Below are 72,089 nucleotides of genomic sequence, written 5' to 3'. Positions count from 1 at the left end.
TTTGACTGATGAGTTGACTTTTTGATACCGGAGTTGGAATCCAGTTCCAAAACTTTTCATAGCTCCGTTATATCATTTATGACTTGTGTGTAAAATTTGAGGTCAATCGGAGTTGATTTGATAGGTTCTGACATCGAACCTAGAAGTTGAAAACTCTTAGTTTCATTAAGCTTGAATTGGGGTATGATTCATGGTTTTAGCGTTGTTTGATGTGATTTAGAGGTTCGACTAAGTTCGTATGATGTTTTAGAACTTGTTGTTATATTTGGTTGTGGTCCCGAGGGCCTCGGGTGAGTTTTGGATGGTTAACGGATCAAAAGTTGGACTTAAAAAGTTGCTGCAATTTTCCCTTCTACTGTATATTCTGGGCTATGATCGAGCCCCAGATCGAACCCAGATATCGAGCCCACGATCGAGGCCTGAGTCAAAGCCAGGGACGAGGCTCAGTATCGAAGCCACGATCGAAGGTCCAGCTCGAGGGCCATGATCGAAGGCACGGCTCGAGGGCCAGGATCAAGACCCAAGATCGAACTTGATCGAGGCCATGACCATGTCCAAGGCTCGAGGCCTGATCGAGGCCATGACCAAGTCCCAAGCTCGAGGCCATGATCGAGGCCATAACCAAAGCCCAGGCTCGAGGCGTGATCGAGGCCATGACCAAGTCCCAAGCTCTAGGCCATGACCGAAGCCCAGGCTCAAGGGCCACGATCGAGGCCCAATTCCGAAGGCTGCCTGGGCAGTTTATAAAAGAGGACATTCGTCCCATTTGCCATTTTTGACGAACTTGAGCTTGAGCAGAGGCTACTTTTGGCAGATTTTCAAGGGAAAAACATTGGGGTAAGTGAGTCTAACTCGGATTTGGTCTACATATACAAGTATATCATTGTTTTCACCATAAATTAGTGTTTTGGAGATTTAAATTTGGGAAATTTTTAGAAATCTCATAGAAACGAATTTTTGAGATTTCGGTATAGATTCGGAGTTAGATTTGAGTGAAACTGGTATGGTTGGACTCATAATTGAATGGGTCATCGGATTTCATAATTTTCACCGGATTCCGAGATGTGGGCCCCATGGATGAAGTTTTAATTAATTTCGGAATTTTTATTAAAAATTTAGTATTTTCTTATAGAATTGATTCCTATAATTTTTAGTGATTGTATCGAATTATTTTGGCTAGATTCGAGTCAGACAGAGGTGGATAATCGTGGAAAAGGCCTTATAGTGGATTAAATTGGAGCAAGACGAAGTAAATCTCTTGTCTAATCTTGTGAGGGGGAAATTACCTCATAGGTGATTAAAATTAAATAATTGTTGCTAATTGTGGGGGCTACGTATGCACGAGGTGACGAGAGTCCATGCGTAGCTACCATAAATGCTAAAGTCCGGGTAGTTTATGACTCAAAGCATGCATTACTTGTCTAAATAGTATTCTTTGATTAATTAATATTAATTGATATATATGAATATATTGTGAATTGTTAGATAAAGATATTAAAGGATGGAAATCTCATAAGCTTGATTTTCTGTTTATATCAATTAATTGTTAAAAGAAATTGTTCTCCTCCCGAATTTATCTTATAATAAATATACTCTCCTTCCGGAGGCACATAAGAAAATGTCCTCCTTTATTGTGGAGCGAGCCGAACGCCTCGGCAGGATAGATGCATGTATGGATCACGCCGCATGTCCCTCGGCAGTGTACACGACACTCTGGATCGGGCCGTACGTCCTCGGCATAAATCGTGCTTAATAATAATAATTACACGATACTTTAATAATTTATTTCAGCTCATGAAGCTAATTAATAAATTGGAAAATCTTTGGAATTTAATGAATTATTATTCTTGCTTGTTAAGGAATTAATTGTTACTCCTGTAAATGAGATTTAATTGATAAATTAGAAATTATTTGAATTGAAGGAATTTAATTAATATATTGAGAATTGTTACATTTGAAGGAATTTGATTATTTCCGCTGATTAAATAAATTATTGTAAATTCTGTAAATCATGTTGATTTAAATATCCTAGTTTTATTTCAGTTATTATTATTGACCCATAGTGAGTGTCAAAGTCGGCCATCTCGTCTCTACCACTTCGATATTAGGCTTGATACTTACTGGGTACACGTTGTATATGTACTCATACTACACTTGCTGCACTGTTTGTGTAGGATCTGAGACAGGTACTAGTGGAGGAACTATCATCACATACCCACGTCATCCCGAGTAGTGGTGAGCTACCTTTCTGCGCCGTTCTGCAGCTACCAGTGTCTCTTCTTATATTTACATTCTGTCTATTTCATTTCAGACAGTATTTGGAGTTTTGTATAATCTACTAGATGCTCATGCACTTGTGACACCAGGTCTTGGCACACACACATTGGTAGAGTTTGGGTTTATATTTTCTTGGTTTTAAATTTTATCACTGTATGCTTAATATATTAGTTGACTTGCCTAACTGTAGTGTTGGGCGCCATCACGACCTACAGTTGAAATTGGGTCGTGACAACCTCAAATTGAGGTCGGATTCCAAAACCAATTATATATCCGGGCTCGGGGGTGAATGGGTAAATGGATATCGGTCCGAACCTCGGATTTTGACCAAGTGGGTCCGGGGTCGATTTTTTGACTTTTTTGGGGAAAGTTTAAGAAATCTAAATTTATGAAATGTAATTGATTCCTTTAGCAATATTTGATATTATTGAGTCATTTTTTAATAGACACGAGTGGTTTGGAGGTGGATTCTAGAGGAAAAGTTGTGATTGAGTATTGAGTGGCATTCGGAGCGAGGTAAGTGTCGTGGTTAACCTTGGCTTGAGGGATTAGGCATTATTTGCTTATTTGCTATGTGTTTGTATGCTGAGTACAACGTATAGGTAAGGTGACGAGTACATATGCGTGGTTGTCGAGTCATAACATGCGAGTGAGTCTTATTATTGTAATCGTGGTATTCCTTGATCATATTGTTCATGATTAGACTAGCTATTCGTTATGTTGAACAACTCTTATTATGTTTCACGAAAATTGGTATTGATTGGGTATTGACTCAAAATTGAGGTTTGTAACGTGGAATTGAATGCTGAAGTAAGACTTGTTCTTGATATTTCTATCTCCCTGTTGTTACTGTTCATTGTCTTGGTGAGGTAGAGTGTTCAAGCACGAAGGGTGATGCTGTGCAACATTTTGTGAGTGAGTGATAATGCACGAAGGGTGATGTCGTGACATGTTATGAGAGAGTTAATGCACGAAGAGTGATGTCGTGCCGTTTCTATAGTTTCTTATGGTGAGGTTGAGAGTAAAAGCACGAAGGGTGATGCCGTGCACTTTCCTATTGTTTCTTATGGTGAGGCTGAGAGTAAAAGCACGAAGGGTGATGCCGTGCACTTTTCTTTACTGTGTTTACTTGTTTCTTTCTATTAAAGATATATCGATTGATCATGTTCTCATTCCTGTTGTGATTCCTTGCCATGTAATCCCCCCAGCATGTCCCCTTCCTAATATTTCTTTCCTTGCTTCTTTAGTTGATGTTATTGTTGTATATATTGATATATATTGCACATGTTTATTTGTAGGTATCTTGTCCTAGCCTCGTTACTACTTTGCCGAGGTTAGAATCGATACTTACTTGTACATGGGGTCGGTTGTACTGATACCGCACTCTGCACTTTCTGTGCAGATTTTGGTACCAGACCGAGTTGACCCTGAGTCTAGCTGCTCGCTTGATCCATTTGGAGACCCAAGGTAGTCCTGTCGGCGTCCGCAGGCCCTGGCGTCCCCTTCTATGCATTTCCTTTACTGTTTCAATTGTATCGAAAATAGTTGTATTTCCTTCAGACATTTACTTATAGTGAAATCTTAGAAGTTCGTGAATTGTGACTCAAGATCCGGATGATAGTAATTAATGCAGTTTTTATTTTATTCCGCACTCGCTATATTTCATCTTAGCTTATTTGTTGTTATTTACTGAATGGAATAAGAATTTGGCTTAATAATCTCTATCAGGGCTTGCCTAGCAAGTGAAATGTTAGGCGCCATCACTGTCCCGATGGTGGAAATTTCGGGTCGTGACACCCACTGAGGTCGTTTCTGTTGTTGAATTATATGTTTAAATTGAACTTTCATACTCAGTCATATTCATTCATTGCATATCATATCTCTGTCTCGGTTGTTATTTATTGATACATTATATCATCATTTTTGGGCTAGCTTCATGACATTGTGAGTCCAAGAGGCTGGAGAGATTGATGACTGAGTGAGGCCGAGGGCCTGATTGTGAGTGATATTTATGGGATCGGGCTGCACGCCGCATCATATTTTATTGATTTATGCCTAGATTTGGCTTATTATAGCACTTGGGCTGAAGGAGCCCCTCCGGAGTCTACACCCCCACAGTGAGCGCAATGGATATTATATTTGGGATGGAGTTCCCTGGGCATGGAGTTGCCCTATATATTCACATATATATATATATATATATATATATATATATATATATATTCACATTTGGGATGGTGTTCCCAGGGCATGAAATTTCCTTATTTATTTATATTTGGGATGGAATTCCTTGGGCTGGATTGGCCCTGTACAGTAGTGAGTGACTGAATGTCAGTTATTATGTATATATATTTGGGATGGATCTTCCCTGGGCTGGATTGGCCATATACAATACTGAGTGATTGAGTACTCTGAGAGTGTGAGTACATGAGTTTTTCATTATGTTGTATCATACGTGACATGTACATTGGCATGTAGACATGGAGATGTCACATTTCACATATCATTCAGATTTGATCTATCTTCCTTGTATTTAGTTTAACTGTTGAGCCTGAAAGCATGCCTAAATTTTTATATTGTTATTTCTATAATTGGATTGTGCCTGTTGAGCTCGTCACTACTTTCATCCCAAAGGTTAGTCTTGTTACTTATTGAGTACATTAGGTCGATTGTAATCATACTATACTCTGCACTTCGTGTGTAGATTCAGGTACTTCCGGATATAACGGTTGCTAGATTTTGGAGATTATCTGTTGGAGACTATTGAGGTAGCTGCTTGACGTCCGCAGACCTCGACTCTCTTTCCCTTTCAGTTATTTGTGATGTTCTATATTTTCAGACAGTATTGTTATCCGTCAAACTGTGTTGTCATTTAGGTGCTCATGTACACAGTGACAACGGATTTTGGGAGTGTATTGTATAAAGACAGAGTTTTGTATCAGAAATTGTGGGATAGCGCCATCACGACTTGTGAGATTTTGGATTGTGACAAATATAAAAAAAGACTTATTAATTGGAGTGTAGCATAAAGCACAATCACAATTAAACCTAAAATTAACACTGTACATTCGATATTATTTTGGCCAAAACTCTTAGAATTAATCAATCATTCGAGAGTAATACATCATGAGTAAACTATATAAAAATATTTGTGCAAACCATAAGGTAATATAGTTAGAGAGACGTACCTTTAAAAGTCCAACATGAGGTTTTAATATATAGGAGAATATAATTCAGGGGTTTTTGGGTACACCAGATAGTTTAAGTAGGTAACTAATAAAAAAAATAATAGTTTAGGCGGGTTTTAGGCTGAGTTAAATAGCCACGTGCAGTGCTACATAGTACGTTTTTTTTAACAATTAGGAGCGTGTATTAGACGCACCTCTAAGAATGCAATGAGGCGGTTTTAATATAAAGGGAAATATAGTTCTGGGGTTCTTAGGGACACCGAATAGTTTAAGTAGGAAACTGACAAAAAGTTGATAGTTTAGTAGGGGTTTAAGGTACTAACTCTTTTTAAAAAGTACTAGTTATACGATACGTGCGTTCCCGTCTCAATAAGTATATATTTTTAAAAAATCACATAAATACTTTGTTAACTAATTATATTTGAGTTATAAAATAAGTTTAAGAAAATATTGTGAGTTTCTGAAAATGATAATTATTGATTCTGTTTAACAACTGAATAAATGAAGAAACTGTGATAATAGAAGTCCCCAATCATCTTAGTCACTATTTTCAACTTAAGATTTATCCATTACTATAATTTTACAAGTTCTCGTGTTTCTTTATATTATCATGAAGAGCACATAAACTTTAGACAATTTAAGAGTTTTTTTTAAAAAAAAAATTTGAGAAATATATATTCTTAAGTTCATTCTAAAAAACACACAGGATATTCATCTAACTGACAAAAGATCTTTTTTTTCTCGCAAACAAAATGTGAATTATTATATTTCTTTAATTAATAAGAAATACTGTAAAATTATAAAACAACTAAAAATATAAATAATTTTTGAGATTTTGGCCAAATAGGCCCATGTTCAATCAAGGTTCACAATTAAGAATACCAAAATAAAGATGCACTTGTTGAATACGTGATTGTAAAATTTAATTATTAATATAAATACACGAATGCAAAATTTTACTACTAATATAAACGCGAATGCAAAATTCAACTACCACAAAAAAATGCTTAAAGAAGAACCTAAATATTCTTAATTTTATAGTTGTTGCTCGAACCGCTCAAATAACGTAAAGTTTGATGATGAAAACATAGAATTGTAACTTTTTTTTATAAAAAGTTTTGGGTATATAATTTGAAATAGGAAGGGACTTATATAATGTAAAATAATGTATAGTTTAATGATTTATTAGAAAATAAAGACTCCAAAACCAAAAAGAAAATTAGTTTTTACCTAATATCTTTTGAAGAAGTAATCTGTCAAAAGTTTATTAACTAAATAACTTCCTACGATACTTTCCTTGAAAGTGAATAAAATTTTCCTAAGTTAGTTGAAAGACCAAACTTTTTTAGTTTTAGTTGAATACCGAAAACTTTCCTAGTTTTAGTTGAAAGTATTTAAAATTTTAGATTTAAAAGAAATTGAAAAATAAAAGTTTTAAGTATTAGATTAATAATTAAATGAATGTTCCTAATAGTAGAAAATTAATTAAATAATTATTCCTAAATATAGTAAAATAATCAAATGACTATTTTACCCGTGTGAACTCTATTTTAAAGAGGTAAAAAAGATGAACGATATTTCGCTACATGCCTTCGTGCTTTTAATATAGTAATAGATAGATAATAGATATAGATATTTTAATCCACCAATGGTGTAAAAACTTTTGCAAGAGTGTAATTTGACCGACTCAAACAAGCTACCCACTCTTTAAATTGATAATTCGTTGTGTAAACATTTATATGTAATTGGTTAATTTGACCGTGTAAATGTCTTTTGTTACGACCCAAAATCCAATTAGTCGTGATGACACCTAACTCAACCCGCTAGGTAAGCCAATTAACAACTATCCAATTTAATAAGACTTATTAAGAGAAGAAAATGATAATACAATAATTTAATACAAGAATTTTTCCAAGGACTGGTAGTACAAACCATGAGCTTCTACGACTGGAATTTACAAAGCTGGTATGAAATAATACATCATTTGTTCGAATGTACATAAACAGATTTTTAATAATCTAAGGCTACCATGAACAAGAGGCAGCTACCACCGGAATGCAGGTACATCTTCAAATCTAGCTCCCATCGAACACAACAACATCAACAGCCAATATCTGCACGCAAGGTACAGAAGTGTAGTATGAGTACAACCGACCCCATGTACTCAGTAAGTAACAAACCTAATCTTAGATTGAAAGTAGTGATGAGCTACAACAAAGGACGGGTCCAACACCAATAGCTAACAACAGTTCATAACAACATAAAGCAAGTAAAAAAAGGAGTAACTCAAAGATAAAATGCTTATCTTTTCATAGTTTTTCCGAAAATAGTTCCGTTTTTCAAGTATATCAGCGAAAGCCTAACTCCTTTACTGAAATCGTCGAAAATACGAGTAAGTTTAAAAACTGTGAGTTTTTCCCAAAATCCTTTCAACAATAAATATGATGTTTCATTTTCCTTTTAGATAGCAAGTATAAAATACCTCTCTATGCCCATATGTCAAGATGTGTGAGAAGTCATGAATGACGTGATACTATACAGCATGAGGAAAAATGCATCTCTATGCATGTATGTTAAGTGTGCATGCCAAATGCGATGCAGATCAGTGATAAAGACCATATGCATACTCTCAGAGTATCAATTTACTCAGTCCTCTCATTCACTCAGTCATCCCAGTCACCCAATCCTCACAGTCACTTAGTCTTCCCAATCACTTGGGACTCGACACTCTCACTCAGTAGGTACCCGCGCTCACTATGGGTGTGTACAGACGCCGGAGGGGCTCCCTCAGCCCAAGCGCTATAATCGGCACAGACAACTCACGTGCTATAGTATCAATATCAAAATTCGCCCAGACAACTCATGTGCTGCACGGATAACTCACATGCTATAGTATCAATATCATAATCCGCACGGATAACTCATGTGATGCACGGACAACTCACGTGCTATAGTATCAATATCCTCACAATCAGGCCATCGGCCTCACTCAGTCATCAATCTCTTCAGTCTCTCAGGCTCTCAATGACAGGAAAAATAAGGCCAAAAATAATGATGTGATGTATCAATAAATGGTAACAGCGATTGAGATATGATATGCATATGAATGCGTATGACTGAGTATGTAATGCAATAAAAGCAGATAGCTCAACAATAGAAATGACCTCGGTGGGTCTCAACAGAATAAGCATGTAGCCGAGACATGGTTTCTAACATGGATCATAGCTCAAGAGCTCAGGTACTTAGAAATTTCATGGTTACAGGTAAGACCGGGTAACTACACAGTACCACAGAAATAACAGAATTACAATTTATACGGTGCATACCCACACGCCCGTCACCTCAACACCAATCACATAACATGTAATTCGGGGTTTCATACCCTCAGCACCAAGTTTAGAAGTGTTACTTATCTCGAACGAGCCAATCCCAATACCGAGCAAGCCAAGCGATGCTACAAAAATGCCATCCCGCGCGTTCCGGCCTCCGAATGGCTTGAAACTAACCAAAAACAACTCAAATACATCAAAAAATGCTAAAGGAACCAATCCCAATCGAAAAAGATCAAATCTTGAATCAATAGCCCAAAATCGGCCAAAAAGTCCAACCAGGGCCCGCGTATCGGAACCCGACAAAAGTTACAAAATCCGACAACCCATTCGATTACGAGTCCAACCATACTAGTTTCACTCAAATCCGACTCCAAATCGTTGTTCAGAACTCGAAAATTCACATTATGAAACTTTAGGCTAAAACCCCCAATTTCTCTTTTGAAATCATCAACCAAATGCCAAAAATGAAGATAGATTCATGAAAAATAACCAAAAATGAGTAGATAACACTTATCCCAATCCATATGGTAAAAATCTCTAAAACAATCATCTAAATCCGAGCTCCATAGCTCTAAATATGCAAAAATGTCTGAAACCTTCGAAATAGAGTACTATATACACTGTTCCAGGGGTACCCTTCACGATCGCATTCACAAACATTGCAATCGTGATAACAAAATTTTGCAGGACAATATTTACCCTATGCGATCGCGGCCATGTCCCCGCGATCGTGAAGAACAAACTTCCATTTAACCCTTCCCAACTCTTCTCAAACAACCTGCAGTATATTGGCCATAACGTTTTGTATAAAATGCTAAATGACAAATGATTTGATTTGCTGAAAACTAGACACAAAGGGCTACAACTTTTATTTTTGGATCATCTCCAAAATCCTTATAGATTGCAAAATATAGGCTTCTAAAGTCGGGTCAGTGTAGCAGAGATTTTCTTCTATGCGATCACGAGAAGGCATCCCTCATCGTGATTCACAACTCCATTTTTCCTATTTTTCTCTTCGCTAACGCGACCAATTCCACGCGATCGCAATGTACACCCCTGTAGCCAAACACCAGCAACTAAAAATGGCCTACAAATGGTCTGAAATCACCCAGAAACTTACCCGAGCCGTGAAGTCTAGAAACATCAAGCGAACTTGCTCGCACGATCAAATCACCAAAACAACACCCGAAACCATGAATCGGAGACCAATATGCATGAAATTTGAAGGGAGAACTCAAGAACTTCTAGAATTGCAACCAAGCATCTTAATGCTATCAAACCAACTCCGAACGACCCTGGATTTTGCAGGCAAGTTCCAAATCATAACGCAGACCTACTCGATGTTTCAAATCTCACTTAACAACATCAAAATCACAAATCGTCCCTCAAATTGACTTAATGAAGTTAATGAACTTTTAACTTCCGAAACGCACTACACAACATATCAATCAACCCGGAATGGACTCAAATTTTGCACTCAAGTCCCAAGTGACATAATGAAGCTATTCAAATTCCCGGAACAACAATTGAAATCCTATATCTCCAAAGTAAACTCTCGGTCAAACTTATGAACTTTTCCAAACCTTAAAATTCCAAATTTCGCCAATTTGTGCCTAAACCTTCTAGAAACATCCAAATGCAAATCCAAGCATACACCCGAGTCCAAAATCACCATCCAGACCTATCGGAACAATAAAAACTCCATTCCGGGGTCAAATTCACAGGAAGTCAAACTTGGTCAACTCTTCCAACTTAAAGCTTCAACAATGAAATTCATTCTTCCAAATCGATTCCGAATAACCTGAAAACCAAAACCGACGATTCACATAAATCATAATACATCATATGGAGCTACTTATTCCCACAAACTACCGAGCGAGGTGCAAATGCTCAAAACTACTGGTCGGGTCGTTACGTCCTTCCCCACTTAAACATACGTTCCTCGAACGTGCTAAGAGTTGTTCCCAAAGCCATCAAACCGCCGTATAACCTTACCATGCACATACCCGGGGGTGATCCCACGTCACCCTATTCCATATAGGTCTGATAACACAACATAACTGAGATTTCCTAATTCAACCTAGCCCATAAGCCTTAGAATCCAATTTCCAACATCTGGAATTTTCTATAAGATCGGGATCTCGCATCTACACGATGTATAAGTCTGAACAACCTGTATCAAGCCATCGCCATAACCTAAGATGTTATCACATGATATACCGCATAACTCAAATACTCATAGCAAAATCTCCAATCACAGCAGCTACCCAAAACAACCCAATTCCGGCAATAAACCTCATGTCAAACAAAACCTCATTCTAAAACCTTCGTACACTACCGATGATGAAATAAACATGTGGAAACTCAGAACCATTCATCAGATCAACAAGTCATAGAGCTCCCTCTCCTTCAACAAGAACTATAGCCAATTTCTAAGTCGACTTCTTATATTATCCTTCCAAATATACTGCAATCAAATATGATAGCACCCATCCTAGATCTGACGACTTCATCTTATCAAATACCAACTACTCTAAGGATATGCAAAACCAATACTACCCATAGCCACAAACCGTGCAATCCATGCACCCATACGCAATAATTCAAATGTACTCAAACATGGAAAAATGACTCAAATGAGAGAACCATCATGCAAGTTCAACAACTACCCCCAAACAGAAATGCTACAAACCCATCATACCTAGTAGAACCAAGACACAGGAATCTAACACAAAGGATCGTATCTCAACATAACCCCGCTGCAATGTGTGACCCCATCCAAACACTGGTCCGTATGAAATACCTCAGCCACTCTACTCAAAATCAATAACCACGTGCAATTCGACATCAAGTACCCTAAGTACATGACCATAACCACGGAGGAACCAATAACACAATACCACAGACCGAAAAGAACATCACCTAGTGCGCAATCAGTCGTGCATCAGCCAAATACCCATCTCGCTCAAATTTCGCTATAAGGCCCCAACAGAACCGCACTATGTGTGAATATAACCAACAAATTACAACCCCTTGTAACATAGAAGAGTAACTCACAAAACATATCAGAACATGAATAATCTCAACACCAACTGAATGGCACATCCCTCAACCGTAGCAGTACGGAGTCAACCAATCCGACCCGGTGTAGAATACACATCCTCATTGGCCTACCAACGGGCCCCGAATCAACTCTGGTCATCCACAAATAGATAAATAACCATATAAAGGTCCACAATGACTGAATCATAACACTTACTATCATTTGGCTAGCTTTGGCCACAACTTCATAGACCACAACAACGAAATAATCAACTTCTGAGAACTCCTAGTCTCCAATTCCATAGAACACATGAATCACCATATCTGATCCCAATTCTGTCGCTTTAACATCTAACGCATCTCTCACACACGATCATCCCATGAGGAAATACATCGATAGTTCTCCTTTGCCACATAGCAAAAATCCAAATATCAGTAGTCGATCAACCAGGCGGGTACTGCAACACCAATAAAGCATCCGCAAGTCAAAACACAACGCACCTTCTGAGATATGCACCCTTCTCGTGAAATAACAAGTAGTGATATCATTCACCTAGTCATCTAAATCATCCCTATTGCCTAAGAATTCATAACCTTCCCTTTAAAACTGAACCTTGACCTTGCACACGCAAATCCTAATCCCACATAACACACCGCATCAATCATTCCATCATGTAAAGAGTACAAGAATCTCATAATCAACTCTGAGTCACAAGCAGAACACATACCCGATCAGTCAGAAACCTTCCATTTGATCTCATCTAGGAGAAAATCTCAATATGCAACATGTTCCTTACGCCGGTAGGAAATATCCACCTCGAACCGTGATAGAAATCATCGAGAACTCTTTGGAATCCATTTGTACATAACTAAGCTATCAGAACTGAATCTCTCTAACTCAACCAAGCCACGTAGGTCGCCAAACCCAAGGTTATTGCCACAAAACACCTATAGGGACTTATCACATTGTAAGTACCCAAATAACCGATCATATCCATTATTGTGTTAGTCCAACCTACTACCAAGTTGTCCTATTTCTCCGAGTTCCTTCAAAATTGCCTTCAAATTGATACTTCTCCTTGCTAGAACACCACGATCCTTAACCAAAACTCTTCCCACGAACTCTAGCATATAACCACACCGCCCTAAGGCCCATAAGCCGATGAATTCCCTCTTAAGTACCCCCAAAAGTACCAGAAACAAGATACCCACTCTGAAGAGACCTTCTACGAATCTAAAGTCGTTTCCTTCACCTTCTTGTTACTGAAATGTAGAATTCATAAGGATATAGAAATACCACGAGTCTTTACACCATATAATGCAAATATCAGATATTAGCCATATACCAATCCGAAATTCTTAATTGCTACATATAAATCTTGAATCCATTAGAACCATTCTCGAGAGTCATCCACTCTGCTCAAATCTCAATTGCACCTCCCCAAACGGGCCAAACGACTTGTGCACCATTAGCACAATGACACCCAAATAAGTAATCTCACCTTAACGCAACCAAGCAAATTCCTACTCCATACACACTACATCCTTCCTGAATAACCACTCAATCATTCCATAATCATCATATACCCGTAGAGTGTAATACAACCCATATCTAGAAATTCCCTTACTCGAGTCATCCTCATCCTCAACCTCTGCAAGTCATAACTGATTCACCAGTATACCTAAAACCGAAACCAATGCAACACATAACCGTGCAATTAAATTGTCGATAACAGACTCCCCCACTTGGCTCAAAGCCATATAACAAAACAATCGACAACACACAATACATATACTCTATTATTGCAATAATCCCGCACTGAAATTCAACTAAATACTTCATAAGCTCATGAATCGAGACTATACATTACATCAAGACAGAAATCAAGCACCCAATGGTCCCTTTACATCTCAAGCAAACTCTTCTCAACACATTCGAACCATCCGAACACATCCCGCAGTCACATCATACTCATCCTATAGCCATCCAATCACTCATCGATCCACAAATTCCACTCATAGGGACACTACCGGACGTATAAGTCCAAAAGTACGTGCTCACCCAACCAAAATCCCTATGCTAAAGCTATAGTCAAAACCCGGCCTTAAGTCCTCCAGACTGGCCCATCATCAGCACACCGAAATCACATCTCTCACCTCATCCATGGAATCACAACCCGTCGATGCACAGCTGATACCAAGCGCTCACATACGCATACGAATGCGTGGAAGGAATTCAAAGTGTTACGATTCAAGCTGAATCAATGCCGCACGATAAGGAAAGAAAGATGGAAAGTATATCCTAAATGTCCTGTAGCCTCTCGAAGATAGGTATGGACGTCATCATACCGATCCACAAAACTTTACTAGACACTTGCTCATGACTTATAGAACCTATGAACCTAGAGCTCTGATACCATCTTGTCACGACCCAAAATCTAACTAGTCATGATGGAACCTAACCCAACCCGCTAGGTAAGTCAATTAACAACTATCCAGTTTAATAAGACTTATTAAGAGAAGAAAATTTAATACAAGAATTTTTCCAAGGACTGGTAGTATAAATCATGAGTTTCTAAGATTGGAATTTACAAAGCTGGTATAAAATAATACATCATTTGTTCGAAATGTATATAAATAGATTTTTAATAATCTAAGGCTACCATGAATAAGAGGCAACTACCACAGGAATGCATGTACATCTTCAAATCCAACTCCCATAGAACACATCAACATCAGCAGCCAACATTTACACGCAAGGTGGAGAAGTATAGTATGAGTACAACTGACCCCATGCACTCAGTAAGTAATAAAACTAATCTTAGGTTGAAAGTAGTGACGACCTAGAATAAAGAACGGGTCCAACACCAATAGCCAACAACAGTTCATAACAACGTAAAACAAGTAACAAAAGGAGTAACTCAGAGATAAAATGGTCACCTTTTCATAGTTTTACCGAAAATAGTTCCGCTTTTCAAGTATATCAGCGAAAGCGCAACTCCTTTACCAAAATCGTCGAAAATACGAGTAAGTTTAAAAACTGTGAATTTTCCCAAAATCCTTTCAACAATAAATATGATGTTTCATTTTCCTTTCAGATAGCAAGTGTAAAATACCTCTCTATGCCCATATGTCAAGATGTGTGAGAAGTCATGAATGGAGTGATATTATACAGCATGAGGAAAAATGCATCTCTATACCTGTATGTCAAGTGTGCATGCCAAATGCGATGCAAATCAATGATAAAGACCATATGCATACTCTCAGAGTATCAATTCACTCAGTCCTCCCAATCACTCAGTCCTCTCATTCATTCAGTCCACCCAGTCACTCAGTATTCCCAGTCACTCAGTCCTCACAGTTACTCAGTCCTCCCAATCACTCCGCACTCACACTTAGTAGGTACCTGCGCTCACTGGGGGTGTGTACAGACTCTGGAGGGGATCCTTCAGCCCAAGCACTATAATTGGCACGGACAACTCACGTGATATAGTATCAATATTAGAATACGCACGGACAACTCACGTGCTATAGTATCAATATCAGAATCCGCACGAACAACTCACGTGCTACACGTACAACTCACGTGCTATAGTATCAATATCAGAATCCATACAAACAACTCACATGCTACACGGACAACTCACGTGCTATAGTATCAATATCCTCACAGTCAGGCCATCTGCCTCACTCAGTCATCAATCTCTTTAGTCTCTCGGGCTCTCAATGACATAAAAAATCATCCCAAAAATAATGATGCGATGTATCAATAAATGGTAACAGAGATTGAGATATGATATACATATGAATGCGTATGATTGATTATGTAATGCAATGAAAGCAGATAGCTCAACAGTAGAAATGACCTCGGTGGGTCTCAACAGAATAAGCATGTAGCCTATACATGGTTTCTAACATAGATCACACCTCAAGAGCTCAGGTACTTAGAAATTTCATGGTTATAAGTAAGACCAGGTAACTACACAGTACCACAGAAATAACGGAATTATAATTTACATGGTGCACGCACACACGCCCGTCACCTAGTATGTGCGTCACCTCAACACCAATAACATAACACGTAATTCAGGGTTTCATACACTCCGCACCAAGTTTAGAAGTGTTACCTACCTCGAACGAGCCAATCCCAATATCGAGCAAGCCAAGCGATGCTCCAAAAATTCCATCCCGCGGGTTCCGACCTCCGAAAGTCTCGAAACTAACCAAAAATAACTCAAATACATCAAACAACGTTAAAGGAACCAATCCCAATAGAAAAAGATCAAATCTTGAATCAAAAGCCCAAAATGGGTCAAAAAGTCCAACCTGGGCTAGCGCCTCACAAAATCTGACAACCCATTCGATTACGAGTCCAACCATACTAGTTTCACTCAAATCCGACTCCAAATCGATGTTAAAAACTCAAAAATTCACATTATGAAACTTTAGGCTAAAACCCCCAATTTCTCTTTTGGAATCATCAACCAAATGCCAAAAATGAAGATAGATTCATGAAAAATAACCAAAAATGAGTAGACATCACTTACCCCAATCCATATGGTAAAACACGCTTCAAAAATCGTCTCAATCCGAGCTCCATAGCTCCAAATATGCAAAAATATCTTAAACCTTCGAAATATAGTACTATATACACTATTACAGGGGTACCCTTCGCGATTACAAAATTTTTCAGGATAATTTTTACCATGTGCGATCACGGCCATATCCCCGTGATCACGAAGAACAAACTTCCATTTAACCCTTCCCAACTTTTCTCACACAACCTGTAGTATTTTGGCCATAACTGTAATCACCCGGCCGGTCATTTTGAATATTATAACCCCGTTCCCCCATTTACTGCTCAAATTATGCTTTACAGTTCTTTTATGACTTATAGGGTTAGTTGGTTGAGGTCCGAAAGAATTTTTGGAGTGAAATGAGACACTTAGTCTCATAATTAAAAAGTTAAGTTGGAAAAGTTGACCGAATGTTGAGTTATGTGTAAACAAACTCGGATTTGAATTTTGCTGATTCCAATAGCTCAATATGGTAATTTTGGACTTAGGAGCGTGTCCGGAAAATTATTTGGAGGTCCATAGTGGAATTAGGCTTGGAATGGCGAAAGTCGAATTTTTGGAAAGTTTGACCGGGGGGTTGACTTTTTGATATCGGGGTCGGAATCCGATTCTAGAAATTTGAATAGGTCTGTTATATCATTTATGACTTGTGTGCAATATTTGAGGTCAATCAGACGCGATTTGATAGTTTTCGATTTGTAGAAATTGGAAGATTCAAAGTTCATTAGGCTTGAATCCGTGTGGAATTCATGTTTTGAAGTTTTTTGAGTTAATTTGAGGGACTGACTAAGTTTGTATAGGGTTATAAGACTTGTTGGTATATTTGGTTGAGGTCCCGGGGACCTCGGGCTGCATTCGGGTGGTTAACGGACTTAGAAGTAAGTTGAAGAAGCAGCTGAAGTTTTTTTGCTGCTAGTGCAATCGCACCTGCGGAGTTGGAACCACAGGTGCGAGCCCACAGAAGTGGGAAGGGAGCTGCTGAAGTGGCCAGGAAGGTTGTGGGTAGGGGCCACAGATGCGGACTTGTGGGCGCAGAAGCGGTAGGATGGGCGCAGGTTCGGGCAGGCGCGCAGGTGCGATGGAATTTTCCGCACCTGCAAAGGCGCAGATGCGGTCCAACGCTCACAAAAGCGGAGGCAGCTGGGCTAAGTGACTTCCGCAGATGCAGTGTTTTCACCGTAGATGCGGAAATATGGCCGCATGTGCGAAAGCACCGGGCAGTGTACAAAACAAAAGGGTCCGAGAAATTTTGTCATTTTTGACATTTCCAAAATCGGGTGAGGCGAATTTTGAGCGAGAAATCACGGGAAATATTGAGGTAAGTCGCTTGTAATCATTTCTACTCCATAATATTGAATTATCGTCGAATAATCCGACTAGATTACATGTTTTTGAGGTGTAAATCGGGGATTTGAACTTAGGGATTTGAAAATAAGATTTGAAGATTTGGAGGTCGAGTTGATGTCGGATTTTCGTAAAATTGGTATGGTTAGACTCATGGTTGAATAGGATTTTGAATTTTGTAACTTTTGTCGGGTTCCGAGACATGGGCCCCACGGGCAATTTTTGAGCCAAATTTTGGATTTTGTTGGAAAATTTGTATTTTCTTATGGAATTGATCCCAATAAATATTATTGACTGAATCGAATTATTTGTGGCTAGATTCGAGGCGTTCGGAGGCCAATTCACGAGGCAAAGGCATAGCGATATAAAGAATTACATGGTTTGAGGTAAGTAACAGTTCTAAATTTGGTCCTGAGGGTATGAAACCCCGGATTAAGTGTTATATGATTGGTTTTGAGGTGACGCACATGCTAGGTGACGGGCATATGGGTGCGCACCGTAGGAATTGTGACTTGGTCAAATTCCATGGAATTGTGTAGTTGAATAATCTGTTGTTATCTGTACATTCTCCATGTAGTAGAGAAATTGAACCACAAATCATGTTTAGATTATGTGTGGGCACTGTAGGGACCTACAGAGATCGTGTACATGTTGAACTATCTGCTTAATTGTTGTTTTTTGTACTCAGTCACATTTACTTGTTTATTTTATCTCAGTGTCTATTGTTCATGATTGATGCATCATATCATTGTTGTTTGGGCTATTTTTTCATGATTTTTGAGAGCCCGAGAGACTGGAGAGATTTATGACTGAGTGAGGCCGAGGGCCTGATTATGAGATATTATATTATAGCACGTGAATTATCCGTGCGAATCCATATATTATACTATAACATGTGAATTGTTCGTGCAGCATGTGAGTTGTCTGTGTAGCACGTGAGTTGTCCGTGCGGATCCAGATATTATACTATAGCACGTAAGTTGTCCATGCGGATCCAGATATTATACTATAGCACATGAGTTGTCCATGCGGATCTAGATATTGATACTATAGCACGTGAGTTGTCCGTGCGGATTATAGAGCTTGGGCTGTAGGAGCCCCTCCAGAGTCTGTACACACCCCCAATGAGCGCAGGTACCTACTGAGTGCGAGTGTTGAGTGATGAGTGAATGGAATGGCAGAGTGACTATGGTCCTGAGAGCATGCATTTTATTTCATTATTGATGCACTTCAGCTGGCATGTATCACTGTTTTGGTCAATGCAGCAGAGATTTTCTTCTATGCGATCGCGAGAAGGCATTCGTGATCGCGCGATTCACAGCTCCATTTTTCCTATTTTTCTCTTCGCTAATCTGACCAAATCCACGCGATCGCAATGTCCACCCTTGTAGCCAAAAACCAGCAACTAAAAATGGCCTAGAAATGGTCCGAAACCACCCTGAAACTCACCCAAGCCCTCGGGGCTCCACGCTAAACATCCACACAAGTCTAGAAACATCAAGCGAACTTGCTCGCACGATCAAATCACCAAAACAACACTTGAAGCTATGAATCGAAGATCAACATGCATCAAATTTGAAGGGACAACTCAAGAACTTCTAGAATTGCAACCAAGCGTCTGAATGCTATCAAACAAACTATGAACTACCCTGAATTTTGTAGGCATGTTCCAAATCATAACACAGACCTACTCGATGTTTCAAATCTCACTTAACAACATCAAAATCAAAAATCGCCCCTCTAATCGACTTAGTGAAGTTAATGAACTTTCAACTTCCGATACTCGTGCCGAAACATATCAAATCAACTCGGAATGGGCTCAAATTTTGCACACAAGTCCCAAGTGACTTAACGAAGCTATTACAATTCCCGAAACCACAATCGGAATCCGATATATCCAAAGTCAATTCTCGGTCAAACTTATGAACTTTTCCAAACCTTCAAATTTCAAATTTTGACAATATGTGTTGAAACCTTCTAGAAACATCCAAATGCAAATCCGAGCATACGCCCAAGTCCAAAATCACCATCCGAACCTATCGAAACCATAAAAACTCCGTTCTGGGGTCAAATTAATAAGAAGTCAAACTTGGTCAACTCTTTCAACTTAAAGCTTCAACAATGAAATTCATTCTTCCAAATCGATTCCGAACAACCTGAAAACCAAAACCGACGATTCACATAAGTCATAATACATCATTCGGAGCTACTCATACCCGCAAACTACCGATCAAGGTGCAAATGATAAAACCTATCGGTCGGGTCGTTACATTTTTATGTAGTCAAGGAATTAAATTTAAACTTATTTTCGAATTGATAAAACCTTTTTAATCAAAACCCAAAAAAGTTGTTTAACTGCATCTTAAACCAAATATAGCATAATGTACTAAATTACAACTTCATGGACTAAGTATTTTTTTTTATATGAACCTATAACTTTAAGAATATACTAAGTTCAATACTAAAAAACTTAAAAGTTGAACCCATAAAGTTTAAATCCTGGATCTACCTCAGACTGCGAGGCAAAACCAAGCCTTATATTACTGCATCGACATTTGTTTCTCTCTATTCACTTCAACATCAAAAGCATCTAATTACCTAAAGATCATGATCTGTTTAACGACTGTACCATCGATGCTTATTATAATCATAGACAACAACTGCTTTAGGTGTTGTACGCTGAAATTTTGTTAGCTCAACGAGTATTTTAACTACTATATCAAGAGGTTCATTTCCTGGCCTAGGCTCAATTATCATAAGCTTCATTTGAGGCCTTGTCCTTGTAATGTTCACTAGTTCAAGTTAAGTCAAGTTTGGAGCGTCTGCTAAGCAGATAGATTCAAACTCATCATCATCCTTGATACGCAACAGTCACGACCCAAAATCCACCTAGTTGCGATGGCACCTAACCCCGCCCGTTAGGTAAGCCAAATACATTCAAGACAACTCAAATCAAGTAATAAGAGACAATGGATAAATTAATTAAACTTTCTATACAAATCACAAGGACTGATAGTACAAATCATGAGCTTCTAAGACTTAGAATTTACAGAAGCTGGTATAAATAAATACACCATATGTTTGAAGTTCACATAAACAGATTTGTAAAATATTAAGCTACCAAGGACAAGTGGAAGCTATAATTGGAACACATGTACATCTTCAATGTCAGCTCTCGCCACACACAGCGACTCCAGCTCCAACATCTGCACGCAAGGTGCAGAAGTGTAGTATGAGTACAACCGACCCCATGTACCCAGTAAGTATATTGTCTAACCTCGTTGAAGTAGTGACGAGAAATTTTTAGTTAAAAGATACTCACTGTTATACCTCAAGCGGTAGACTAGCAATAGAAATAGTTTTAGAACATAATAGATAAGAGTACAAGAAAACAACTATGTGAGGCAGTAAATGATTACTTGAAGATATCACGGTGGTAAATTCATAACTTTTATGGTCTAACAAATGTACTCAAGATTTCAAATCAAACGGTATGGCAACACCCTTCGTGCATTTATCTCATCCTCACAAATATATGAATGTAGGTCAAATCAATTGGCACGGTAACACTCTTCGTGCATTTATCTCTTCCTCACCGAGCATACGTATAACAATACTAATCAGGTGAAAGAAATACCAATAACAATTTAAAATAAAGTGGGAGACACACATAAAGCAATAACAAGAAACGCGGTTCATATGGACAACTGTAACAGACTAGGTAGTAGGCATAAAAATAATGACAACAATTAAGAACAAAGAATATAAATTTCACTAACTAGCATGGTAGAAGGCCTAGGTGTAGATATAACAAACAAGAGGGAAATCATGATCTTTATGAGCTAACAACTAGAAGGCATAAATAACTAACATGATAGAAAGTTATACGAAAGTGCAACAAATGAGGAACGTCATGGACGTAGATATAATAATAAGAAGGGAAACATGATATTTGTAAGTTAAACAAATAGAGGGCATGGGTAATACAACAACAATTAAGATAGAGGACAAAGGCAGAACAACAACGACAAGTCACATAGAAAACATAGGTACGACAGTAACAACTCAACGTAAAGGCATGAACGTATACACAAAGAAAAGATATCACAACATAATGCATGTCCCTCGTCCTCACCTGCATGGAAACACCCTTCATGCCATGAACGCATGATAGTATAAAAACATGATAAAATAAATGAAATAGCACAGCATCACCCTTTGTGCTTTTACTCTCATCCTCACTTCATAATGTAAATGAGATCATGATAATGTAAGTGAAATGGCACGACATCACCCTTCGTGCTTTTACTTTCGTCCTCATATGATAATGTAAATAAAATGGCACGACATCACCCTTCGTGCTTTTACTCTCATCCGCGCATGATAATGTAGATGAAATGGCGCGGCATCACCCTTTGTGCTTTACACTCTTCCTCACATGATAATGTATATGCAATGACATGGTATCACCCTTCATGCTTTATACTCTTCCTTACCAAGCATATGTATATCAATGACAAGAAAGGTCGGAAGTATGAATAACATCAAGGAGAGTGTTAAGCGAATATTTTAGATGAACATCAATCACAACTTTCAAGCCAATAACAATTCAATAATCTTCAAGTACTTTATTGTTCAAGTATTTCAAAAAGTCTCAAAAAATAATATTAAACTCAAGTATAGAATCCAATATCTCACGACTAACGGTCGTAGCGATGTATTAATGATTAAACATAGTGATAACCGAATTTAACGCATCAATGGTTTCACAAAAATCCGTCAAATTTTTAATCAATTTATAATAAGCTAAATCTCGGTTTCCAACATTTAATGTCATATTCTATGTAATCTGGAAGTAAAGTAAGACATGAAACAAGAAGGTTGCGAATTTCTACGAGGCACAATTAATCGTATAATTTACCCTCGACCATGATTAACCCTAGGACATGCATATACGCTCGTCACCTCATATATGCATAACCGCCGCATGAAGCAAATAATGGCAACTAGTATGTTAAATTCCCCCAACAAAGTTAGACAAGACACTTACCTCAAACAAGCCAAATCGATCCACTAGAAATGCCATCCCGCTCAAATCATCCTCCGAACGGATTAAAACTAGCCAAAAGTAACTCAAAATTATCAAATATTTCCATAGGAAGCAATCCAATTGATAAAGGTCGAATCTTTACAAATGTACTCAAAGTCAACCAAAACGTCAAACCCGGGTTTGCACCTCGGAACCTTACAAAACTCACAAAATCCGATAACCCATTCAATTATGACTCCAACCATACTTATTTCACTCAATTTCGACTCTGAATCGATGTTCAAAACTCAAAACGAAGATGCAATCACATAACATAATCAAAACCCCTCCAATTTCTCTTTTGAAATCATCAATCAAATGCCAAAAATGAAGATGGAATCACATAATATAATCAAAACCGAGTAGAAACACTTACCCTAGTTCATGTGGTGAAAATCGCCTCCAAGATCGCCCAAATCCGACCTCCATAGCTCAAAATATGCTAAAATATCTGAAACCTTCGAAATAGAATACTTTATATAACTGCTCCAGCAATACCCTTCGCGAACGCGGTAACAGCCTCGCGTTCGCAAAGCACAAACTCACACTGCCACACTTTACTTTACATGTTCAGGGAAACACCCTCGCGAACGCGATGAAGCACACTACCAGACCTCCGCGATCGAAGACAAACCATCACGAACGCGATGAAGAACCCATCAAGACTGACCAGGCCCGCTCAACACTACGCGATCGCATAGCCATGGACGCGAACGCAAAGTTTAAAAACATCAACCAGTGCGAACGCGATCTCTGAAGCGTGCCCTCGAAGAACAAACATCAAACAACCCTCATTGCACTACGCGATCGCGACTCGACCTTCGCGGTCGCGAAAAAGACCAGAACCAGCAGAAGCCAGCAGAACTAACATGGCCCAAAATGGTCTGAAACACGTCTGAAACTCACTCGAGCCCCTCGGGACCCCGTCCAAACATACCAATAAGTCTCATAACCTAACACTGACTTACTAGAGGCCTCAAATCACACATAACAATATCAAAACCACGAATCATACCTCAAATCGAACTTAATAAACTTTTGAACTTCTAAGTTCTAAAACTCGTGCTGAAACATACCAAATAACCTCGGAATGACCTCAAATTTTGTACACAAGTTTCAGATGACATAACGAGGCTATTACAACTCCCACAACCAAAATATGAACCCGATATCATCAAATTCAACTTACGGTCAAACTTATGAACATTCCAAACCTCCAAATTGCCAACTTTCGCCAAATTGTGACGAAACCCTCTAGAAACATCTAAATGTCAATCCGGGTATACGTCCAAGTCCAAAACAACTATCCGGACCTAATAGAACCATCAAAATTCCCATCCGGGGTCAAATATATAAAAGTCAAACTTGGCCAACTCTTCCAACTTAAAGCTTCTAACATGAGAATCCTTCTTCCGAATCGATCCCGAATCACCTGAAAACCAAAACCAATTATTCAAAAAAGTTATAATACGTCATATGAAGCTACTTAAGACTTCAAATCGCTAAACGGAATGCAAATGTTCGAAACAACCGGTCGGGTCGTTACATCCTCCCCCACTTAAACATACGTCCATCCTCGAACGTGCCAAAAGTCGTTCCAAGGCCATCAATTCACGGTGTAACCTTACCATGCATATACCCGGGTTTGATCCCAAGTCATCCTGCTCCATATAAGTATGCCAACACAATATAATTGGAGATCCTGACTTCAATCTTAGTCCGTAAACCTTAGAACCCAATTTCCAACATCCAGAATTCATTATAAAACCCAAATTCTCACATCCATACACTGCATAAGTCTGAACAATCTGTATCAAGCCATAACCATAACCCAAGATGTAATCACATGATATACCACATCACTCAGATACTCACAACAATAGCTGTTGAGCACCATAGCTGCCCAAAAGCAAATCTGGTACCGGTAGTAAACCTCATATCAAATAAAATCTCGTTCAAAGCCTTTCATACACTGCTAATGATGAAAGAAACACGCAGAATCTTTTAACCACTCATCTGGTCAATAGGCCAAGAAGCTCACTCATCCGACTAGTGCCATTGCCCAAATCCTTAGCGGAAATATGGTATCATTCTTTCGAACATTCCTTATCCCAATAGGATAGTGCAAATATCAGGTCTAGAAACATCATCCCAGCCAATACAAGCATCACAACCGACAAGTCTAAACAAAAACCATATGGATCCCCCACAACGCGGTCCCGTGCACCAACAAGTAATAATTCAGACATGACAAATAATAGTAAGAAAGTTAAATAAGAAATCTACTAAGCAAGTTAAGCAGGTAGGGAAATTTTAACATTTTCCTATGAACTATTTTCAACAAAGTGAAATCAAAATACACGAAATAATCATAAGGAGTTACATCTCATTATATCATCGTTGTGGCGAGCAACCCGATCCAATCATATCAATCCACATATGGGTACCCATCGAGCCATAATGCCCGAGCTCACTGATCACATGTGCGTCAACATCAAGCATGGTAAAGTACACAAAATATAACTGTGGGAAGATTATTAGGCACAAAAAACACTGAGAAATACAAGCACAACTATGGTGCAATAAGTAAGTCTACATCACTAGGGCCATCTCGCCCATAACATCATAAGGCCTAAATGGAAGTACAATATGCGTGCAAAAAATCATGTAACCCTCACAACCCATCATAACATAAGGGAGAAACACATAACATAGACCAAGGCGCGAATAACATCCATTCTGCATGATGATATATATGTGATAACAGCAGAGCAAGAGCAAGCAAATCTGATCTGATACAGAATACACATTCTCATTAGGCTCACAAATAATCCCCAAACCAAATCCTGATCACCCAAATAGGTAAATAGCCTTCCAAAAGTCCATATCAACCTTTCCATGACTTATACCATCAAGCATCATATCCTCAACATATCTTCACAATTTGCAATCAAGGAATAGTCTGCCAACGAGAACATCCAGTCTCTGAGCCTCATGAATATCAGAATCTCCATATCTGATCTCAACACCGCTACTCAAATGGCTGATATGTCGCTCATACCCCATCACCTTACAAAAAAATACACACAAATCAAACACAATGCACCTGTCAACATGTGCACTCTCCTCCGGTGACATCAAATAGTGCTAGTATTCTCGTAAACACATGAAATCATCCGTGTCATCAAGAACTCATATCCTTCCCTTCAAAACTAAACCGCAACCTTGAACTCGCAACTTTCAACCCCACACGGCGCACCGCCTCTAACATGCCAACTCGTAAAAAAATACAAAAATCTCATAATCAATTCTGAACCACCAACAAGTTAAACATCTCATCAACCGAGAACCTTTCATTTAACTCAATCTAAGAGAACATCACCACATGCATCATGGCTTCTATACCTATAGAAAACATCAACTCCGACCGTGGCCATAACCATGGTGAATCCTTCAGAATTCATTAACACATAATCGAGTCATCAGAACTGATCTTCTCTAACTCAACCGAATCACACAGACTGCCACCCGAGAGTAACTCAATCAGATATACTCGCTCTTAAGTAACCTTCTGTGAATCTGAAGTCGTTTCTTGCACCTCTCCAATATTGCCACGTAGAATCATTCTTGACATAAAACACCACAGGTCCGGTTACCATTCGCTACCGATCTCAAGCCATATTCATTTACCAACTCAAAAGTCCTTAAATGCCACATATGATTTGGAACTTGTCAGAACCTTTTCGATAACCACTCACCTTACTTTGATCTTCTATACACAACCATTACGCACTGAGCAACTTGCACTTCACTAACACATGACTATTCAAAGAAACAACCGAACAACCCCTCAGCCTGGAAGCTGACACAATGCATGATCCTGCAATCTGATTGTCAATAGCAGAAGACTCCCCCACATAGCTCAAAGCCATAAAACACATCATTGGTAATCTAAAGTGCCATATCTTCAAAGTTGCCCCGATCGCGCATGGCTATTTAGCTGAGTACTTCAAAAACTCATGCAATACTGGTCATAGAACACTCCAAAGACTCTGCCAAGCGCTTACCCATCCTTGTAATAGTCAAGAAAACTTCCCCAAATGCTCTGAAATGATAATTTACGCATTCCACTGAATGGAAACCCCATATTAAATAAACATCCAAACTCATCACGCATGCGATAACCCACCGGTTGTACTCAAATCAACGCCTTACCATGAACCCACCATAATCAAACAACTAGGCCACCAGCCAGTCTTTCCAAGTCCTTGCTTACTAACTAGATATAAGAACCCTCTACGTACCACAAATGAACGACTGAAAGTTCTATCATTGCATCCGCTCCCAAGACCAGACAACACAACGTGATGATAACCAAACATCCATAGCCCTTCATAATTTATCCGCAACATCACAAACTGTTGGTGCATAGCAAATACCGAGTGCGCAACATCACATATGAACGAATAGGAAGAATCAAAATCATAGGTTTCAAGCTTAAACAAGGCCGCATGATAAGGAAAGAAAGGAGGGAAATTTTCCTATATGCCCTGTAGCCTCTCAAAGATAGGTATGGACGTCATCATACCGATTTGCAAGACTCTACTAGACATTTGTTCATGACTCGTAGTACCTACGAACCTAATACTCTGATACCAACTTGTCACGACCCAAAATCTACCTTGTCATAATATCACCTAACCCTGCCCGTTAGGTAAGTCAAATACATTCAACAAAAATCAAATCAAGTAATAAGAGATAACGGATAAAATAATTAAACTTTCTATACAAATCCCAAGGACTGGTAGTACAAATCATGAGCTTCTAAGACTTAGAATTTAAAGAAGTTGGTATAAATAAATACATCATCTATTTGAAATCACATAAACAGATTTGCAAAATCTAAAGCTACCAAGGACAAGTAGCAACTATAATTGGAACTTAGGTACATCTTCAATGTCAGCTCCCGCCATACACATTAACTCCAGCTCCAAAATCTGCACGCAAGGTGCATAAGTGTAGTATGAGTACAACCGACCCCTTGTACCCAGTAAGTATATTGTCTAACCTCGTTGAAGTAGTGACGAGGATTTTTAGTTAAGAGACACTTATGTTATAACCTGTGCAGCAGACTAGCAACACAGTTCATATGGACAACGGTAACAGACTAGGTAGAAGGCATAGAAGTAATGACAGCAATTAGGACCGAAGAATATAAATTTCACTAACTAGAATGGTAGAAGGCCTATGTGTAGATATAACAAACAAGAGGGAAATCATGATCTTTATGAGCTAATAAGTAGAAGACATAAATAACTAACATGATAGAAAGCTATACGAAAGTGCAACAAATGAGGAATGACATGGATGTAGATATAACAACAATAAGGAAAACATGATATTTGCTAGTTAAACAGATAGAAGGCATGGGCAATACAACAACAATTAAGATAGAGGACAAAGGCAGAACAATAACGACAAGTCACATAGAAAACATACGTACGATAGTAACAACTCAAGGTAAAGGCATGAACATATACACAAGGAAAAGATATCACAATATAATGTATGTCCCTCATCCTCACCTGCACGAAAACACCTTTCGTGTCATGAATGCATAATAGTATAAAAACATGACAATCTAAATGAAATGGCACGACATCACCTTTCGTGCTTTTACTCTCATCCTCACTTCATAATGTAAATAAGATCATGATAATGTAAGTGAAATAGCACGGCATCACCCTTCGTTCTTTTACTTTCATCCTCATATGATAATGTAAATGAAATGGTACGGTATCACCCTTCATGATTTACACTTTCCTACACATGATAAAATATATGAAAAGGCACGGCATTATCCTTCGTGCTTTACACTCTCCCTTACATGATAATATATATACGATGGCATGGCATCACCCTTCATACTTTACACTCTCCCTCACATGATAATATATATGCTATGGCATGACATCACCCTTTGTGCTTTACACTCGTCCTCACCAAGCACATGTATATCAATGACAAGAAAGGTAGGAAGCATAAATAACATCAAAGAGAGTGATTAAACGAATGTTCCAAATGAATCTCAATCAAAACCTTCAAGCCGACAATAATTCAATAACCCTCAGGAACTTTATTGTTCAAGTATTTTCATCAATTCTCAAAATGATGTACAACACAAGTGTAGAATCTAATATCTCAAGAATAACGATCGTAGCAATGTATTAGTGACTAAGCATAATGATGACCGAATTAGACACATCAATGTTTCTCAACATTCCGTCAAATTTTAATCAGGTTATAACAAACTAAATCTTGGTTTCTACTCCCTTCGTTCCAGTTTATGTGAACCTATTTTCTTTTTGGCCTGTTCCAAAAATAATGACCCCTTTCCAAATGTGAAAATAATTTATTTTGAACTTACAATTCTATCTTTAATGAGAAGCTTTTATAAACACACAAATACTCTGGGGCCCTTTTTGATTTGTTTAGGACCCCAAATTTCAAAAGTCTTTAGTTTTTCTTAAATTTCGTGCCCAGTCAAACAGGTTCACATAAATTAGAACGGAGAGAGTAACTGTAACGACCCGACCGGTCGTTTTGAGCTCTAGTGCATCATTCAGTGGTTTGAGTCCCTGAGCAGCTTCACTTCAGGTATTACGACTTGTACGTGTGGTCAGAATTAAATTTCGGCAAGTTCAGAGTTGGTTTGAAAAGAAAATTCTAAATTTGGAAACTTTAAGTTGGAAAGGTTGACCAAACTTTGACTTTTGAGTAAACGACATCGGAATCGGGATTTGAAGGTTCCAACAGATTCGTATGATGATTTTAGACTTGGGCGTATGTACGGATCGAGTTTTGGATGACCCGGAAACGTTTCGGCACCTATTATGGAAGTTGGAATTTTTAGAAGGATTTCTTAAAATTGAGTTGAAGTGCATTTCAATGTTATAAATGTCTGTTTGGGATTCCAAGCTCCGTATGGTGATTCTGGCATTGGGAGCGCGTCCAGGTGTGGATTTGGAGGTCCGTAGGTTATTGTGGGGTCATTTGGCGAAAGTTAGAAATTTGAAGATTTTTGAGAAGTTTGACCGGGAGTGAACTTTTAATATCGGTGTCGGATTCCGATTCCGGAAGTTGGAGTAGGTTTGTAATGTCAATTATGACTTGTGTGCAAAATTCGAAGTCAATCGGATTTGATTTGATAAGTTTCGGTGTCGAATGTAGAAGTTTGAAGTTCTAAAGTTCATAAAGCTTGAATTGGGGTGCGATTTGTGGTTTTGATGTTGTTTGATGTGATTTGAGGCCTCGAGCAAGTTCGTGTTATGTATTGGGACTGGTTGGTACGATTGGACGGGGTCCCGGGGGCCTCGGGTGTGATTCGGGGTGGTTCTGGACCAAGTTTGGGTATTTTTTGATGTTGCTGGTTGCTGGTTCTGGTTTTGTTCTTCGCGTTCACGAGGAACCTCCCACGTTCGCGAAAAAGGATTTTGTTGTTGGGACTTTGTTCTTCGCGTTCGCGAAGAGAATCTCGCCTTCGCGAAGAAGGAATTTTTGCTGTTCGTCATATGATTTCAGAAGCTTATATCTCTCAATCTATAACGAATCTAGATATGAACCAAAAATGAAAGTTGTAGACGTTGGTGTCTAGTTTTCAGAAAGATAAACCAATTGTCATTTGGAGTTGTGTAAAAATAGTTATAGTGGATACACTATAGACTGTCCGGAAATAGTTTGGAAATCTCTGTTGCACAGGGCTGACTTTGGAAGCTTATATCTCGCAATCTACAATTAATTGGGAGATGATCAGCATATGAACATTATATTCCTTGATGTCTAGTTTCCAGAAAGTCAAACCATTTGTGATTTGGAGTTCGGTACAAAAGGTTATGACCATTATACTAGAGGCTATCTAAGAAGAGTTTGAAAATGGCTTTTGAGAATTTTGTGCATCGCGAACGTGATGGGGGGCTCGCGAACGTGAAGAAGGGTCTCTTGGGTAGTGTATAAGTTTGAAAAAATGGGTTTGGCTCATTTCATCTCATTTCCTCCATGGGAGCCGATCTAGGAGCGGTTTTGGAGCTCCATCTTCATCATCTATTTCAAGGTAAGTGATTCCTACCTATTGCAAGTTAAATACTTGGTTTATATACAAATTTAGGCGTGAAAATTCATGGAAATTTGTAGAAATATGGGATTTTGAAGAAAAACCTAGAAATTAGCATTCTTGGATTTTGACCACGAATTTAGGCATGGAATTGGAAATAAATCATATATTTGAGTTCGTGAGGTTATGGGAATGGTTATCTTCAAAACTTTTCGAAATCCGGGCACGTGGGCCCGATGATTGCTTTTTATCGACTTTTCGAGCGGAGTTGGGAATTATTGTAAATCGATTAATTATGAGTATTAGAGCCTATTTTGATTGGGTTGCATCTTATTTGACTAGTCTTGGAGCGACGAACATCAGCTTGAGTTGTCGGAGCGTCTTTGGAGCCGGTATTGGAATTTCAGAGCGAGGTAAGTCTCCTTTCTAACCTTGTAAGAGGAAATTAACACTATAGGTGAACTAAATTATTATGTGTTTCTATTTGTGGGGGCTACATACGCACGAGGTGACGAGAGTCCGTACGTAGCTACTAGCTATGCCTATGTCTGGGTAGTTTTAAGCTTACATCATGCCTTGTTGATATTATTATTGATTTATGTTCATTGTTTGCCTTGAGAAGGAGCGGGATTGAGTTTGATTATTCAATATTTTGAAAGGAGTTGAAATAGAGGAAAAATTGTGATCTTAAAAGTTTTCATTTGAATTTCGTATTTTGAAAAGAATGGAAGAATACTATAATAACTTAAGAAATCTATGTGTAACCGCGTCGCACGTATGTTTCACGAGCAGGGTAATTTACTTAAAAGGTTTCAAGTTGAATTTCCATTATTTTAAAGAGAATCAAGAAAGAGATATGATTTAAATGTTAAACTTATATTTGGTCGCGTCGCATGTATGATTCATGAGCGGGGACTGCGTCGCATGTATGATTCGCAAGCGATGAAATTTATAGATGCATCTATGGTTCGCGTCGTTCGACCCTCCGGCAGTGCACAGTTTAATATTATGTTGGATCGGGCCGTACGACCTCGGCATGATTTGCGCATGACATAATTGATTGTTTTGGAATTATTGATAATTGATATGGCCTCACTGGCCGGAGATATAAATTGTTAAAAGATGAAAATAAATTTGGAAATCCCCTATTAACAAAAGAATTATTTACCTTCTTCATGTTACTGAGTTTACAGTTGCCTTATAAAATCCATAATTTATCATATTATCGGTATATTATTGTTGGCCATAATAAGTGTCCGAGTCGACCCCTCGTCACTACTTCTTCGAGGTTAGGCGGGATACTTACTGGGTACACATTGATTTACGTACTCATACTACACTTGCTGCACATTATTTTTGTGTGCAGGCACCTATATATTAGTTGCCTTATGGGCGCAGCGGCGTGGTTAATGCGGGGACTAAGGTGAGCTGCATTCCATATTACAACCCGCAACCAGTAGAGTCTCCTTCAGAGTACTTATATTTTCTTTTTCTGTCCAATATTGTATTCCAGACAGTTATTGTATTTTATTTATTTCCTAGTAAATGCTCATGTACTCGTGACACCGGGTTCTAGGATGATTATGTGATATTGAATATTGAAATTGGAAAACGTTAATGTTATAACTTAAAGTTCATTTATTACTAGTAAATTGAAGGAAATTTTTGTTTTCAGAAATACTAAAATGAGGATTTAATTAACTATTTAGCGTTGGCTTGCCTGATAGTGGTGTTTGGCGCCATCACGGCCTTTAATGGATTTTGGGTCATGACAACATGGTATCAGAGCACTAGGTTCACTTAGGTCTCACGAGTCATGAGCAAGTCCAGTAGAGTCTTATGGATCGGTACGGAGACGCCTGTACTTATCTTTGAGAGGCTACAGGGTTGTTAGGAGCACTTCCCTTCGAGAGGCTTATGCCTTCATTTCTTTCAAATTCAATATTATGCAACGTGAAGCGCTGGTTATAAATCGGGAATTGAGGAATTGTAATGGTACTACAGATGTGGTGCGGAATGTTTTTCCTTGTGTAGTTGATTGGGCTATTGTCGTCACCTTGTGGAAGGATATTCTGTCATTTCAGCTCAGTAGTTGTACTTCTGAGAGCTTTGAGGCTATGCACAGGTTGCTATGATGCTCGTGAGTTATTATCGCACAGTATTTATGTGATGGTAGGATGCTTGCCTATGTGTTGGGGCAGTGAATGACTTGAAAGGAGGTTTACTCAGTGCATGATTCAGAGATTCAGTATTTTACTTCCGACAGAGGAAAGGCAATCGAACTAAGAATGTTCAGACTTGGGTTAATGGAGTAGCGGGACTTGGTATTTTCGAACGTGGTGGAATCTTTGCCTGTGATATGGCGTCACCGTCCTTGGTTGGTCACAATGTGTTAAGTTCGCTGGTGTTATGGTTTCCTTTAATTCACCTTGGGGCAGAGTATTATAAATGGTATCGGGGAAGCGGTTGTCAGAGGTCGCAATATACAGTGGTTTTGGATCGAATCGGCATTCCTAGTATTGATGATTCGAGAAAGATGATTTCCAAAAAGGTTTAAAGTTGGTAGCGATCTATCGGTTCAAGTGCTACAGAGATAGATTTTGATTTAAGGCAACAACTGGGCAGCGAAGGATGCGAAAGGACATGTAGGAGGTTCCTTGTGGTGGATAAACTTATAGAAGGCCAAGTGTGAGAAACAGGAATCGAGGTAGTTTCTTAAAGGAGTGAGTTTGACCAAAGTGGGAGAGTGGCAGAGTAACATATGGGTTCTATGATAGGATAGCTACATGCCTTGAGGAAAGTTTAGAGTGATTTGGGAACTATGGTGGACGGTGATTGGGTTTACGTACTTAATTTGATATATTGGCTATTATATGGCGGGTTAATTGTGCAAGATCATGTCAATAGGAGATAAGGAATCTTGGTAGGTTTCAGGGTCATGCAATGGTAGCTTCAGGCTAAGTGGGAGAGCCCTACTGTCTATGATTGGATTGTGTAGTTGTCAACTAGTGCGGTTTCTGGTTATCGGTGTACTGGTAGGTTGCCATGACTAAAGAAAAAGAACATCGATGGTAGTTCGAGCAAAGTATTTGAGGAATGTGGGCTATATTTGGCCTTATCGATTCGTGTTCAGGATTGGGGTAGACTCAAAGCCTATGCTTCGTGTGGAAGTGGTGTATAAGAAAAATAATTCAGCCGGTTGCTTCTTCGAGAGGGTGTTCATGTGCTAACAGGGCCTTGGAGTTTGATTTTATTCAGGGCCAAGTCAGAGTGGGTAACTCTCAATAACGGTCCTAATGGATTCAAAGGTTAAAGTGGGGTGTCTAAGGATTTCGAGTCTGTAGTATGGATAAGTATCCAATTGTTGCAGTGGATTATGAAAGGTGGCTTGGAGTGTTCTACATTATCTTCGGTCTTCGGTGTGGCATTTGAGGAATGGGAAGAGGTAACTTCGGATTCATGAAAGGGCCTTGTAGAACGTGTATACTAGTTGGCGATGCTATTGTGCGCTTACGGAGAACGTGAAACAGTTCATGGGTATTGAGACAATGTGGTCTCGTGAAATGGGGTCACTCAGGACTAGTGCGGATTTAGTTCGTTACGTTTGAATGGAGCTATTATTCTTATTTCTAAGGCAAGTAGAGAATAAATTGGAAGAAGCGGGGTCGGTTAGTAATGGTTGAATCAGCATGATTGTGGCATTATCAGTTTCTTTAGCGTGAAGTTTTACAAGTGGTTGGGGCGGTACGTGCGAGGCTTGATGGCCGCCGTAATTTATTTTATTCAGAGGCATTCAAGTATTATGGCCTGTTATGTGTAGATAGATCCTGGAAGGTACATGGTGGTTTAGACCACTATGTGGGGTTGTATTTTCTACAATTATGGGAATTCAGTCACGTGTGGAAATGATTCTCCTGAAATGAGTTATGATGAAATTCTTGTACTCTTGCGAATTAGTATATTAGGTGCAGTGAGCGACATGGGAATTTGGAGGTTGAGGATCAAGGTTGCAGTTGAGGTCGACAAGAATGTCAAGGGCTCGGATGAGCAGGGAAGAATTCAAATGTTTAGAGTAAGCTGGTACTATTTTAGCATCACCTGAGATCGATGTCCTATGTAGAGGCTCTGTGTACTGAGTTGCAGATTCTTGATTTGCTTTACAGCATTAGAATGGCCGGCAGTATGGAGGTGCAAATTTGTTACCTGGTGCTAAAGGTCGTGGGAGTGTATCACACGGGAAGATTGTATAAGTGTGACATGTAGTCACTTGATTGATTAAAGATTTAAAACCAAGTATGGAAATTGTGGTACTATCGCTAATGTGAGAATTTATGCCTGAAGGGCGCTCGGTTCATTTGGTTATAAACTGTGGAAGTTTGTTCTGGATTTGACGGTTGTTCTTGTGTGTCATGGTAAAGAGGGTTATTGTGAATCCTTGAAAGGCTATTAGCCCAGTGCGGTATGATCAGAATCGGCTTGAGGTCCGTGGATCTAAATATGAAAATGGGCTCTATATCAGGCCGGATGCATACATTTCAGCATAGCGCTCCTTATGGGGGAGTATTCGGGCGTTGGATGTTATTTCGTCGTCGGCTATTTTGTGTAATACTATATTATGCCGTGTGAGTTGTGAAACAGCTTCATAGATTTCATATGTGTTGAGGTTCCACGTAACGATGGTGTTATGTGAGCAGGATGACTCTCGAGATTCAGATCATATATCGCACCTTAGTTGTGCTTGAGTTTTGTAGCGTATGGCGCTATCTGTCTCCCCAGGGATGGTATTATGCACTTAGCGTGCTTATGGTCGATATTCGAGTATTTTGTAATAATGAGCATTCTAGCTAGGTAAGCATCTCTTTATATAGATTTTATGTGTGGATCGGGTGGCACGCGCCACGGGTATGTTGTTTGGATCGGGTTGCACGCCGCAACAGTTTGATGTTGAGTACAGTCCCTTATATCTATTTCTGTGTGTTTTGTTTCCCATTTTCTAAGAAAGGTTCATAACACATTTTTGGTGGTCTAATTAGTTACATGGGTTGAGAAGTCCCTTCCAGAGTTCATTTTCCTTAGGTGTCACATTCGAGTTGGTAGCTTGTTGGCACATTGTGGCATCATAGGAGACTTTTGGTCGTGTCTGAGGTGGCTCATTGCCTGAATAGCTTATACTGGGCGAGACGAGATTGTTGGATCTGGGATCAGTGCGATCGGATTATATGAAGTATATTAAAGAGTATATACTATTATTTGGTTGAGGTGATGATTCTAGTCACGGGGTCTCGAGGGCCTCGGGTGTGATTCGGGGTGGTTTCGGACCAAGTTTGGGTGTTTTGATGCTGCTGGTTGCTGGTTCTGGTGTTGTTCTTCGTGTTCGCGAGGAGCCTCTCACGTTCGCGAAGAAGGATTTTGCTGCTAGGACTTTGTTCTTCGCGTTTGCGAAAAGGATCTCGCGTTCGCGAAAAGGATCTCGCATTCGCGAAGAAGGAATTTTTGATGTCCGTCGTCTGACTTCGGAAGCTTATATCTCTCAATTTATAATGAATCTAGAGATGAACTAAAAATAAAAGTTGTAACCCTTGGTGTCTAGTTGTCAGAAAGGTAAACCATTTTTCATTGGGAGTTGTGTACAAAGAGTTATGGTGGATAAACTACAGACTATCCGAGAAGAGTTTGAAAATCTCTGCTGCAAAGGGCTGACTTTGGAAGCTTATATCTCGCAATCTACAATGAATTGGGAGATGATCAACATTTGAAAATAATATCCCTTGATGTCTAGTTTCTAGAATGTCAAACCATTTATGATTTGGAGTTTGGTACAAAAGGTTATGACCATTATACTAGAGGCTGTCTGAGAAGAGTTTGAAAATGACTTTTGAGAATTTTGTGCATCGCGAACGCGAAGAAGGGTCGCCTGGGTAGTGTATAAGTTTGAAAAAATGGGTTTGGCTCATTTCATCTCATTTCCTCCATGGGAGCCGACCAAGGAGCGATTTTGGAGCTCCATCTTCATCATCTATGTCAAGGTAAGTGATTCCTACCTATTGCAAGTTAAATACTTGGTTTATATACGAATTTAGGCATGAAAATTCATGGAAATTTGTAGAAATATGGGATTTTGAAGAAAAACCTAGAAATTGGTATTCTTGGATTTTGACCACGAATTTGGGCATGGAATTGGAAATAAATCATATATTTGAGTTCGTGAGGTTATGGGTAATGGTTATCTTCGAAAATTTTTGAAATCCGGGCACGTGGGCCCGAGGGTTGCTTTTTATCGACTTTTCGACCTGAGTTGGGAATTATTGTAAATCGATTAATTATGAGTATTAGATCATATTTTGATTGGGTTGCATCTTATTTTACTAGTTTTGGTGCGACGGGCATCAGTTTAAGTTGTTGGAGCGGCTTTAGAGCCGGTTATGGAATTTCAGAGCGAGGTAAATCTCCTTTCTAACCTTGTAAGAGGGAATTAACCCCATAGGTGAACTAAACTATTATGAGTTTCTATTTGTGGGGGCTACGTACGCACGAGGTGACGAGAGTCCATACGCAACTACTAGCTATGCCTATGTCCGGGTAGTTTTAGACTTACATCATGCCTTGTTGATATTGTTATTGATTTATGTTCATTTTTTTCCTTGAGAAGGAGCGGGATTGAGTTTGTTTATTAAATGTTTTGAAAGGAGTTGAAATTGAGGAAAAATTGTGATCTTAAAAGTTTTCATTTGAATTTCATATTTTGAAAAGAATGGAAGAATACTATAATAACTTAAGAAATCTATGTGTAACCGCATCGCACGTATGTTTCGCGAGCGGGGTAATTTTCTTAAAACGTTTCAAGTTGAATTTTTATTATTTTAAAGAGAATCAAGAAAGAGATATGATTTAAATATTAAACTTATATTTGGCCGCATCGCAGGTATGATTCGCGAGCGGGGTATTTTCTTAAATTTATATTTGGCCACGTCGCATGTATGATTCGCGAGCGGGAACCGCGTCGCATGTCTGATTCGTGAGCGGGGAAATTTATAGATGCATCTATGGTTCGCTCCGTTCGACCCTCCGGTAGTGCACAGTTTAATATTATGTTGGATCGGGATGTACGACCTCGACATGATTTGCGCATGATATAATTGATTGTTTTGGAATTATTGATAATTGATATGGCCTCACTGGCCGGAGATATAAATTGTTAAAAGATGAAAATAAATTTGGAAATCCCCTATTAACAAAAGAATTATTTACCTGCTTCATGTTACTGAGTTTACAGTTGCCTTATAAAATCCATAATTTATCATATTATCGGTATATTATTATTGGCCATAGTAAGTGTCTGAGTCGACTCCTCGTCACTACTTCTTCGAGGTTAGGCGGGATACTTACTGGGTACACGTTGATTTACGTGCTCATACTACACTTGCTGCATATTTTGTTTTTGTGCAAGCACCTATATATTAGTGGCCTTGTGGGCGCAGTGGCATGGTTAATGCGGGGACTAAGGTGAGTTGCATCCCATTTTACGACCCGCGGCTAGCAGAGTCTCCTTCAGAGTACTTGTATTTTCTTTCTGTCCAAATTTGTATTCCGGACAGTTATTGTATTTTATTTTATTTCCTAGTAAATGCTCATATGCTTGTGACACAGGGTTCTTGGATGATTATGTGATATTTAATATTGAAATTGGGAAACGTTAATGTTATTCCTTAAAGTTCATTTATTACTAGTAAATTGAAGGAAATATTTGTTTTCAGAAATACTAAAATGAGGATTTAATTAACTATTTAGCGTTGGCTTGCCTGACAGTGGTGTCCGACGCCATCACGACCTTTAATGGATTTTGGGTCGTGACAGTAATATTTATTTCCATATTCTCAGTATCTAGAAGTCAAGTAAGACATGAAGCAAGAAGGTCACGTAATTCTACAAGGAACAATTTATAGCATAATTTACCCCTGAGCATAATTAACCCTGGCACATGCATATATGCTCGTCACCTCATATATGCATCACCCCCGTATATAGCAAATAATGTCAAATAGTAGGACAAATTCCCTCAACAAGGTTAGGCAAGATATTTACCTCAATTCGGCCAACTAAATACTCAATTTAGCTTCTTCCTTTACAAATTCACCTCCGCTCGGCCCAATCTAGCCAAAGACGACTTAAATACATCACACAATGCAAGAGAAAACAAGTTCAATTAATAAAGTTATGACCTTTATATAGTTTCCAAAATGTCAATAAAAGTCAACCCCGGGCCCGCCCGGGTCCAAGGGTAGGTCTTGACCACTCATAACCCCATGAGTCCATATACGTGTTTTGTTTCCAAATTTGAGTCCTATTCCTTTCAAATCCTAAATTTTTATTTTTTCAAAACTTAGACCAAATCCCCAAAATTTTCCCTAGATTCTTATGAATTTGATGTTAAATCAAATGTATAATCATAAAATATAATTGAAAATCGATTAGAGGTGCTTACACAATGGTTTGGTATGAAAATCTCTCCACAAAATTACCTCCCATCCATGCTAGGGTTCAAAATATAACAAAATGAAGCTAAGTCTCGGAATAACCTAGATATATGCAGGCTGCAGATGTCGCATTTGCGAACCCCGCAAAAGCGTACAATTCATCGCAAAAGTGAACCAGGAGATTTTTTGCTATGGTCTCATTTGCGACCCAATTCTTCGCAAATGCGAAGACAGTTCCACGCAAAAGCGGCAGGGATCCTCGCAAAAGCGAACAACCACTCTTGGCAGTTGCGAGATATTTCTTCGCAAATGTGAAATTTTCCCCAGCAGCCCACTTTCGCAAATACGAGGGCCACTATGCAAATTCGATAGTCGCATTTGCGACAAAAACATCGCAAATGCGATGAAACTAGTACCAACACTCAAAAATCATAGTAAAAATCATTCTGAAACCAATCTGAAACTCACTGAGCCCCCGAGGCTCCAAATCAAACACCCACACCAATCCAAAAATACAACATGAACTCGCTCGCGCGATCAAAATATCAAAATAACCTCTAAAAGCACGAATCGGACGCCAAAACGCATGAAGATCACAACAAACTCCAAGAACTTCTAGAATCGCAACCAAGCATCCGATCCATATCAAATCAACTCCAAATGACGCCAGATTTTGTAGGCAAGTTTCATATGACGAAATGGGCCTATTCTAAGTTCCAAAACCAAAATCCGAACTCGATAACCTTAAAGTTGTCACGACCCAAAATCCAACTAGTTGTGATGGCATCTAACCCAACCCGTCAGGTAAGCCAAATAACAACTATCCAATTTAATGAGATTCATTAAGAAAAGAAATGATAATACAATTGCTTTTATACAAGAATTTCCCAAGGACTGGTAGTACAAATCATGAACTTCTAAGATTTAGAGTTTACAAAGCTAGTATGAAATAAATACATCATCTATTTGAATGTACATAAACAGATTTTCATAAGTCTAGAGCTACCATGAACAAGAGGTAGTTGTGACTGGAACGAAGGTACGTCTTCAAATCCAGCTCCCGCCGTGCACAACAACACCATTATCCAACATCTGTACGCAAGGTGCAGAAGTGTAGTATGAGTACAACCGACCCCATGTACTCAATAAGTAATAAACCTAACCTTAGGTTGAAAGTAGTGACGAGATGGGACAAAGGTCACAGTCCAACACCAATAGCCAACAACAACTCATAATAATATAATAAAAGTGGTACAGGAAATAATTCAAAGATGAAATGTTCAGCTTATTCACAGTACCAGAAAATAAGCATGATTTTCAAGTATAACAGCGAAAACCCAAATCTCTTACCGAAAGCACTAAAATATAAGTTTGAAAAATCATGATTTTCTCTCCAAAACCTTTCAACACGTAAATGTTTCATCATCAAATGGCATGAGGAAAATACATCTCTATGCCTACATGTCAATGTATATGAGAAGTCATGAATGATATGATACCGTACAACATGAGGAAAAATGCATCTCTATGCATGTATGTCAAGTATGCATGTCGAATGCAATACAACATACTGAACAACCATATGCATACTCTCAGAGTATCAATCCACTAAGTCCTGCCAGTCACTCAATCCTCCCAATCGCTCGCCACTCGCACTCGCACGCAATAGGTACCTGCGCTCACTGTGCGTGTGCAGACTCTGGAGGGGCTCCTTCAGCCCAGGCACTATAATGAGCTAATCATGGCATGAATCCGCACGGACAACTCATGTGCCATAGTATCAATATCTGGATCCGCATGGACAACTCACATGCTATAGTATCAATAACCTCACAATCAGACCCTCGACCTCACTCAGTCATCAATCTCTCCAGTCTCTCGGGCTCATAACACTCATGCTAAGAAGCCCAAATCAATGATATGATATGTGATAATATACAATAAGAGAGACTGAGATATGATATGAAATGATGAATGTGACTGAGTACATAACTGCAATTAACCAAGTAACTCAACAACATCGAACGACCATTGTGGGTCCCAATAGTACTAGCATATAGCCTAAACGTGGTTTCTAGCATAAATTACAGCTCAAGTTCTTTAACACATAGAGTACAGTAAAAATATTCAGATAAGATAGCTACACAGTTCCACGGAATCGACTAAATCATAACTCACATGGTGCACGCCCACACGCATGTCGCCTAGCATGCGCATCACCTCAATATCAATCACATAACACGTAATTCGGGGTTTCATACCCTCAACACCAAGTTAAGAAGTGTTACTTACCTCAAACAAGCCAAATCCAATACCGAGTAAGCCAAGCGATGCTCCAAAAATGCCATCCTGCCCGTACCAACCTCCGAACGGGTCGAAACTAGCCAAAAGCAACTCAAATACATCAAATAATGCCTAAGGAAACAATTCTAAATGATAAAGGTTGAATCGTTAATCAAAAGCCAAATATCAACTCAAAGGTCAAACTCAGGCCTGCACCTCGGAACCCGACAAAACTTTCAAAATCCAATAACCCAGTCAATTACGAGTTCAGCCTTACTAGTTTCATTCAAATCCGACTCTGAATCGATGTTCAAAAATCAAAAATTCGCTTTATGAAATTTTAGACAAAATCCCCCAATTTCCTCTTTAAAATTCATCAACCAATTTCTAAAAATGAAGATAGATTCGTGAAATATAGTCAAAGCCGTGTGTAGAACACTTACTCCAATCCTTGTGATGAAATTTGCCTCCAAAATTGCCCCATTCCGAAGTCTATAGCATAATATGCGCTAAAAATTGCCAAACCTCGAACTTAAAGCATTCTGCGTAGCGTTCCCGCATTTGTGGACTGTAGGTCGCACCTACGACCTTCGCTTCTGTAGAACAAAGTCACGCACCTGCGAGACAGCCTTGGCCATCAGTGGCCGCTTCTGCGATGACCAGGGTCGCATCTACGATCACGCTTATGCGCCTGTAGAATAGCTTCTGCGAAGCCTCCCCAACCAGCTTTCCCCAGGTCGCTTCTACAACCAGCTTCACGTTTCCGCGAGCACGCACCTACAGTCCCTCATGCGCAGGTGCGAAGACACCAGTAACCAAAAACTTCAGCAACTTTACCAAGGCTCCAAACGATTCGAACCCCGTCCGAAACTCATACGAGCCACTCGGGACCTCGTCCGAATATACCAACAAGACCCATAATATAACATGGACCTATTTGAGTCCTCAAATCACACATAACAACATCCAAACGAGGAATCACACCTCAAATCAAACTTAAATAAACTTTGAACTTTCAACTTCCAAAACTCGCGCCGAAACATATCAAATCAACTCGGAATGAACTCAAATTTTGCACACATGTCCCAAATGACATAACGAAGCTATTCCAATTTCCAAAACCACAATCCGAACTCGATTTTATCAAAGTCAACTCCCGGTCAAATTTATGAACTTTCCGAACCTTCAAATTTCCAACTTTCGTCAATTAGCGTCGAATCCTTCTAGAAATATCCAAATGCAAATACGGGCATACGACCAAGTCCAAAATTACCATCCGGACCTAACAGAACCATCAAAACTCTATTTCAGAGTAAAATTCAGAAAAGTCAATCTTGGTCAACTCTTCCAACTTAAAGTTTTAACGATGAAATTCATTCTTCCAAATCGATTCCGAATAATCTGAAAACCAAAGTCGGCGATTCACACAAGTTATAATACATCATACAGAGCTACTCATGCTGTCAAACTATCGAGCAATGCGCAAAAGCTCAAAACAACTGGTCGGGTCATTACAAAAGTCAACTTCCAGTCAAACTTATGAACTTTCCAAACCTTCCTATTTTCAACTTTCGCCAATTAGTGTCGAATCCTTCTAGAAATATTCAAATACAAATCCAAACATACGCTCGAGTTTAAAATCACCATCCGTACCTAACAGAACCATCAAAACTCCAATCAGAGGTCAAATGCTAAAAAGTCAAACTTGGTCAACTCTTCCAACTTAAAGCTTCAATCCTGAAGTTCATTCTTCCAAATCGATTCCGAGTAACTTGAAAACCAAAATCGACGATTCACACAAGTCATCATATATCATGCGGAGATACTCGTGTCCTCAAACTGCCGAGCAAAATGCAAATGCTCAAAACGACAAGTCGGATCGTTACAATATGCTTACCACCTTTATGAAAATTTATTTATGCAGTCTAATTAATTGTTTAATTGCTTATTTTTTCTTTATGTATTAACAATGTTTACTCCTATATATGTATTCTATAAATTTCTAACGCGTCGTTAATCTAAAAGGAATATTGAATCATATTGAAGTTTCAAAGATTATTGGTGGAAATTAAAAGAGAAAAAGAAAAATAAACAATTAAATCTTAACGAAAAAACTTGAAACTTGTTATATTTTTGCTTTTCCATGACTTGATATATAAAATATGTAATTATTAACAAGTGGTACACGTGACTAGTGACTAGTTATTTCTAAAATGATCTAGTTAGATTTCCTTGTTTCAACTCGGGAGCTTTACACGAATAACCGGTCGAGTTCAATAATTACTTTTTTCTAGTCGTATACAAATATTTTATACTGATTGTATATGGTTATACATATATTATACATGAATAATGAATATATTATCATTCGCCGGCTATTTTTAATTTAAGCAATTGGGATGAGTGACTATTTCAATTAATTCTTTCCTTCTATATGTTTTTAGTAGAGTTTTTAAGCTTGTATCATCTAGTAATGATGATTAAGCCTCTTCCAAAATGAGTTTTCAAAGTCAAAGTGCACCAATGGGTATACAATAAAGTTTTTACCAAACTATAACTATACAGTCGAGATTACACTAATTTTTACTAATTAGACTTGAGTCAAAGAAGCAATGGATGAGAATCTAGACCTGAGTGAACACTAATAGAAAGTGAATAAATGATCGATTATCATAATTTCAAATCCTTCAAATTTTGACTTACTTGAATGACGACATATATAGTTTTAAAAAAATTATTTTAATTCACTAGTGGTATAATTAATTTTGCATAAGAGTGTAATTTGACTAACTCAAACAAGCTAATAAGAAATCATTTTGAGTGTAAACATTTATACGTAATTGGTTTTTCTGATTGTGTAAATAAGTAACTCTTACGTAGTCAAAGAATTAAATTTAAACTTATTTTCGAATTGCTACAATCTTTTTAACCACACCCAAAAAAGTTGTTTAACATCTTAAACCAATATAGCATAATGTACTAAATAACAACTTTGTGGACTATTATTTGATATTTTTAAATTGGTATATCATTCAAACGTGATCTTAAAAATCATTTAGTTCTGATTTAAATTGTAAATTTTGAGGGCTACTCATAAAATAATGGCCGGTAAATCCAAATTAAGATATAAACTTAGTCCATCAATTAATTTCCAATAATTTAAATTTTGACCAATTATGTCCTATGTTATTCCAAGAAGGTAATTTGGTGTATTAAATGATTTCACATATACTTAACTTGGACTAGATTGCAGGAACTAGTTTCAACATTACACTAATAGCCAGTTTCCCCCTATATAAGAAGCCATCATCTGGCCCTTTTCCTACTGTGTACATTTCATTTGTTTCATATTTGCTTCAATGATGGCTAACTTGTTGGTGTTTGTATTTGTTGGAATGTTAATGACATGCCTTCAAATAATAGGTATTTTCTCATCATCTCCTATTCTTAGTTTTACTTTAAACATTTTATTATTTTCATTATATACTAGTATTATTTTAGCAAAGGTGCATCATTGATATGATTTTGTATCATATACATAGTTTGTTAGGTAACTTATGAAAATATATGAGTTTTAAGTATTATGCATCAATGGTGTAAAAGGTATTTATATAATCAAGTTATTTATATGTACTTATAGGTATATAACTACTGTCTTCAATTAATATTATTTAGTGACTTGAAAAGAATGGTATTTAACATTTTTATACTATCAGCATGTACAACATAAATCCTATGCAAAACGGGTCATGTATTACTCTCAACGGATTTTAAGCTATGTTGCTCGGACTCTCTGAAAATATCGTTAGGTGCATGCCGGATCTTTCAAAGTAGTGTATTTTTTAAGGATCCAACATGAGTGCAACGACATTTTGGAAAGTGCGCACAACATAAGTTTTAAGTTAGGTATTTAATTATGGTATGTGATCTTAAAACAACTTGTATTTACGGTATGATTTTTATAATATAATGCAGATGCACAGCCTGTTGGAGTGTGCTATGGGAGAAATGGGAACAACTTACCATCTGCACAAGATGTTGTAAATCTTTATAAAGCTAATGGCATAACAAACATGAGAGTCTATGATCCAATTCCTGAAACACTCACTGCTCTTAAAGGAAGTAACATTAGCATTATTCTTGATATTTCCAATGACAATCTTCAACCCTTTAGTATAGATCCTAAGGCAGCTGAAAATTGGGTCATTGCCAATATTAAGAGTTATTTCCCACAAGTCAAGTTCAAATATATAAGTGTTGGCAATGAAGTATCACCTAAAAATGTTGGGACATCTCAATTTGTTCCATTTGTTCTTCCTGCATTGCGAAACGTGCAACAGGCGATAACAAAATTCAGAATGCAGAATCAAGTGAAGGCCACAACGACGATAGATACTGGGCTTTTGACGAATACATATCCACCGTCTAAGTCAGTATTTAGCGATGATGTAACCAGTTTCATCAACCCGATTATCGGGTTCTTGAAACAAAATAACCTTCCTTTGCTAGCGAATGTTTATCCGTACTATGGTTATATTGGCGACCCTGGTCGTGTTCCACTCCCTTATGCATTATTTACACAAAAAAATCCTGATTTAACGGGCTATCATAATCTTTTCGATGCTATGTTAGATGCAACTTATTATGCAGTTGAGAAAGCTGGTGGAGATAACGTACAAATTGTTGTTGCTGAAAGTGGATGGCCATCTGATGGTGGATTTGGAGCAAGTATGGAAAATGCTGGGACTTATTATAGGAATTTGATTAGTCATGTGAAGTTAGGTGCAGGAACTATTCACAAGCCTGGAAAAGCTATAGAAACTTATTTGTTTGCTATGTTTGATGAAAATATTAAGATTGGTGCCGAGACAGAGAAGCATTTTGGAGTGTTTCATCCTGATAATACTCAGAAGTATAATCTTAACTTCGACAGGATACAAAATTTATAATTATTCAAGACTTTTAGGTGAAAATTGTTGTCTACTATCATAGAAAGAAATGTGTACTAAATAAAGTTGTGTTTTCAACTAGTATAAAATTCCAATTCACTCTCTGTATCAACTTTATATGGCACTATTACATTTGAAGAGTTAAAATAATTATTTTTTGTATTCGCGTTGAGCCCGAGCCAAATCCGAGACGGCTATTTTATTATTTTTTTAATAATGTTTTCAGTGCCTTAAAGGGGTTACGGGGTCCAAATGTTCAAATTTGGATAATCTAGATATAAGACAATTGACTAGAATAAAAGGGTCCTAAGGTGCTTAAAGGACGGCCTATATGATAACCCAAAATATCATCTTTAAAGTTAATAATTAATTATGTATTCTAAGATTTCAAAAAGTACTATTTATCATTACTCGACTTGCGTGCGCAGTCCGTAAAATTTTCCGGAAAGCTTTTATATGAAAAATGGATTAAAATGTGAATTAAAGCTTTAAAACCCAATTGAGTTGACTTTGGTCAATATTTTGAGCAAATGGACTCGGATCAGTATTTTGACAGTTCTGATAGGTCCGTATCGTGATTTGGGACTTGGGCGTATGTCCGAAATCAAATTTCGAGGTCCCTAGTCCGAGATATTGAATTTTGATAAAAACAATTTAAAGTTTAAGTTTAAATAATGATCGGATATCGAATTATGTGCAAACGACCCCGGAATAGAATTTTGATGATTCCAACAGCTCCGTATGTTGATTTTGGACTTAAGAGCTTGATCGGAATTTTATTTGAAAGTCCGTAGTGAAATTAGACTTGAAATGGCTAAAATAGGAATTTAAAGTTTAGAAGTTTGACCGGGGAGTTGATTTTTTGATATCGGGGTCGGAATCCAGTTGCAAAAATTTGCATAGCTCAGTTATGTCATTTATGACTTGTGTGCAAAATTTGAGGTCAATCGGACTTGATTTGATAGGTTTCGACATCTAATGTAGAAGTTGGAAATTCTAAGTTTCATTAAGCTTGAATTGGAGCATGATTCGTGATTTTAGCATTGTTTGATGTGATTTGAGGTTTCAAATAAGCTCGTATGATATTTTAGGACTTATTGGTGTATTTGGTTGAGGTCCCGAGGGCCTCGGGTGAGTTTCGGATGGTTAACGGATCAAAAATGGGACTTAAACAGCTGCTGCAAAAAGCTGCTGCAATATTTCTTCTGCTGAGCAATCGAGCCCAGAAGTCGAGTCCAAAAATCGAAGCCCAGAAATCGAGCCGAGGATTGAAGGCAGGCTCGAGAGACATGATCGAAGGCAAGGCTCGAGGGCCATGATCGAAGGCCAGTGATTGAAGGCTCAAGATCGATGCCGTGTTCGAGGCCATGATCGAAGGCCCAGACTCGATGCCATGACCGAAGGCCCCGGCTCGAGCCTGTGATCGAAGCCACGATCGAGGCCTAGACTCGAGGTCCATGATCAAAGCCACGATCGAGGCCTAGTTCCGAAGGCTGCCTCGGCAGATTTATAAAAGAGGGAATTTCGTCCCATTTGTCATTTTTGACGAACTTGAGCTTGAGCAGAAGCGATTTTGACAGATTTACAAGAAAAAATATTTGGATAAGTGATTCTAACTCGAATTTGGTCTATATACACGAATATATCATTGTTTTCACCATTTAATTAGTTTATCGAGATTGAAGTTTTGAGAAACTTTTAGAAATCTCATAGAAATAAATTTTTGAGATTTCTGTGTCAATTCGGAGTCGGATTTGAGTGAAACTGGTATGGTTGGACTCGTAATTAAATGGGTTATCGGATTTTATAAGTTTCGCTGGATTCTGAGATATGGGCCCCATGGGCGATTTTTGAGCTAATTTTGAATTTTATTGAAAAATATAGTATAATCTTATAAAATTGATTTCTATAATTTTTGTTGACTGTATCGAATTAATTATGACTAGATACGAGTTGATCGGAGTTAGAAAATCGAGAAAAAGGCATACTACTTGGTTAAATTGGAGCAAGTCGAGGTAAGTGACTTGTCTAACCTTGTGTGGGAAAAATTTTCCCTAGGATTGTATTAATTGTAATGTGATGAAAGTCGTATACACGAGGTGACGAGTGTGTAGACGGACTAAATGTGAAAGATTATGTTTTTAAATTGTGAAGATCAATGTTGCATATTAATTAAATTATTAAATCTTGTTATATTCTCCATCATTGATTTGATTTGTATACTTTAAATTTGCTCGACCTTTTTCCTGCTAATTGTTTTACCTGTTTAGTTGAAACTTGGTTTCTTTTATTTTGTGCATTATTTGAGATTGATTTTTTTTAATTTAAATATTATTAATATGAATTATTTGACATTTTAAATTTGGTATTGAAGCAACGTATTAAAGATTTTGAAATATTATTTTGCTGAATTATTTATTCCTGAATATTTGTGTAAGATTTTCGTACTCATTGTGATGGATCCGTGAGCTCTTTATTATGAAAAAATATTATTGATGATTTATTTTGGCATGATCCGTGAGCTCTTTATTGTGAAAAATATTGTTGTTGAATTATGTTGGCAAGTTAAATTATTTGAGCACTTGAGGTGCAAATTATGATATATTGTGATATTGATATACATGCAGTGGTATAAGGTCTGGGTATTGAAATGCATGCGGTGAGATAAGCGTGGCTTGATACGCGTGGCTAGTAGGGGAAACTACTAGAAGTCATGCGGTGTGATAAGGATGGCTAAAACGCGGGATGCTATTTCGGAAAAAATATTTTCTTTAAAATAAATTGTGAAGGCTCCCGCGGTGAGATAAGGAAATGAGATATTGTGAATTTATTTATGATTTGGGACTACGAGGCGGTACCTCGGGAGTGCCCTTGTTGATATTGATTTATGGCTGCAGTTGTCTTTGATTATTTGTTATGATTTTCTTAAAGTTGAAAGGAATTCTGTTTTGATTCCACGAGATATTATTTGCCATTATTTTGTGTAATTAAATGGTGACATGCTACTTGATTCATTTCCATTATCATTTTATTTTATTATATTGTTAAATATTTTACAATGCAATTATTATTTTCCAGTAGGGCCTGACCTGACCTCGTCACTACTCTACCGAGGTTAGGCTTGGCACTTACTGGATACCGCTGTGGTATACTCATACTATGCTTCTGTACATCTTTTTGTGCAGATCCAGGTACTCCTTACCAGCCCCGACATCAGTGAGTTACCTGTGCACGGAAACTTCGAGGTATATCTGCCAGCATCCGCAGACTCCGGAGTCCCCTTCTATCTTTATTGTGGTGCTTCCTTATTTTCTTTAGACCTTGATATATATATAGAGAGACATTGAGAAAAAATTCTTAGAAGCTTGTGACTTATTTTTACAGGGTTTTGGAAGTTGAAATTGTTTGAATTGTAGTTTATTTATTTCAGATTTAGATTTTTATTCTGTATTTATAGGCTTACCTAGTCTTAGAGACTAGATGCCATCACGACATCCTACGGAGGGAATTTGGGGTCGTGACCGCCTGGTGCACGAAATATCCTGTGTTTATGCTATGTTTGGAAAAGGATTGCACCTCAAGTGGGTGTGATGTAGGCAACCTACCCTGATATAAGCATTAGTGGTTGATTCCACGACTCCAATTTTTATTTATTTTATTTTTAAGGTGCTTATTTAGTTATACAGTCAACCCTCTCTATAACAGCCTCGTTTGTTCCGATATGTTTTGGCTTTTATAGTGAATAAATATTATATACCTATAACATCATTTGTCGTTTAGATATTTTTTGGCTGTTATAGATAAAATTATCTAATTTTTTTTTTAATGTTACATATAAAAGATAAGAAAATTATTCAAATTTAAAATCTCAAAACATATGCATATTTAGCTAGTTAAATATTGAAGAAAGCTAATACATTATTAATAAATTCATAACTAAAAGTATAAAGATTTAAACTCTAAGACCGACATTTTAAAGCTATCTAAAAAATTTAAAAAAAATCAAGATTGAAGGCAGAACTTTGTAATTGTAGCTTGTTTCGTAGATACTAGCGATATAACGCTTGAATTGGCCAAGATTCGTGTCCAAATTTTCAGTAAAAAGGTATCCAATAGTTTTCCTTTGAAGACAATCTAAAAGCGTAACAGATAAATTTCTATCTAAATATTTTTTTGAATATATCCAATGGAAAAGATATCATATGCAAATCTTCAAATTTTATGTCACGACCCAAAACTTAACCCGTCGTGAGGATGCATATCGTGATACTAGGCAAGCCGACATCTCCAAAACACTTTCAACATTTAACAGAAATGAATTAATATATTTAAAATAATCGGAGTTTTTCATAAAAACGGGGTAAAACCCAAAGCATAAGTGCGGAAAAATAGCCCGACATCGGGGTGCCACTGAGTACATGAGCATCTACACCAGGAGTAGTCTAATACAACATCTAAGGAATAAGAACTGAAATGAGAATAAGATAATGAAGGAGAGCCAAGGCATGTGAACGCCATGCAGCTACCTCGATAGTCTCCGAAATCAGCTGCTCAAATATCAACACCCGCTACGACCGGGAATACCTGGATTTGCACACGAAATGCAGGGTGTAGCGTGAGTACAACTAACTCAGTAAGTAACAAAACTAAATAAGAAACGGAGAAGGTAGTGACGAGCTATACAAATATAGTTCATTTTTAATAGTTCCAGCAAAGAATAGATATGCTTTCAAATCCGGCAGTCTAAGTCAACTCAGTTTTATACAGTTCAAGTTCAGGTGATCCGAATATAAAATCCTTCAGAAATTTCACAACAATGACAAACAACAACTAAGTGCATCAAAAAATGAAATCAAGTACAGCCTCTCGGGGCAACAGTCACTCAACTCGTCACAACAACTCAATCACTCGGCTCTTAGCCCTCAGTACTCAGACTCAATAGGTACATGCGCTCACTAGGGGTGTGCAGACTCCGAAGGGGCTCCTTTCAGCCCAAGCGCTATATCCACACGGACAACTCACGTGCTATAGTATCAATATGTGATCCGCACGAACAACTCACGTACTGCACGGATAACTCACGTGCCATAGTATCAATACCTCACAGACAGGCCCTCGGCCTCACTCAGTCATCAACATCTCTAGTCTCTCGGGCTCTCGAAAATCACAAAAATCGGCCCAAACAAAGATAACATAGTGTATCAACAAGAATCAAGAAGAGGCTAAGATATAATATGCAAGTAAAACCATGACTGAGTATAAGACAATAATTAGCAGGTAATTCAACAAGTACGCAACCTCTACGGGTCCCAATAGTACCATCACATAGCCTAAGCATGATTTCTAACATGATTTACAATCAAATTTCTATAACACGGGGAGAGCATATAGCTAGCAACAAGTTATCCAACTTTACAGTTTCACGGAATGGACCAAGTCCCAATTCCTACGGTGTACGCCCATATGCCCATCACCTAGCATGTGCATCACTTCCAAAATACTCACATAATCCAATAATCCGGGGTTTCATACCCTCAGGACCAGATTTAAAACTGTTACTTACCTCAAACCGCGCAAAATCCTATTCCGCAAAGCCTTTGCCCCTCGAATCAATCTCCAAATGCCCTGAAGCTAGCCACAAGTAGCACGATATAATTAATATAGGTTAAAAGAATCAATTCCACAAGAAAAACACAAAATTGTAAGCCAAAATCCGAAATAGACTCAAACCGGCCCTGGGACCCATGTCTCAAAATCCGACAAAGGTCGCAAAACCCGAAAGCCCATTCACTCACGAATCTAACCATATCACATTTACCCAAATCCGCTAATAAAATCCCATTCAAAATCTCAAAAATCTAACTCAAGAATTCTTCCTCTTTTTCCCAAAGTTTTCACCCAAATCACAAATTAGATGGTGGAATTAAAGGCATAATCAAGGGATTTGACCAAAATTGGATAGGAATCACTTACCCCAAACACTCACGCAAGAATCTATCCAAAAATCACCTTCTGCCGAGCTCCCACTTTAATTTTATGATATGAACTTGAAACCCTCGTTTCTAATCTTTTAAATCTGCCCAGATGGACCTTCATTGCGAACGCGACCACCCTCTCGCGTTCGCGTGGACCAATCTTCCTGCCCGTCAATTTAACTCTTTGCGAACGCGACCATAGCCTCACGAACGTGAAGCATTACCAACATCACCCTTTGCGAACGCGACCCCTGCCCTGCAAATGCGTAGACCAGGGGCCTGGGATCCCCAGCTACCTCACTCCTCTTCGCGAACGCGACACTATTCTAGCATTCGCGTTGCACACACAGACCACACCTTGATGAATGCGTCCCAATCTTCGCGAAAACGAAGAAAAACTCTAGCCGGCCTCTCAAATGCCTTACGCGATCGCGAGACATCTCTCACAAACGTGATGAAGAAAAGTCTGCAACAAAAATACCAGAAATCTGCTATCTTTCCTAAGTCCAAAATGATCCGTTAACCACTCGAAATCAACCCGAGGCCCCCGGGACCTCAACCAAACATACCTACTAAAATACCATATGAACTTAGTCGAGCCTTCTATCACATCAAACAACAACAAAAAAATACGAATCACTCTCCAATCCAAACTTAATGAACTTGAAACTTCAAATTTTTACAACCGATGCCGAAACCTATCAAACCACGTCCGATTGACCTCAAATTTTGCACACAAGTCATATTTAATATTACGGACCTACTCCAGCTTCCGGAATCGAAATCCGACCCCGATATCAAAAAGTCAACCCCCGATCAAACTTCCCAAAAAATTGACTTTCGCCATTTCAAGCATAAATTAGCTACATACCTCAAATTCACAGCCCGGGTACGCTCCTAAGTCCAAAATCACCCAACAGAGCTAACGGAACAGACGGAACTCCATTCCGGAGTCGTCTTCACACAATTTTGACTACAGTCAAAATTCTAAGACTTAAGCTTCCGTTTTAGGGACTAAGTATCCCAAAATACTTCGAAACCAAAAACAAGACCTTCTGGTAAGTCACATAAGCAGAAACAGATACGGAAAAAGTAGTAAATAGAGAATCGGGGCTAATACACTCAAAACGACTGTCCGGGTCGTTATATTTTATATCTTATGCAAGATAGAAACTTTGTGTAATGAAAAAGATTGTGTGCATATTTTTAGAATTATTATTAGTAATCTTAAAGATTCTATATGGCTGTTATGGAGGGGCAATTTTATAAAGAGCGTTTTGTTATAAATATGGTTGTTGCTATTTTAGGTAAAAAGTTGTTATATAAAGGTAAAATATAACTTCTAAAAATCGGTTATGAGAAAAACTTAATTTTTATAGTGAATAGCTGTTATATAGGGATGTTATAGATAGGTCTGACTGTAGTGAAACTTATTGAGAGGTGTGGAGAAAAGAAATATTGCTTTGTGAAATTGGACACAAATTTGGATTGAACCAAAATGGAGAATGGTACCACTAAACTGGATGGATATAGTAGCTAATATATGTATAAATATGTAAACTCGTAAAAATGTGTCTCTTAATTCATTGTTTTCCTTTTGTTATTCTATAAAACTAGTATTCATACTCTGTGTTGCACGAAGAATATTAAATATAAATTTTATAAGATAATATACTTGAAAAATACGAAACACACAAAGAAGCATATAAATGATATTATTTTATAGATATGTAAATGCACTGGATATTCATACATTCAAGTATCCAAATTCTACTGTTTTTGCTTGAATTACAATTTTATTAATTAAGTACTTGAAGAAATAAAAAAACCAGGATAAAGTTTGCATTTAAAATATTTAAAAACATTTATCATCTTTTGATTTTCTTCATGAAATAGTAGATAATATTATTATATAAACCCATCAACTGATAATTATTGCTGCAACAATAACATAACAGTAGTAATACAATTAATAGGTTAGAAAGTTACCCGTTTTGATAGATATATCCCTTGGAGAATATTTTGGCCAACCAAGAAACTTTGCTATAATGCACAATTTCATGTGTATATTGTTCGGATTGTTTGTCACCGTTTGTGAGAATGTTGAAATATGCTGGCTTAATTTCGATCAGATTGAGATTCAGAGAATAATATATTTTTAATTAAACGATGTTGGTGATGGAGTTAAGGGCCGTAGTTCTTTTCTTTTTAAAAAAAAAAAGATGTGGCTGGGGTTAGGTGTTTACTAGAGTAATGACCCGACTGGTCATTTTGAGCAATTGCAGCCAGTTCAGCAGTTAGAGGTCATGAGTATCTTCACCCTGTGTGTTACGACTTGTGTGTATCATCGGTTTCGATTTTCGGGTGATTCTGAATTAGTTTGGAAGAATGAATTTCATAGTTGAATCATTAAGTTAGAAGAGTTTACCAAGTTTGATTTTTGGGTGTTTGACCCCGGATCAGAGTTTTTATAGTTCTGTTACGTTCGGATGGTGATTTTAAACTTGGGCATATGACCGGATTTGCACTTGGATATTTCTAGAAGGTTTCGGCACATTTTGGCGAAAATTAAAAAGTTGAAGGTTTGGAAGGTTGAGAGGTTTGACCGAGAGTTGACTTTGTTGATATCGGGTTCGAAATTCGGTTTCGGGAGTTGGTATAGATCTGTTGTGTCATTCGAAACTTGTATGAAAAATTTGGCGTCGTTCCGGGTTGATTTGATATGTTTCGGCACGAGTTTTAGAAGTTGAAAGTTCATAAGTTCATTAAGTTCGATTTGAGGTGCGATTTATAGTTTTGATGTTGTTTGATGTGATTTGAGACTTCGAGCAGGTCCGCGTTATGTTATGGAACTTGTTGGTATGCTTCGACGGGGTCCTGGGGGCCTCGGGTATATTTCGAATGGGCTATAAGCTATTTCTCTATGTTTTGGACTGCTGGTTTGTTGGTGTGCCTGTTATTCTTCCCGATCGCGAAGATGATGATGCGATCGCGGAAGGTTTCGTGGGAGCTCGAGAATTTTGTTCATCATGGACGCGATCTTGGGCACCCGTTCGCGATGCTTTATCTATCCATTATCCGCGTTCGCACCTGTCTCCTCGCGTTCGCATAGTGGAGCTAGGAGCTGGTGGACTTTTACTCACCGCGTTCGCGTTTGTGTACATGCGTTCGCGAAGACTCTGGTCATTTTTTATCATGTTCGCGAGGTTTGTGCCGCGAACGCGAAGCTTTATTTTCACCGGGCAATAATTTGTTCTTTGCGATTGCGTAAGAGGAATCGCTGGGCAGAACATAAAGTACTCTATTTCGAGGGTTTTTGATATTTTATCACTTTGAGTTAGAGAGCTCAGATTTGAGCGATTTTGGAGTGGATTTTCACGTGTTGGTTTGGGGTAAGTATTCCCTATCCGGATTTGATTATATTTCATCATTCTATCTTTGTTTTTAACATTAAATTAGTAATTTGAATTGGAAGAAATGAGATTTTTTGTAAAAACTTTCAAAATATAAAATTAGGATTTGAAAGCCGAATTGATGTCGGAAATTGATAATTTTGGTATGGTTAGACTCGTATGGGAATAGGTGTTCGGATTTTATAAATTTTGTAGAGTTTCGAGGTGCGGGCCCGAGGTTGACTTTTGGGTTGACTTTTTAATTTTTCTTTAAACATCAAAACTTTATTATTCGGAATTGTTTCCTATGGCTTTTATTTATGATATGAAGTTATTTTGGATAGATTTGAGTCATCCGGAGGTTGTTTTACACGAGAGGGTAATTTTAGAGTATTGGTTTAGCTTCTTCGAGATAAGTGTCTTGTCTAACTTTGTGTGGGGGAACTACCCCTTAGGATTCGAGTTGATTGTGCTAATCGTGTTACGTGAAAGCCGTGTACGCAAGGTAACGAGTGGGTACACGGGTTAGTTCAGGTCCCGATACCTGGGGGATTAATTAAGCTTATGTGATATTTGACAGGTTTAGGTTATTTAGACTCTTTCCATGCCTTTAAGTGAATTGCCATGACGTGTTATGTCTCTCATCGTTAATCTACTCTTATATACTTTATTTGACATTATTAGTACTCATTGTACTTCTTACTTGATATTGTGCACTTATATGTGTTAGTTGAAGTTGTTGCCTTCCTTATTGTCTTGTGACCTCTTAATTGTTGCGTTTCTTCCATGACTTCGTGCTTATCTGCCACTTGTTTTAATTGTTATAATTGTACACCTTAGTTGTTACGTGCTTCACTTGTCCTGTTGCTTTTGTAATATTTGTTGCGTTCCTTGATTTTTTTTACGTGATTCCTTCGTTGTCGTGTACTCTTACCCTATGATTGTAGAAATTCTTGTAAATTGAGTATTGGATTGTTGATGTTATTGATGTATTTATGGATTAGATTACACGTCGTAACAGGTAAAAAAAGAAGGATTTATATTGATACGGTGTGATCGGGTTGCACACCGCAATAAGTGAAACAAGGGTGGATTGATATGGTAAAATAAGAGAAAATTATAATATTGACTCTGATTATAAGGTGGGATCGGGTTGCGTGCCGCAACAGGTGAAATAGGGGTGGATTGATATGGCAAAATAAGGGAGAATTATGATATTGATTCTGATTATATGGTGGATCAGGTTGCGCGCCGCAACATATATATTTATTTATTATTATTATTGATATTTACATGGTAGAATAAGGGAGGATCCGTTGTACGGTGGGATCGGGTTGTGCGCCGCAACAGTTTATGTGTTTTGTATTCCTTGTTGGATTGTGTTGGCTTCGGTTCTTTCGTACGAGACTTTGAGTATTGGTATTTCTACTTTTTATTGATTTTTCGAGGATTGAGTTGTTTTCATTAGTTTGCTGCTTTGCCGGCATTTCCTGTTTTCCTTTCCTATTACTATTATTTTGGTAAATTGATTTCAAGATGAATTTACTACGGTGAGTCATTATCTCATACCATGTCGGGTTGTAGTAACATAACGGTTTTAATTAAAAGAATTAATAACATGCTTACCTTATGTGACTCTAAAGTTAAAACTCGTCGTTTCATTCGGTACCTTACTATTTTTAATAGTCGTCACATTTCACTTGAATCGATTTCTCAACTTAATCTCCTTATCTTATCTGATGTTTCCATTTTACTTAAAAAGGAATTGCTATTATGTTGTAATTTATTAAATTCTATATTCAAATCAGTAGCTTATCTGATGCCTTATTTTATTTGAAAATGTTATTCTTTTCATCCAAATGTTTTCCAAAATAAACTCATTTTCTTATTGATTTCCTGTTTGGTTCAGAAACTATAATTTTACTTTATTATATATGAATAGATCCCGTGAATATTATTTATTAGCATTTGGCATGGATACTATGTACCTGATAGCACGTGGATTTTGCCGTGCGAAAGTGATATGAAAAATGTGCCATGTGTTAACGTTCGGAAGTTGTGATTTATGATCTGAGATTATGAGAAGTGAGATTGTTGAAATTCGTGTATTAGGAATGATTTGATTGATTGAGTTGTCATCGTTTTCCTTACTTGAACACATTCATACTTCATCTGTACCCCGACTATGTTGTTGCCTAATTACTTGGTTATTTCTCGTTGCCATTCGTGTTCCCCCTATCTTCACTGTTGATTCTAATTTGAATTCCTTCTGCTATTGGCCTTACATTGATATTCTTTCCTTGTTAGCTTTATGTCATATCCTACACAGGTTTACATGTCTGGTAGGTATCTTGACATGGCCTCGTCACTACTCTACCGGGGGTATACTCGATACTTACTGGATATATTGTGGTGTACTCATACTACGTTTTTACATATTTTTGTGTAGATCCAGGTACTTATGATCACGTTGGTTTGTGTCATGACCCAAAATCCAACTAGCCATGATGGCACCTAACCCAACCCGCTAGTTAAGCCAATTATCAACTATCCAATTCCAATAAAATTTAATCAGACAATTAAGTAAAAGAAAATATCTGAATCTTATACATTCCCCAAGAACTCGTAATACAAATAATGAGCTTCTAAGATTAGAATTTACAAAGCTGGTATGAAATAAATACATCATCTGTCTGAAATGTACATAAACAGATTTTTTTTTTAATTCTAAGGCTGCCATGAACAAGAAGCAGCTACAACCGGAATGCAGGTACGTCTTCAAATTCAGCTCTCGTCCAACACAGCAACATCAGCATCCAACATCTGCACACAACATGCAGAAGTGTAGTATGAGTATAACTGACCTCATGTACTCAATAAGTAACAAACCTAACCTTAGGTTGAAAGTAGTGACGAGCTGGAACACAGGTCGGGGTCCAATACCAATAGCCAACAACAGTTCATAACAACATAATGGAAGTAATAAAAGAAGTAGCTCAGAGATAAAATGCTCAGCTCGTCCACAGTTCCAGAAAAATAGGCTTGCTTTTCAAGTATATCAGTGAAGACCCAAATCTTTTACTGAAATCACCAAATATATGAGTAAGTTTGAAAACTGTGATTTTTCCCAAAAACTTTTCGACAACAGATAAGATGTCTCATTATCAAATGGCATAAGGAAAATACGTCTCTATGCCTACATGTTAATATGCATGTGAAATCATGAATGACACCAAAATCGGAGTGGCAGTAAAAAATGCATCTCTATGCATGTATCTCAAGTATACATGTCAAATGCAATGCTTCTCAGTGATGAGCTCATGTACTCACACTCTCAGAGTACTCAATCTCAATGTCTCACACTTTCCACTCATCATGCTCAATCACTCGATACGCTCAGTCACTTAGTATTGTATATGGCCAATTCAGCCCAGGGAAGATCCATCCCGGAATATATACATCAACTGACCATCAGTCACTCAGTACAAGATCCATCCCCAGGTATAAATAATTCAGACAAGATCCATGTCCAGGGAAGATCCATCTCTCAATATAAATCAACTGCACTCACTAGGGTGTGTACAGACTCTGGAGAGGCTCCTTCAGCCCAAGTACCATAATAAGCTAGATCCAGGAATAAATCAATAACATGATGCGGCGTTCAGTCCGATCCCATAATATCACTCACAATCAGGCCCTCGGCCTCACTCAATCATCAATCTCTCCAGTCTCTCGGGCTCACAATGCCATAAAACTAGCCTAAAAATGATGATATGATGTGTCAATAAATAGCAACAGAGACTGAGATATGATATGAAATAAATGAACATCATCGAGTATGAAATTTTAATTTAAACAAATAATTCAACAGCAGTATAACCTCAGTTGGTCCCAACAGAATAAGCATGTAGCCTAGACATGATTTTTAACATGGATCCCAGCTCAATGGCTCTAGTACGTAGAGATTTCATGGTTACAAATAAGATCAGGTAACTACTCAATATCACAGAAATAATGGGGTTACGATTCACATGGTGCACGCCCACACACCCGTCACCTAGCATGTGTTTCACCTCAATAGAAAACACATAACACGTAATTCAGGATTTCATACCCTCAGTATCAAGTTTAGAAGTGTTACTTCGAACAAGTCAAATCGAATACCGAGCAAGCCAAGCGATGCTCCAAAAAATTCTATCTCGTGTGTACCGACCTCCGAACGGCTCAAAACTAGCCAAAAGCAACTCGAATACATCAAATAATGCCAAAAGAAACAAACCCAATTGATAAAGATCAAATCTTTAACAAAAGCCCAAAATCAACCCAAAAGTCCAACCCGGGCCCATGCCTCGAAACTCAACAAAACATATAAAATCCGACAAGACATTCAATTACGAGTCCAACCATACTAGTTTTACTTAAATCCGACTTCAAATCGATATTCAAAACTCAAAAATTCTCTCTATGAAACTTCGGACAAAAACCCTCAATTGTCTCTTTAAAATTCACAATCCAATTACCATAAACGAAAATAGATTCACGAAATATAATCAAAATCGAGTAGAGAACACTTACCCCAATTCATATGGTGAAAATCGCCTCAAAAGTTGCCCAAATCTGAGCTTCCCAACTCAAAATATGACCAAATGAACAAACTCTCGATATTAAATATTGTTTGTCCAGCTGTTCTACCTTGTTTTATATAACAAACAATCTTGAAACTCGCTTTTGATGCCTTCAATGGATTCGTTGTAAAATTTTAGTCAAGTTAGGCTTTTGAATCACCCAATTTGGCCTTATAATGAGGGGGATATGATATTTTGAAGTTTTAAATGAAGTTTGAAAATTTAAGGAATAAAAAATGACATTTTCGTAATTATTTTGCACCAGAAAATCAGTAACGAAAGAATTTTCGTTTTAGCACTCAAAACTTATTCCGAACCTCTCGGACACAAATTATATATGCTTTCAGTCATAAAACACTCTACGAACATGCTCGCGCACTCAAAACACCGAAAAGAGGTCATCTTGACCTGATATTGACCATGGTCAAACTCCAAATCCTTAACTTAACTAGTTTCTCAATTAATGATCCAAAACACACCCGAGCCTCTCGGGACCCCATTCAATCATACCAATAAGTCTTAAAACACGATACGAACTTATTCGAAGCTTCAAATCACATCAAATAACATAAAACCACGAATCGAACCTCAAATCAAAATTAATAAATTTTTGAACATTTAACTTCCAAAACTCGTGCCAAACCATATCAGATCAACTCGAAATGACCCCAAATATTGCACACAAGTTTCAAATGATATAACGAAGCTATTCCAACTCCTGAAACTAAAATATGAACCCAATATCACCAAAGTCAACTTCCGGTCAAACTTATAAACATTCCAAAACTCCAAATTACCAACTTTCGCCAATTAACGCTAGAACCTTCAAGAAACATCCAAATATAAATCTGGGCATATCCAAAATCACCATCCGGACCTAACGAAACCATCAAAACTCCGATCCGTGGTCAAATATATAAAAGTCAAACTTGGTCAACTTTTACAACTTAAAACTTCAATCATGAAGTTCATTCTTCCAAATCAATTCCGAATAACTTGAAAACCAAAACTGACGATTCACACAAGTCATAATACATCATACGATGCTGCTCAAGACTTCAAATAGCTGAACGGAATGCAAATGCTCAAAACAACCGGTCGGGTCGTTATAGTTTGATACTTATATCTGCGCGGTTGGAAACTTCAAGGTATACTTGCTTGACGTTCGCATGCTCCGTAGTCACCTTCTGTTATCTTTTATTTCCAATGTTTCCTATTATTCCGAGACAGTGATGTATTGTATTGTTATTTTTGGTGACTCGTAGAAAAGCTTATGACTTGTACTACTGGTTTTGGGATATTATGTATCTACCTTGGGATTATTGGATTATATAAAAATTTCCAGTTCATGATTAATAACTATTTAGTGAATCTGTTATCTTTTCGGTATATGTTAGGCTTACCTAGTTTTAGAGACTAGGTGCCATCACGACTCATTCGGAGAAATTTTGGGTCGTGACACTAGGAATAAGGTTAATTACGTATCTTTTTAAATATTAAATTAATTATTTAGTAATTTTGACGCTTGGATAATTTTGCAGATTTTCGTGTTGACATTTACAAAATTACATCCAACTTTTACATAACTTAGCAACACAAATCATAAAAATCTTCAATGTCTAATGTAATTAGAAATGCCGCGTTTCACAACCATATTAGCAAAATTAACCATACTAATTCTAAACTAATTAATTTTATTATATTATTCATTGTCTTATCCTAATATTGTCAATTGTCTTGAGCAATGCGAAGTGACTTATTATTAGGTTGTCACTTGACTTGATGCGGATACTTGAAAGAAGAAACCGCATAAATAATTATTTGTATAAGAGAACGTGGATAACAATTAATTATAGAGGTATGTTAGAATTGTTGTTCCAAGCCTACGTTGGGAAGACATCAATCGTGGGGTTGAATTTTCGGGTGGTTTATTTTTTCTTCCTTTTTTCTTGTTTCTGTGTAAAAAAATATTAAGCATATAAATAAATTACAAACTGTAGCACAAAAAAATGTGGGAGAAAATATTAATTTCTTTTTGTATTGGAAGGTTTAATAAACATTAAAAAAAATTGGCAAACAAACGTGGGAGGAAGTATTAATTTTTCTTAAATGTGGGAGAAAATATTAATTTTTTAAATTTGGCAGGTTTAATTTTTATATTTTAATTTTCTATCAAAATATTAATTTTTAAAATTTGGCAGGTTTAATTTTCTATTTTCTATTTTAAAATTTGTAACTTTTGTTGAAGTTTTGTCCTAAAAATTTAAACTTGAAATGTTATAGTCATGACACTTGGCACGGTTTTGTTCTATAATTTAAACTTGAAAAATTATTCTCTTTATGTGTTAGTTTTTGTTCTATGATTTTTTTTTAATTTAGTATTTATCTATAATACGAATGTAATTATTATAATTTTTCTAAATAGATGGTATTGAATTAGTTCAAAGGTTACACAGAGAAGTTCTTTTAATATATATTATACATCTACTAATAGTTGTAATAATTAATTTTTTTTGTATTATGTTCAATAAAAAATTAAATTGAATTCTTCTTTCCCGTTTGTACTCAATATGAAAGTTTAATTTTTTTTTTATTAAGATTACTACATAAGAAGTTAAATTATATTTTTTTTCATTTCTTGAAATTATTGTTTATGTTTTTATCTTATCCATATAGCATGACACTGAGGAGCCCACTGAACATGAAATAGAGAAGCACGAAGGAGACCTACAAGTTAGCCTATCAGCAGACGACCTTCAGCGATTCTATCATCCCTGGAGATACTCTCTAATTATAAAACTACTTAGTAAGAGAATCCAGCACCAATACCTCAAAAAAAGGTGCAAGAAATGTGGCAAGTCACAGAATCTTTTCCACTAATTGACTTAGGTACAGACTACTACATAGTCAAGGTCAATTCAGAGGATAACATGGCACGAGCACTACAACATGGGCCATGGTTCATAAACGGTTACTAACTATCAATATAGAGGTGGTCTCCAAATTTTGTAGCAAATGAGGCCAAACCACATATATCAGCAATTTGGATTCGACTACCTCACCTCCCAACGGAATTCTACGATGGCCTAATACTACAAACGATTGGAAATAAAATTGGTAGACTTCTCAAAATCGACGCATGCACATCTGCAACTGTTAGGGGAAGATATGCTCGACTTTGCGTTGAAGTACCTATGGACACACCAGTCAAATCCTACATCCTCATTAGAACCCACAAGCAGCTAATTCAATATGAAGGTGAACACTTCCTTTGCAAAAACTGTGGCAGGTTAGGTCACACCATTCTCCACTACCCCTATGCTAAACCAACAACTGGCCATATGGAATTAGTGGGACAACCAAATACGAAGGATAACCAACAACCACAAACATTGGTTCCAAAAGAAGAGAAATGGAAGACAATCTCTTTCTCGAGAAAACGAAATGTTTTACCACGAGGCATAGCTAATTCCAATCACGAGGCTGAAGGTATTAGTGTTAAAATATTCAATGCAACAACATGTAAGTACTTGAACACTCAAAAACTTAAATATGTTAGCAAGGATCCCACTGATAAATATGACATAGACAAAAAGCGATCTCAAACCCACGTAAGAGGCTCATCCCACAATCATCTTCAAAATTCGAACAAATTAAAGCCCACAGATTTAGACAATACCACCTTGTGCACAAGGGAATGTTTTCCAACAGACCAATGCATGGCCTCTGACTTGGACTCTAGTAACAAGGCCAATAGCCACGTAGTACCCAACCATTCTCAATCATTAAAACCTCCCAAACACTCCACCTCAGATAATTACTCACACTCTAATCATCCCCAATCTACCAATCACAGTACTAACCACGCCAATTTGCAGCACTATCCTCCTAAAGACACTTCCGCAGTCCCGAATTTTCTCAAAACTATGGACACTACAAACACAACTACCATTAATACTCACCACCTGTCTAAACTTAATGCATGCAAGAGCCACATGGCCAATGGCAATTCACAAATGTCCCTAGGTTCCACCGAAAGATTTTAGCAAATCCTCTAGGTTACCCTAAACCCTCTGCATGCAAATAGACTCTATAAGTATTGATTTACCTATACCTAATACCATTACTCCTACTTCCAAAAACAACTCCAATATATATCAAGAATAAAATCATGCCAAGGATTCCATTGTCCTTAAGGAGAAGAAACAAACTCATTCAAATTCAGAGCCACCAACGCAACCAAATAATGGACAATATTCCCATTCAAATGCCCAATCCTTCAATCTACTACACCTCCCCACCCACTCCACAAAACCAACAACCACTCTCCTGGATCGAAATGGGGTCATGGGCCATGCAATTTCGTTCAATATGGAGATCAATGGGCAGGAAACTGTGCTAATCATTCAAAACTTCCAGTACCTAGCACAATTAGTCTCAGCGGGGATGCATCTGACCATGAACAACTATGTCAACCAGATGTGGATCAACAACATTCTGCAGCCACTAACCCCAAACCTTAATCCTAACCTAATTCAAGACATGCATGCACACTGGAACCTTCCCCCACATTATAACAACCAAATACCACCACTCAACCTACCATTCTTTCCACCAGAGGAGCTTACCACTCTCAACCTTATTTTTGTTCCATGGGAAGCTCAACCTCAACAGACCCAAAACCCACCTCAGGAGAATATACCAGCTCCCATGTAGGAGAATGTACCCATCAACGGGAACAACCAAATACCAAACCAAGAGGTCGAGACAGAACAAATAGAACCACACCTCCTCGAGCCGAGAGTGGAATTTACAAGACTAAGCGAGGTAAAAGTATTACTGTTCAGGGAGATGCAGGACAAGAAGTTCATCTTCAGCTGTCCAATGGCACTGTACAAGTGCTCCCTGGACATCAGGCCTCCTCAGGAACCAACTGTAGGGAAACATGCTGTGACCCTAGTTCCTTGCCTCAGACGAACCCCACCTCTCTCACCAGAGGAGGGGAGGAATGTAACCAACCCCCAAAACCTACTGATGAATAGACCTGCTAGGATTATCCTGTGGAATGTTCATGGAGCGAATAATGATAACTTTCGTAGGCACTTTCGTGACCTTATTGACACCCATAAACCTTGCGTAGTCACCTTACTTGAAACAAGAATGGAATCCCACACTACACTTCTAAATGACCATGAATTCACTAATATGATCGAAATACCTGCAGAAGGACAAGCATGAGGGATAGTTAATTCTTTGGAACAGTAACTTTGTTAATGTCCACAGCTTCATCCGAAGAGATCAAGCCATCCATGCAATGATTGAGGTAATTACCACTCGTAAAACTTGGCTCTTTAGTTCTATGTATGCTAGTACTTGCACTAACAATAGAAATAATCTATGGGATAACCTTAAAGATATTTATAATCGTTACAAATGGCCCAAAATGGTGGGTGGATATTTTAATGATGTTTTTATGGGAAAAGATAAACTTGGTGATAGATCCGTTAATCTAAAGAGATCTTCCTTACTTTGGAAATATATTAGTGATTGCAAATTAATTGATATTGGCTTTAAGGGATGCAAGTTCACTTGGTACAACTTGGTACAACCATAGAAAGAGATCGAATGGACTTATTAAAGAGCGCCTAGATCATATTTTAGTTAATGAAAATTGGCTTGATTTCTTCCCTAATGCTTTCGTCACTCATCTCCCAAAACCGTACTCTCTGACCACAACCCTCTACTCCTTACCCTCTCCAGTAACAACATTAATTTAGGTCCCAAGCCTTTTCACCTAGAACTGTTTTGGTATAATCATCCTGATTTTGTTAATGTTGTATACTCCAGTTGGACACACAAAAACCTTATCACTGCCACAAGCCACCTCCTAGATCAAGTAATTAGGTGGAAAGACACTACATTTAGTAGCATATTTAGGAAAAAAGAAGAATCCTTGCTAGGCTAAATGGCCTTCAAGCCTACAATCATTATCACACATGCGACTTCCTCAAAAATCTTGAAGATAACCTTCAAAAAGAGTATAATGGTATCCTCAAAATAGAAGAAGACCACTGGAAAATAAGATCTAGAATTGCTTGGATTAATGACAGAGACGCAAATACAAAATTTCTTCACATTAGTGCCTCCAATCGTCAAAGAAGGAATAAAATTATATTTTTCAAAGATGATAATGGCAATTGGTTTGACAGTCAGGAGGCTATCATAGAACACACCACAAAAAAATTTAACGACCTTTTCACTACCTCCGTGACAACTACTAACTGGAAACATATCATGAACAGCCCGACCAGTTTTACTACTCTGAATCTCTCATCCTTGGATAAACCCCTTTCAAATGTGGAAATCACCAATGCCATTTTACTCCTTCAAACCATTCAAGGCTCCAGGTCCGGATGGCCTACACCCTTTCTTCTTCCAGAAATATTGGCATATTGTAGGCCCCTCAGTCACCACGTTTTGCCACAAAGTTTTCAAGGAATGCTCTACTCGCTATCCCATAAACAACACCTACATCTGTACCATCCCCAAAGTTCCCAACGCGAATAACCTCAAGAATTTTAGACCAATAGGTCTTTGCAACACTATCTATAAAATCATCTCCAAAATCATTGCCAGTAGAATTAAACCATTCCTTGCATCCATCATCAGCCCTTACCAAGCCAGTTTTATGAAATATAGAAAGGCCAGTGATAATGCTATCATCATTCAAGAACTTATCAGGTCCATCAATAACAAAAAAAGGCAAGGTAGGAAACATGCTAATTAAAATTGACCTTGAAAAGGCTTTTGATAGGCTTGAATGGCCGTTCATATACCACCCTTCACCACTTAAAATTTCCTCCAAAAATTACCAAGCTAATCATGTCGTGCATCACCACTAGCCAGTTATCCATCCTGGCTAATGGTAACAAAACTAGTTATTTCAGCCCCAGTAGAGGTATCCGTCAAGGCGACCCAATCTCCCCCTATATTTTTATTCTTTGCATGGAAATATTATCACGCTATATAAATTATTTAGTAGACATCAATCTCTGGGACCCTATTAATGTAACGTCCAAAGGTCCACATTTCTCACACCTGTTTTTTGCGGATGATCTAACACTAATGGGCAAGGTCACCAAAAAATATTGCAGCACTATTCTTAGTTGAATCACAAGTTTCTGTGAACTTTCAGGTCAAAAAATCAACCACTTGAAATTAAAAATTCACTTCTCCTCCAACTGCTCAAAGGATGACATTTCCTACCTATCTAGTCAATTAAAGATTAAAAGCACCACCCACTTTGAGAAATATTTGGGATTACCCATTCACAATTGCTCCCCTAAAATAAAGGACTTCTATTATATCTTCGATAGCATGCGCACCAAACTGACCAACTGAAAAACCAACTGCCTCAACATTGCTGGACGTACCACGCTTGCAATTTCTACCCTAGCCAGTATCCCTAACTACATTATGCAATTTACTTTTTTACTTATTAAAATCTTGCAAAATATTGATAGAATTATTAGGAATTTTATTTGGGGTACCACGGATAGCAAAAAAAAGTGACATCTCCTCAACTGGAACACTGTTACAACTGATAAATCCACAGGAGGGTTAGGAGTCAAAAAAGCAAAATCCAAAAACAAAGTACTCCTAGCAAGTCTTGCTTGGCGACTATTAAACTACCCTCATTCCCCTTGGGCAAATCTTCTTATAACCAAATACATCAAAAATTCCCCCAAGAACAATTCTTTCATATGGAAGAGCCTTAAGATTGGTTGGGAAATTTGCTCTAAAGGCACTGCTTAGATTCCTAACTGCCAACCACTGCGTGAACTTCTAGTGGGGCCTCTAAATAACTCCGACATAATTCTTAACCCTAAAGACCTCTACCAAAATAACACTTGGTCTTTAAATAAAATTTCCTTTGATATTCCTCCTATAGTAATCAACAAAATTAATTCCATTATCATACCTTCTAGTAACCTTCCAGACAGAGTTTATTTGGGGGGGGGGGGGACACAGATGGTTCCTTCTCTACTAAGTCCTGCTACAAGCTTATTAACGAGTCTTGTAGTGATCAAGAGCACAATAAAGAAAACTTTGACTGGATCTAGTCTCTATATTGTCCTAACAAGATAAATTATTTTCTATGGCTATGCTACCATGACAGAATTTCATGCAAAAAGTACTTACAATACATTGGCATAAATATAGACCCAACTTGCACGTGTTGTAGAAATGGAGAAGAAGATATCCAACATATTATTTTACGTTGTAGTATGGCCAGAAGTTTTGGCACTCAATCCTACGCCAGCCTCCAAACGAAACGAGCAACAGCCAAAATAATCACTGGCTTCTCTATCTAAGAAACCTCAACCCCCATGGCTTTAACTTAACCACAATGCCCAACATAATAAGCTGGGAGGATCTCTTCCTGTTCATCATATGGAACCTTTGGCTGAACAGGAATAAGAACAACATCAACAATACCTCACATCCTTTATCAACTTCTTCTATCGTAAAACAAGCCCTCGAATACAAACTTTTCACTGACAGAGAAAATAACATTTCGAAGAGAATCCCCCTACGTATCAGTTGGCATGCACCACCTAAGGGTTGGTACAAACTTAATGTCGATGGTGCTTTTCGAAACTGAAAACTAGTCGCAGGGATTGGTGGACTCATCAGAAATGCTGATTCAAACTGGACACTTGGATTCATAAAATCAATTCATGCAGATTCTCCTATCCATGCAGAACTCCAAGCGATCCATCAAGGATTAACCATTGCAGCAGAACACAACTTTACTCCATTAGAAGTGGAAACGGACTCCACATGCGTAATATATTACCTCCAGAAGGGATACATGACTTACAACAATATTATTTTTGATTGTAGGTGGTTAATGGCCAAAATGGGGCAAGTGGTTCTCAAGCATAACTGCAGGGAAGGGAATGAAGCTGCTCATCAAAAGGCAAGGGAATGATCAAAACAGTCTACCATAAATAAACTTTTGTGTTATGCTGTTCCACCACTTTTTGTCGAATCCAGGATGCTGGAGGACAAAAGAGGTGTTGTTGTAGTACGAACTATGTTATTTAATGTTTATAAAAGTCTAGTTGAACTAGACAATGTTGATGCCATCCAGGGTATCTGTGATACTAGCAATGCTACATGTAATAGTGCTACACTACTTTAGTCTTTATGAATAAAATGCGCGTATTCTTAAAAAAAAAAGAATTATTATTCAAAAACTTGTCATCTATCTAATTATATAAAGATAGATTTGGAAAATTTCTTAATGATAGTATTTGCTTAAGAAAAGCTCCAGTTTGGGCTTGGACTCGATTTGTAACAGCTGTATCGTATTGTATTGTGTTGTATTGTATTGTTTGATGAATACAATATTTGGATATATTGTATCATTTGCCTTCGTTTCATAATATCACACACCAATAATATGAAAAATAAACTTGCAATATTACTGATAAAAATAGGATACGAAATAGAATATTATATAAAAAAGTGTGATAAATGATAAAATATGATTATTTAATAATAAAGAAGGGTAAGACGAGAGGGGAAAAAAGCAGAAAAATGACGCTAGCCCACCAAATTTGTCATTCTATAAAATGACATTTTTTATCGTTATATAACAATGAATTTAAGGATATAATACAATAAAATTTAAGTAATAATCAAACCAAATATTATATTTGAAGTAACAATACGATATAAAACAAGCTGGCCTACAACGTAAACCGCCACCTTTATAAAGCCTGCAACTCTTCGATTCACATTCAATCTGTTTCGCAACAGCGCCGCCTGGAATTTCCCCGGTAATCTTCTTCTTCCTTTTTAGTTTTTGCAATTATATTTTGAATTATGAATCGTGAAATTGTGAATTGTGAATTGTGAAATAATGTAATTGCGATTTTATTTTGAAACTAGTGAATATATATGCCCTGCATTATTTTGAATTGTACTGAAATTGGGTGGAACAGAGAAATTGGTGAAATTGTAGCGTGTGAATTGAATTGAACTATACAACTTGAAATGTTTTCTTAATTCTACGGTGTTATCACTGAGAATTCATAGATTTGATATGTCGACATATTTTCTGAATATTATGTGTGGTGATTGATGTTTTATAGTAATTTAGTTCGTTTAAATATATGACAGAAATTAATTGTTGTTTGTTTGATCCAGTTATTATTTCATATTAACTTGAGGTAACGAGAGACTGCAATAGCGGAGCTATGTATGGTGAACAGGGTTCAATTGTATCCCCATTATCAGAAAATTGTACTTCATATATAGGTAAAAAAAATATGTATGTGTATATATAAAAATTGTACTGCGTATATTAAAAAGAAAACTATGTATATATAACTTGTTGAATCTCTTTTAAATAAGGTAAAGCGTGGTGTGTTTTGAGTTACTTGCTAGAATATTTGGTTCCGCCACTAAATACAAATTTCACCGGTAGGGGAGAGTATGGGTATGGAGGACAGTTTTATTGGGAAGAGTATGGATGAGTGGGGTGGTTTCAAACTTCACTATGTGTGGGCAGATTTTTCAGTGCGAATGAGGGCAAAGATGGTGTACGAAGGAGAAGGTGGTAGATGGGAAGACTTAATCTCAACATAAAATTACTCCACTAAATAATACATTGTTTGGTTGGTTGGCAGTATAAGAATAAATAATTTGGTGGGAGGCCTTATGTGATGTGGGAATCTTGTTGTCCATTATTTTATGCAGTGTACAATGTGGAATAAGAATATATGTATTGGCAATGCAGGTATTAACTTATTTAAAGACTCAAATGCCTATTTAAAGTAAGTAATACATGTATAACAATCTCTTCATTATTAATCAGTGGATAACAATCCTTTGTTATCAATCCCTGCAGAAACATTTCCCATTGTTTCTCACATAACTAGTATGTGGACCTAACGATTGTATTCTTGATTTCGAACTCATGTGGTTTCCCCCAATTTGGAATTTTACCGGAATACGTATAGCATCTCAAGGATTTTTGCTTGCTTGATTTTAGCCAAATAAAGGATTGTAGTCTTAGTGATGTTTGACTTAATTTCTTGATAGTTTCTGATTTGTGATGTTCAGCCCCAACAGATGTCTTCTCCCACCTCTATCTTATTGCTGTTTTGGTCTTTGGTTGTGACCCTAGTGGTGGAGGATGTGTGGGTTTAATTGGGTTTGGTGTGCTTTGAATTCTGGTGGAGAGAAATCACTTTGCTAAAATTATTTCTCTCATGGCAAAATGGTTAAGCTAATAAATTAACTTTGCAGGCCTGTATCAGCTGAGAAATTTAGACTCAGTTTTCATGTATTTTCTAAAGGGATTTCCATAGTTAAAGAAGTTGTTGTGTTGCTTGTCATACCAGGATAGTTACTTGTGT

The 72,089-nt window shown here is 37.7% G+C and overlaps 1 protein-coding gene and 1 pseudogene across 1 annotated transcript; both read left to right on the top strand.

The window, feature by feature from the left end:
- The first annotated feature begins 45,060 nt into the window (after positions 1-45,060).
- On the top strand, positions 45,061-46,710 carry LOC107794770 (glucan endo-1,3-beta-glucosidase, acidic-like). The gene is made up of 2 exons (XM_016617292.1): positions 45,061-45,139; positions 45,692-46,710. Exons 1-2 carry the CDS (start codon positions 45,076-45,078, stop codon positions 46,663-46,665), a joined length of 1,038 nt encoding a protein of 345 aa, XP_016472778.1. The 5' UTR covers positions 45,061-45,075; the 3' UTR covers positions 46,666-46,710.
- A 24,442-nt stretch (positions 46,711-71,152) lies between these two features.
- Positions 71,153-72,089, top strand: part of LOC107827665 (12S seed storage protein CRD-like) — a 2,183-nt pseudogene continuing 1,246 nt past the window's right edge.

This window comes from Nicotiana tabacum, chromosome 9, assembly GCF_000715075.1.
Source record: "Nicotiana tabacum cultivar K326 chromosome 9, ASM71507v2, whole genome shotgun sequence".
Taxonomy (NCBI): domain Eukaryota; kingdom Viridiplantae; phylum Streptophyta; class Magnoliopsida; order Solanales; family Solanaceae; genus Nicotiana; species Nicotiana tabacum.
This window is presented reverse-complemented; position numbering and strand designations above follow the sequence as displayed.

What these genes read in the sequence shown, in the direction of transcription:
- LOC107794770 (XM_016617292.1), top strand. Translation starts at nt 45,076, where the DNA reads ATGATGGCTAACTTGTTGGTGTTTGTATTTGTTGGAATGTTAATGACA. An exon ending in GACATGCCTTCAAATAATAG is followed by an intron (nt 45,140 to 45,691) that starts GTATTTTCTCAT and finishes AATATAATGCAG; the next exon opens with ATGCACAGCCTGTTGGAGTG.